The following is a 70,605-nucleotide window of genomic DNA, read 5'->3' as shown; positions in this document are numbered from 1 at the left end:
CAAGCCGCAGAGTGTGGAGAGTGCTGGGATTCGCTGCAGTGCTGCTTGCAGGGATGCTTCTCACAGGGTACAGACTCATCCGTGGCTCGTGCGTGTGTGACGATTGATTTGCACACCGATTTTTATAACCACCCTTTTAATAAGCAGTTCCCTGGGGCTGTAGTCTCTCAGGAGCAGAGGAATTCCCTCGAGCTCGTCAGCCACTGGAGGAAGAGGCGTTTGTACCCTTTGGGGAGGATGCACCTTGTGTTTCTCGCTCTATCAAACCCCTTCCCTCGCCTCACATCCCTGTGCGCTTCCTAGCAAAGAAAACCCAGCTCACTCCGTCATCCAGCCTGGTTTTGGGATGAATCCAGGAGAGTGAGTTATTATTGCAATGGTCAGCTCCACTCATTAGAAATCTGACTGTGTTTAGTGACTGCCTCTGGGCAAACACTGTCACATCCCCCCGACTGCTCCGTGCAAGCTCAGGTAGATACACACCTGGCAGCAATGTAGTTATCCATTAATTGACATCGACTAAAAGTTGATTTCCCCCCCGCTCCCAGGGAAAATCCAGTCCTTTAAATCACACCCTCCCTGTTTTCTCTCTCCTGCCTTTATCATTTCTTCAGCAAAACATCCGTCTGTCCGTCCCTTCCGCGGGTATCCGGTGAGACGCGGGGGGGGAAGAATCCCGCGACGGCAGCCCCTGTAGAAATGAAGTCATGGGCTCTATCTGGCCCCGGGTCCCTTTCCCCCCCCTCCAATAACCCGTTTTGTGATGTGGATTTCTGTCGACAGAGCGAGACGCCCGGCTCTCTCCTCCTGATGAACACGTCCCGTGAGGACAATGATGGAGTTCCTGCGAAATTTTTACCGCTGACCTTTTTTTTCTTTCTCGGCCGTGGAGCGGGATTTGCTTCTCCCAGGGAAGGCTGGGGACAGCAGAGAGCATGTTCTAATGCTGGAAAATGTGACTGTGCCTTTGTGGAATGCCTTTATTTCCCCCCCCCCCCCCCCCCGCCCCTTCCCTTCCCTTTTTTCTCCTCCTATCCCCTTTACAAAAACGCAGCGCTGAAAACTTGAATATTTAAGGCAAAAAATGCTGTCTGCTCCCCCCCTACCCCCTTCCCAGCTCCATCTGAACAAGCAGCCAAGCTGTTAAATGCTTTTACCTGCTGTGTCCGAGTCAAAAGTTAAATAATGTGTGAATGAATGTGGAAGGAAAACAAGAGGCAGAGAGAGAGAGAGTGAGAGCCCCTCTTACAACAAGATAATTGTTACATTATGAGAAGCAAATAACACGCTCCTCCTCTCTGGGTCTGTGTCCGTGACATCTTGACAGGTACATCTGATGTTAATTACGTGCCTCTAGTTGCCTTTCGCTCCACTGCTGAGGCCAGACCCTACAAACACACGGCCTGGAGCATCGTGCCCTGGCAAGCCAGCGGTTGCTTTTCAGAGGTCATTGGGTTTGCAGTGGGGTCCAGTTGTATTCCATGGGCTTTCCTGGATGTACAAATGCCTTTGCCAAGAGCCTGGGATATCCCTGTGCATGGAGAGTTGGATGCTGGTTTTTAGCTTGGAGAAGAGGAGACTGAGGGGTGACCTCATTCATGTTTACAAATACATAAAGGATGGGTGTGAGGAGGATGGAGCCAGGCTGTTCTCAGTGATGGCCAATGATAGGACAAGGGACAATGGGTGGAAGATGTTCCAAAGCAACACAAGGAAGAATTTGTTCCCTGCTGAGGTGAGGGAGCACTGGCAGGGGCTGCCCAGATGGGCTGTGGAGTTTCCTTCTCTGCAGACATCCCAACCCCAGCTGGGTGAGTTCCTGTGTGCCCTGCTCTAGGTGGTGCTGCTCTGGCAGGGGGGTTGCACTGGATGAGCTTTTGAGGTCCCTTCCAGCCCTTGAGATTCTGTGATTCTAGTATTCCAGGACTTGTCTTTCACCTGGGCCAGAAAGAGAAGTCTATGGATCCTGCCAGCTGGGGAGAGGTATATTATTCTTGCTAACTAATAGTGCAGTTGTCACATCTTTTCTTCCTGGGGCTTTTTCTTTGCTCCTTGATGCTGGAAAGCTTTTGCTGTCTGAGCCTGGTTGCACACAGAGATGCTGATTTAACCTTGTGTGCTTCCACTGCTGCTGCATCGCCTTCGCTGCATCTCAAGTCCTACACTGCTCCTCCAAACCTTCCCTGCATCACCCATCCCACCTTCATCCCCAGATCAGGGTGTCCTGGGTGTTACTTTGAAGTGTTAGTAGTTGGGTCAATGTTGTAAATGAAAGAGCTCTTGTTCTTCTGGTCATGGATTCATCTCACCTACTTCAGTGACCATGTGTCTTTTGTTGCCCTGAGCTGCCTCTTGCATTTGACACAGTGTTTTTTTGGAGAGTAGTTCATCCATCTTCTTCCATGGCTGAACTTAAGAGTTGTGTCCAAGTGTCCCTCTCTCTGTGTTGACTATAAGGGAAGCTGGATGTAACTCAGATGGAGGGGACATGCTGATGAATGTTTCTGGTCAGACATCTCCTGCTCCAAGTGTAGAAATGTATGATGCACTCATCAGAAAATCAGCTTGACACCATCCCAGTGGTCCACACTGTTTACACTCTTTCCCCATGCCCAGCCTGGTGTGAGCTTACTCAAGAATCCTCATGGGCAAGGAGTCTGAGTCTGAGCCTGCTTTGGCCCCTTCTGTTCTATGCATGGACTGATAGCACCATGCCAGCAGCCTTCACAGCCTCAAGCATTGGTTTTGTGCTAGAAAACACCACTCTGGTGGTTTGCAGATCAGCCCAGAGATTATTTCAGAGCCAAAACACACAATAAGTTGTTATGTCTTGGGGCCAGAGGGGCAACACTTGAGCTTAGGTTAAAGCTGGCATTGTTTGTGGTGTAGGGGTGATGTGCTCCAGGCAGAAAGAGCCCTAGAAGATGTGGACACCCACTGGTCCACATCACTTGGCCTCAGGGCCATGGACACTTGCTTGACCTCTGTTATTTGAGAGTGTAGACATGCTAAGAGCTTCTTTGTCTCTTTACCTGATCTTCATCTGTATCCCAGCATTAACCACAGCTCCTTGGGTGAAGATGTCTGGCTATGTCCACACCATCAGGCTATGCAGAGTGAAAAAGTGCTGAAGTCTTGCCATTCACACTTCAAAAAGGAGCTTTTTGGGACTAACTATAGCCTGGTCCTGTGGACACACTCCTGGTTGGCATGTGGTAAATGCTCCCTTGGAGTGTGTCCTCCCTTTGATTTGTGTTTTTTGTGAGCTGAAACATCAGTGCAGATACAGGCCCTCCCCTTGGAGAGATGGATGGGAAGGAAGATCATGAAAAGCTTTCCCTCTCCCAAGTCCACACTCTTTGGCTTCTCCTTTAGCTTTGAAGTTCAAATAAAACAAGAAACTTGAAAGAAAACCTCATCCCAGAGCTTTCCTGAGGCAGCTTCATCCTTGCAGCCATAGAGAGACCACAAGCTGTTTGCTCAGGGCTGGTGTACCTTGCCTTGCTCTTTCACTGCTGCTCTGCAGAGTCTCGTCTCCATCTCAGACCCCAAGTCCAGTTGATCTTTGTCTGCCTCAGCCTCTAACAATGACATTACTATTCCCATCTCTCTAATAATCACAGAGTCTCAAGGGCTGGAAGGGACCTGCAAAGCTCATCCAGTGCAACCCCCCTGCCAGAGCAGCACCACCTAGAGTAGGGCACACAGGGACTCATCCAGCTGGGGTTGGGATGGCTCCAGAGAAGGAGACTCCACAGCCCATCTGGGCAGCCCCTGCCAGTGCTCCCTCACCTAACCAGGGAAGAAATTCTCCCTTGTGTTTCTTTTGAACCTCTTCTATTCCAGCTTGTCCCCGTTGTCCCTTGTCCTATCATTGTCCATCACTGAGCACAGCCTGGCTCTATCCTCCTGACACCCACCCTTTACATATTTGTAAACATGAATGAGGTCACCCCTCAGTCTCCTCCTCTCCAAGCTGAAGAGCTCCAGCTCCCTCTATTCCCCTGGCCATCTTTAACAACACATTTCCTGTGTCTTTTTTCTCTGAGGATGAATTTTGTTGAGTCCGTCCAGCTCTTACTTCAAGGTGCATTATGGATTTACCATGACAGATGCTTTCTGACTTTCTACCTTGGTTGGAAAACCCCCACAAAAGAAAACAATCAATGGTGGGTAAATAAACATTGCCACACACTCCACAACAAATTGACACTCTGGATCCCTTCAAGACTTCTAAGTAAAGACCATATGTGAGGTGGTGGGGGTTTTTTATTTGCAAACATTTTATTTGGCAGGTATTGCTGGAAGACCAGGGCTCAGAGGTGGGGTTGGGAACTGACTGAACAAGACCTCTAGCCATGCTGATGAGATTGCAAATATTTTTAAGGCTCTTGGAGAAAACACCAAACAAAACAGTTTGAAATTGGGTTAAAGGTACTTTCTTAAGTTCTCTCTTTTTTTTTCTTCTTCCCCCAGAGGCAAAATGTATCACACAAGACTCTTGTCTTTCCATCAGTCAGAGATAGAAAGGAAGGTAACTCATTTGATGTTCACTCCTCTGAGCAGACCTGCCTCTAGCCTACCATGCATTTTTAATATTAGTCCTAAAAACATTCCAGGTACAGTTCTAGATGCTGGAGGGATTTCAGAAATGCTTTTGTGCTGCATGCCAAAATGCTAGAAGCAAGGCTAGATTGTGTCATCGGTTTCCAATCAAGCCTCTCCGTGCCTCCTTTTTTTTTGTAAGCTGCTAAAAAAGTTGCACATAAAATGGTGAGCAAAGACTTTCCATGTGACTTAGAAATGAGGTTCCTCATCACAACTGCTGTAGGTGCTTTGGAGTGTTTTGCTGAAGGACCTGGGCCTGTCTGGGTTCATGTGGCAGTGGCAAGAAGATGAGAATACTTTTGCTGCACTTAGTTTGCACATTTGCTCTGGTTTACACCAAATTTGATCATCATATTTCACAATACCTTCCCAAGCAGGAAATCCAGACTATGGATCAGTGGCTGCCCTAATTTGTACTGGCAAATCATAATCTTTATTGGTGGAATTATGAGCTAGCTGGACTTTATAGTCCTTGTGTAATGAAGCCAATAGATTACTACCAGCGTGATGTTTTAAATTTAATGTAGCAAAGAACAAAGGCAGCTTTCTTCTTGCTTTCCTTCTCTTTCTCTTACTTGTTTCTCTCTCTTTCCTTCTTTCTTCTTTTCCTTCTCTGTTGTTCTTTTCCCTTCCCTCCCTCCTTCCCCTTCCTTCCTTCCTTCCTTCCTTCCTTCCTTCCTTCCTTCCTTCCTTCCTTCCTTCCTTCCTTCCTTCCTTCCATTGCTGAGGTTGGACAACAACCCTTAAGGCCATTCAGTCCAACCATTAACCTAACACTAGCAACACCATCACTAAACCACGTCCCTTCTTTATTGGAATCAGTCACTGCAACATAGGACACACTTACTTTGACAAAAGAGTTTGGTATTAGAAGAAGAAAAGAACAAATATAAGCAAGACGAAGTGTTTTTGCTGGTGCTGCTGTGGTGAGAAGATCTCTACCCAGCTTGGTCCTCCTGATATGTGAGATGGAGCCCTAAATCCAGAGATCACAGGCTGGCATCATCCACTACCTTTGGAGCCAGCTGATAAAGAATCCCATCTTCAGGAAGGCTGAAGAAAAGTGAGATGAATGAAATCTCTTGTGGGAAACAAAGTACCAACCATCACCTGAAACACAGGAGCTCCCAACCAAAATGGAACTTCAGTTCCAGGGCTTCCTTCAGTGCCCTTTGGAGAATTCCTTCTCCCTCCATCGACTGTGGAAGGCCCAAAGGATAATGGAATCATGGAATGGTGGGGGTTGGAAGGGACCTTTAGAGATCATCTAGTCCAACCCCCTGCAGAATCCGGTCCACCTAGATCAGGGGGCACAGGAACCTGTCCAAGTGGGTTTAGAAACCTCCCGAGAGCAACCTCCACAGCCTCCCTGGGCAGCCTGGGCCAGGGCTCCCTCACCTTGCAGTAAAATAGTTTTTCTTATGTTTAAATGGAACTTTTTGTGTTCCAGCTTCATCTCATTGCCCCTTGTCCTGTCTGTAAAGTGCTTAAAATGATCTGATATGAATAACTCCTCTCCCTTCATCTCCTCCCAGGCTCTGCCCCAAAGAGGATGGGAAGGTCAAGGAGAGGAATAGGGACATGGGGTGAAATCATGGGTTTGGCAGCATCCCTGGTCTCTGCTGGAGCAGGGAATACTCTCCATTTCTAAACCAGAATCAAACCAGCCGATTCACTCATCAGTGACACACTCCAGCAGGAGTTTGTGTTTCACTTCCAAAAAGCTTTTTTTATAAAAGCAATCCATCAGCCCTCGTTGTGATTCTGGGGTGGGTTTTGTTTTTTAGGATGGGATTGATGTGAAGGATGTGCAGGATCAGGCCCCTGGTGCTGCCTGAGGTGATGCTGGAGCCAGAGGAGCACATCTGGCTTCTGAGATCCTGGGATGGGTTGGCAGCAGGAGCAGTGAGAAAGAGCCCTGCTTTATTTGTAACCCATGCAAAGTTCCAGTGCTGTGTCACCGCAGCACAAGAAACATCCACTCCCACAGTGCCCCTTTTTAGTCTCCATCCAAACCAAAGCCTTGCTTTAATACTGCTTGCACATAATCTTCAGTTTGTAACATTTACTTAATTCCTCATTGTTAAAAACCCCAGAGGAAGAATAGGCCAGTCCTAACCTCTTCTGGACCACAGTTCTGAGCTATTAATCTGTCATGTCAGCGTGTTTTATTAATGCTGTTTTCCTGCGGACGAGGGGTGGAATAGATCATAAGCCACTTACCATCTGCTCTGCAAGTGCATTGTAAAGTATCTTTCTTCCACATATTATTGCTTTGATAGATTATGGGTTTGTGCAGCCGTGATACCTCATCCCATCAATTTCCAGCTCCCGGGAGAGCTTTCACGGCTGAAGTATCTGATCAATGCAAAAGTCTTTAACGGCATCTCACTGTGCCCCCGCTGGCAGGGAAACTGCTATTACACCCACTTGCCAGATGAGGACACGGGGTCCTGCTTTAGAGCTGCATTGCTCTCATTAAGGATGTTTTCTGCTCCTCCATCCATAAGCAATGGAGAGAGAAAAGCAGATCTAGAGGGGAAGAATCTTTTCTCCAGACTGAATGGGAATGGTGGGCAGCAAACTAACCATGAGCCAGCAATGTGCCCTTGTGGGCAAGAAGCTGATGGCATCCTGGGGGGAATCAAGAAGAGTGTGGCCAACAGATCAAGGGAGGTTCTCCTCCCTCTCTGCTCTACCCTGCTGAGGCCTCATCTGGAGGGCTGTGTCCAGAGCTGGGCTGCCCAGCTGCAGAGAGACAGGGAAGTGCTGCAGAGAGGCCAGTGCAGGGCTGCCAAGGTGCTGAGGGGCTGCAACATGTGTGTGAGGAGGAAAGGCTGCAGCCCTGGGGCTGTTCAGTCTGGAGAAGAGAAGCCTGAGCTCAGGGGCATCTCAGCAACACTTACAAGTATGTCAAAGGTGTTTGTCAAGAGGATGGGGCAGCACGTTTTTCTGTTGTCTCAAGTGGCAGGACAAGGGGTCATGGACAGATGCTGGAACACAAAAAGTTCCACTTAAACACGAAGAGAAACTCCTTTGGTGCTGAGGTGAGGGAGCCCTGGCCCAGGCTGCCCAGGGAGGGTGTGGAGGCTTATGGGGTTTCCAAACCCGCCTGGACACGTTCCTGCGCCCCCTGATCGAGGGGAACCTGCTTGAGCAGGGGGTTGGGCTGGAGCAGCTCTGCAGGGCCCTTCCAACCTCCATCATTCTGGGATTCAGTGATTCTGTGATATCAGCCTGTAGTCCAAGAGATGCCAAGGAGACCATGGCCATTAGAATGTGGCATTGCTCAGCTGGATTTACCCTGAAACCTTGCTGCCAGATACCCCAAATCAAAGCAAATCTCCTGTCTCTGCTGCCTCTGAGCATTCATCTCCCACACCTTGGCCAGCAGCCCCAGGGCAGTGCCCGTCCTCTGTGCTGGGCCCTGGGGAGGCCGCAGCTCCAGGGCTGTGTCAGTGCTGGGCCCCTCACTCACTGCCACAGGGACACTGAGGGGCTGCAGCGTGGCCAGAGCCGGGCACAGAGCTGGGGAAGGGGCTGGAGCACAAGGGGCTGGGGAGGGGCTGAGGGAATGGGGGTGTTGAGCCTGGAGAAGAGGAGCCTGAGGGGACACAGCAGCACTCTCTGACACTCCCTCACAGGAGGCTGCAGGGAGCTGAGGGTTGGCCTCTGTTCCCAAGTAAAGATTGATAGAACAAGAGAAAATGACCTCAGGTTGCCCCAGGGGAGGTTGAGGTTGGAGCTGAGGCAGAACTGTTTCCCTGAGAGGGGTGTCAGCCCCTGTGCCAGGCTGCCCAGGGAGCTGGGGGAGTGCCCAGCCCTGGAGGGATCCCAAAGCCGTGGGGCTGAGGTGCTGAGGGCCATGGAGTAGTTTAATGGCCATGGCAGTGTGAGAGGAGCAGTTGGACTCACTGATCTCAAAGATCATTTCCAATCAAAATGATTCTGTGGTTCCAACGTGGTACTTTGCTTTTGAAGGTCCCCTGTTTTAAGCCATGAACATTGCAATATCAGCTGCTGAATCTGGTAGCCTGGTAGAGTTGAGGCTGCTGCATCTCCTTGTCACCATGACTCTCTGACACTCCCTGACAGGAGGCTGCAGTGAGGTGGGGGTCAGTCTGTTTTCTCTAGTAATGAATGACAGGACAAGAGGAAACATCCTCAAGCTGGAGGTTTAGATTGGAGATGAGGCAGAACTTTTTCACCAAGAGGCTTATTAAGCATTAGAATGGGTTGCTCAGGGAGGTGGTGGAGTCACCATCCCTGGAGATATTTAAAAGACACATAGATGATGTGCTGAAGGGACATGGTTTAGTTTAGTGATGGGCTTGGCAGTGTGAGGTGAGTGATCTTAAAAGACCTTTTCCAACCAAAACAATTCTATGGTTATATGCTCAGCACCCTAATGCCATCGTCTACCTGAAAATTAGTTCAGCAACCTCAGGGTTAAATCAGATTTGGTATCCAACCAAGAGCTGGCAGCTGAATTTGAGCCCAGCATGAGTTTTTACGATCAAATTATAGACCCCAGAAAAAGAGAAAAAACAAAATAGCAAAAAAGCCCTCGTCCAGTCTGAGGTTTATAATGGAAATCATGACAGAGCTGTGATTGTAGTAGCAGGGCCAGCATCCCTGTAACACAGTCATAAACTGGTTGCTGTCCTGCAGGGTATTGTAAAAGGGAAAAAAAAAGAGGTGTCTGAAGTGCACTTGGTACCCCTTAAATGGTCTGAGGAGGTGGGTGCCGTGGCTGGATAGGGAAAGGGCTTCTTGCCAAGAGGAACTTGAAAGGATTAAATCTTCCCCCCTGCCCTCACCCAGTGCAGAATGGCATCCACGGTGTCCAGTGCAAGAATTGTGCCAGGTCTTTGCACCCCTGAAACAGGGAAAATTAAGGACAATTTAAATTAAGGAAAATGAAAGGAAGCTCTTTGCACCCCAGGATGGAATCAGGCTGTCTATGTGTGGGTAAACTCATTCCAAACTCCAATGGTGCTGGGCAAAGCTGTGCTGAGTTGCTGTGATTTTTTCTAGCGTGGGTCTAATGAGGTGGAGGTGCAGCCTTCTGCTGCATTTAAATAGTAAAAACAAAAAGGTAATAAAGCTTCTGGATCTTGTCTCTATTATTACCTGGCCATACAAGGAGGTAAAGCATTGGTAAACAGCTTGAAAACCCCACTTTCTGAGCTCCTGGGTTTGCAACGAGTTTTGTCCATCCTCTGCAGGAGCTCTTAAAAGGATGGAGCAGGAGCAACATTTGGCTTCATCGGAAAGCAAAAGCTGAGAATGATACAATAAAGAAACAATGGTCACATTTTATTGCCTTCCTCACCCATAGTTTCTTGAGCATGACTTATGGAAGCTTTGATTTACGCTGGTGCAAGCTTTATCTGCTGCTGTCTTGGCCAGCTCATTCTTAATACAGAGACCTCTGGGCCTCTGCTGACTTTCTTTGGTTAAATAAATTAAAGCAAATATAAACGTTAATGGAAGCCACTTTATTTATGGCTCGATTGGAGCACTGTCTCTCACACCATGGGTCCAATCCAAAACCCATTAATCCAAAGCCTTCTGACATCCCTGCATCAGGCCCTATCCTTAGGCTTTTCCTTCTCCCTATGAAAAGGGGCGGTTTACATGAGGTTTCATTCTCCTGTGAAAGCCATTCTGCACAGAAACTTCCAACCCTTGGCACTTCTGGGGAGGCAGAGCATTCAGGATACTTTAGTAGCTGTTGTTTGAAGGCTGAAGATATTCCTCCTGCAGCGATGCCTCCCCTCCTTTCCCTCTCCATGCCAACCATCCCACCCTCTAAATATCTCCTTGTGAAACGTGTTGCAATGCATCAGGCACCATTTGTGGCCAAACATATTTTTGGCTCTTCTGCATGATACAGAATCTACTTCTTCTTCAGACATTTTTCTCAGCTTGTTCCTTGCCAAGACCTTTGGGGTTCTTTGGCCTGATTGGATGGGAAAGAGCTTTCTGCTGCTATTATTATTAGTTATTAACAATATTAGTATTGTTACTATCTTATTGTGATATGCCACATGTACTTGGATAACTGCCAGCTTGCCATTCCACTGTCTGCCTTCATACATTCTGGTAACTTCCTTCTCCTTGCCCCTGTATTTTTCCTTCTCTGGTTCAGAATAAAGCCCCTAGACAACAGAAAAGCAACAAGATGATGGAGTGGAGCATCTCCCTTGTGATGAAAGGCTGAGGGAGCTGGGGCTCTTCAGCTTGGAGAAGAGGAGACTGAGGGGCCACTTCATTCATGGTTACAAATCCATCAAGGGTGGGTGTGAGGAGGATGGAGCCAGGCTGTGCTCAGTGATGGCCAATGACAGGACAAGGGGCAACGGGGACAAGCTGGAACAGAAGAGGTTCCAAAGCAACACAGAGAAGAATTTGTTCCCTGTCGAGGTGAGGGAGCACTGGCAGGGGCTGCCCAGATGGGCTGTGGAGTCTCCTTCTCTGGAGCCATCCCAACCCCAGCTGGATGAGTCCCTGTGTGCCCTACTCTAGGTGGTGCTGCTCTGGCAGGGGGGTTGCACTGGATGAGCTTTCCAGGTCCCTTCCAGCTCTTGAGATTCTGTGATTCTCTGTGAAAATGAAACACCACCTTCAACAACCAAAGAACAGTTGCATGCTCTTTTTTTGTGCTGAGGAAAAGAAAGCCAGAAGAAGGAGGCAGCAAAAAATGTTAAAAAAAGTGGAAAAATATAGGAATTGTCCCCCAGAGTATTAGGATGAGTCAGTAATTGAAGCTGCTGTGTTTTCACATGGAAGTAGCAAGTTCTGGGTTGTTCTTGTAGCATAAAACTCACTGTTATCACAGCTGTGGGAGGGATAAAAGGAGCAGCAGCAAGAAGGATCTGCTTCTCAGTGAATATGAATTGTTGTAGTTTATCAAGGCTGTTGCTTTTCATATCTGACTGTGTCCTGTTGATGTTAACAGAGCTTTTCCACCAAGTCAAGCAGGGGTTGGATTCAGAAGCTGAAAGGCAAGAAAAAATAATCACAGAATCACAGAATCTCAAGGGCTGGAAGGGACAACAAAAGCTCATCCAGTTCAACCCCTCTGCCAGAGCAGCACCACCTAGAGTAGGTCAGTTAGACCTCCAGCATGGAGAAGGATGGAATCCATCCATAATGGTTACAGCACGAAGCCCCCAGCATCTGTCAGAGCACAAATGCATCCTTTAGGATGGCATCCAGATTTGTTGGGTTTGTAAGAAACGTGGTTCTTCCCAAGTATGGCTGTTACAGCAGATGCACACCCATCCATGGGCATCCATGGTCCTGCAGGATTAGGAAGATGCCAGTGCAGCAGATTGGGGTAATTCAAGAAGGACCTGATGCTTTTGCATCCAGGAATAAGAACAAAGACTACTATTTGTATTGCAGCAGTGGTGTTTGGGATCCCTGACTTGCTTTGTGCTGGGCAACCTGTGTGAAGATAGTAAAGAGGGATTTTGTAACAGGCTGCCCAATAGGGTTGTGGAGTCTCCTCTGGAGACATTCCAAACCCAGCTGGACGAGTTCCTGTGTGCCCTACTCTAGGTGGTGCTGCTCTGGCAGGGGGTTGCACAGGATGAGCTTTCCAGGTCCCTTCCAACCCTTGAGATTCTGTGAGTCTGTGATTCTGTGAACATTTCTGAAGATCCAGACTTGCTCTGCTGAAGGGACACATTCTCAGACAAGGCAAAACAGAGCCAAACTGAGATGGGACATGGGTCACCTTGGTTAGGTGCAATCCAGGGCCTTGAATGGAGAATGTTCAACCCCCAGGCTGGGAAAGAATCCTGCTGTTAGTTTCTCTTAAAAACCTGCCCAGTTGAGTCACAGCTACGGGATCATTAGAGTTGCTCTTCTGTTTCCTCTGCTGGGAGCCCAGCTTCCAAAAACCTGCCCTCTGATTCTCTTAAGCATCCTTTAAGATACTCTTCAGACATCCAGCTTGAGTTATCTTCCTTTCTGGTTGGTTTTATTAAATAATAATCTTCAAGGGGATGCTAAAAAACCATTCATCATTCCCCAGAAACACCCTGGCTTGGTTGTTTTGTTTATCTAAAGCTGCCAGGAAAACATTGGAGATTAATCATTTTTTTGTTGACTGCAATATTCTTTGGTTCCTCCGTCATCCTGATGTGATTTCTCTCTGATTGCACCTTGATGGTTCAGTCAGGCTTTCTGTCTCTTTTCTGTCTCTTTCCTACAAGCACCTGATGAAGAATTTTGATTCTTCCTCTGTGATGGAGAACATCCATCACAAAAACTGGTTTTAATATGGAATCATGGCATGACTTAGCACTGAGTTACTTGAACTTTATTCCAGAATCAATCCAGGGGTTACTTGTAGGATTGCATAAAAACACAGTCAGGCATCTGTTCCTTTTACCTCCTTGTCCTGCTCTTGGAAAACACGGCCTGGTACGTATCACCTCTTCACTTAATTGCATGGAGTCTGCAGAACAAGTCTGAAGCTGTTTTAATTGAGGAGATTTGCAGGGTAAACACTCATAAAGCTGAATCTCTCCTCAGCAAAATTCAAGGCAGGTCTGACAAAACCATTTGTCACTTTGCTGAAAAAATCAAGGGCTTGGTAAGGGGATTACAGGGAGGTGAGGTGATGGGGAAGAGGAATGGGATCTTATTTGAGACACCTTACCTGGACACATCCCCTGCAGCTCACTGGTGCTGGTGTGCATGAAAAAGGAATCATGGAATCACAGAATGGTGGGGGTTGGAAGGGACCTTTAGAGATCATCTAGTCCAACCACCCTAGAAGCAGGTTCACCTAGATCAGGTCACACAGGAACATGTCCAGGCAGGTCTTGAAGACCTCCAAGGAAGGAGACTCCCCCCTGGGCAGCCTGGGCCAGGGCTCTGTCACTCTCATGGTGAAATAGTTTTTTCTAATGTTTAAGTGGAACTTTTTGTGTTCCAGCTTCATCCCATCACCCCTTGTCCTGTTACTAGCTACTATAGAAAAAAGTGCTGTCCCAACCTCCTGACACCCACCCTTTAGATATTTACAAATGTTAATAAGATCACCCCTCAGTCTCCTCTTCTCCAGACTAAACAGCCCCAGGTCCTGCAGCCTTTCCTCGTGTGAAAGATGTTCCAGTCCCCTGATCATCTTGGTGGCCCTGCACTGGCCTCTCTGCAGCACTTCCCTGTCCCTCTTGAGCTGAGGAGCCCAGAACTGGACACAGGACTCCAGATGAGGCCTCACCAGGGCAGAGTAGAGAGGGAGAAGAACCTCCCTTGACCTGCTGCCCACACTCTTCTTGATGCATCCCAGGATGCCATTGGCTTCTTGCCCACGAGGGCACGTTGCTGGCTCATGTTTAGCTTATTATCAATCAGCACTCCCAGGTCTCTCTCTGCAGAGCTGCTCTCCAGCAGCTCACCCCCAGCCTGTGCTGGTGCAGGGGGTTGTTCCTTCCCAGCTGCAGGACTCTGCCCTTGTCCTTGTTGAACCTCATGAGGTTCCTCTGTGCCCAACTCTCCAGCTGGTCGAGATCCCACTGAATGGCAGCTCAGGCTCTGGGGAATCAGCCAGTGCTCCCAGTTTGGTGTCAGAAGGCAAAATACCAACAGAACTTCCCATGCTGAGCTGCATGTGGAACAGCCACAAGAGTCTGAAGGCAGAGTGCAAAATCCCCTCTTCTGATCCCATCTCCATCCCTGATCCTCACCAATCCCTGTGAGATGTGTCCAAGGACAATTCTGGATGCCTTTAGAAGATATACCTGGCAGAGGGTGGCCATGCTGGCATGACCTAGCTGGGATTATAATGCTGCTTTATCTGCTCACAGAGGTTTGGGAGGACATCCCATCCCACCTAAGAAACCATTTTCCCTGGAAATGAGGGCTGTTATCTAAAACCCAATGAGAAACAGCACAACGAAACTGCAAGCAGTCCCCAAAGCTGGCCTGTAGCCTGGCCTACAGGGCTGTGGTACACCAGCTTGGTAGAGCCTCCATAACAACCCATGAGGTTCACCAAGCTGCTGCCAGCTTAGCTGCTGGAGGCCTGTGGAGGTGGCACTGAGGGTCAGCATTGGCATGTTGCCTTTGAAATGTTGGGGATAACAGATGTTGGAGAGAAATAAGCAGGTTTGTTTAGGACTTGTCCAATTCCCCTCTTGTTCATGTGGGCTTTCACTGCTTATCTCCTCCCTCAGCCTTCTTCTGGGGACAGTGGATCACAGAGTCACAGAATCTGAAGGGTTTGAAGGGACTTCAAAAGCTCATCCAGTGGAACCCCCCACTGCCAGAGCAGCACCACCTAGAGTAGGGCACACAGGAACTCATCCAGCTGGGGTTGGGATGGCTCCAGAGAAGCAGACTCCACAGCCCATCTGGGCAGCCCCTGCCAGTGCTCCCTCACCTCAACAGGGAACAAATTCTGCCTTGTGTTTCTTTGGAACCTCTTCTGTTCCAGCTTGTCTTTGTTGCCCCTTGTCCTGTCATTGGCCATCACTGAGCACAGCCTGGCTCCAGCCTCCTCACACCCACCCTTTCTGTATCTGTAAACATGAATGATGTTGCCTCTCAGTCTCCTCCAAGCTGAAGAGCCCCAGCTCCCTCAGCCTTTCATCACAAGGAAGATGCTGGTTCCTCCTCTTTGGTCACAGCTGGGTTTGCAGAGGTGCTCGACTCTCACTTTGGCAACAGAAGTCCCAATGTTAAAGCATGTCCACACAAACAGCATTGACATATCCATCAGGAGTGGATACCTCCAGCCTTCCAAAGAGTCCATCCCCTTTTCTGCAAGTCAATCTCAACTGAAAACCTCTCCAAAAGCCCTTTGGATAACGTGTCCGTGATGCCACCTTGCACGAGATGGTCCCAAGACTCGCTGAGTCAAAGCAAAACCTGGCACAGTTCTCCCCTGGTTCCTGCTTCCCATCCCAGAGTCAGGATGAATATTGGGATCAGGGACTAGAAATGGACAGAAATAGGGAAGCCTAGTAAACCTCTTACTCACAGATGAGGTGTTTTAACTCTCAGCCAGCACTTGCAAAGCCGGGGCCGAAACAACAGACGTTCCCCTGTTCCAAAAAAGCTATTCAGGCATTTTCTCCTTTCCAGTCGGTCTCCATCTCTTCACTCTTGCAAATCACTGTTATTAATTATGCACCCACTGCTAAGCCCTCCTGCAAAGAGGACTCCAGCTCCAGTACTGCAGCAAAGGAGGGGTTACTGGACTTCTTTGTAGGGAAGAAAAAGCACTACCCCACCCTGAAGGGATCATTCAGTTTTGGAGAGAGGAGCTGACAGCTGGTTTTTATTAGGATAGAGGCCTTAAAAAGGCAGCATTGGGGTAAGGGTGGGACCTTTGGTCCAGAGGAGAAGCATGTTCTGCTCAGTCCTTGGGCTGGAAAGGTCAGGCTTGCATGGATTCTGGCCAAATGGCACAAGAGTGGAGAAGTTCTGCTTTGATTTTCCTCTGGCTGGTGGTGGGAGCTGGGCTGGTGCTGTGGGACAAGAGTTGGCCTCTGCTGTGGCTTGAACTGGGCATGGACTGGGCACTCCTACAGCATAAGGAAAATGTTAAAGACAAGGTGAGAGAAACAAATATCACTGAAATTTAGGGAGAAAAAAATCATGGCTAGAGCTCTGAATGCTGCCCCCTTTTTACGGGCAGGTAAGGAGGATGTTAGTGCACAAAAACCTGTTACTAAAGGCAGGATAGGGGAGGACAAGAGGCAGAATAAGGCAGAGCTGTGAGGCTTCAGGCTTGCCTTTCTGCCTGGAAAATGCTATAATCTTCTGCAAGATGTCTGGTAGGGGAGAAATCTCAGGTTGCTGCAGCCTTGCTGCTTTACAGGGGTGGCCTCACATGCCTGAGGAAGCCCAAACAGTGGCCTGATCCCTTTTTAAAGCTGACCATGCTGTAGATACAAGGCAGCTGGCATATGGCCTCTGTGAGATCTAGCCCCTGTCTCCAGGGTTTGGGCCCTACAAGGAGAACCAGCCTCTGGCTGCACCATCTTGGGGGGAAAAAAATCCCTCTTTTCTGTTATTTGCCTTAGAGCTGCCATGAACCAATGAGGCATAACCAGAGCTGCATCCCCTCCACACACGTTGTGCTATGGCTGTGGGGTGTGGTAGATGCTCACACATCAGCCCTGCTTGGTCTCTTCCAAGATGTATTCTTGTTTTAACCCTTTAGCTGTCTTCAGAGCAACCTCATGTTAAAGAAAAATCCATCTCTCACAAGCTGGCTTCCTCATCCCTGAGACATGGCATTTCTCCCTCTGGCTGCTGTAAAGACCAGGAAGGGCTGTACCCAGGCTTGTACCAGTGTATTTATCCCTCAGGAGTACCAATGCTTGCTGTGAGGCAGTATAGAGAAAACAATCCTCAAGTATGTGGCCACTTCTTCATTTAACTTGAAGGAACCTCAGCTCCTGAGTCCTCACTTTCCATCCACGCTCCTGCTCTGCAGCATTTTGTGGAAGATTCTAGCATCAAACAGTTCTAGGGACTTAAGAGAGACGTTTCCCAATGCAGAGTGGGGCTGTGGTGACCCAGCTCTGGGTTACAGGGATTAGTTTTACATGTCAGTTGTGCATTGGGCCAGTAAATGGCCACTAACACAAAGTTATTTGTATTTATAGCTGGAGCCTGTGTCTGAAGATGTCCAGAATAACTCATTTAAAATGGAGGAATGGCATCACCGTGTCACAGGGTGTGCTGTCACATTCCCTGGCATCTTCCAGCCACTGGTCCCAGCTATATAATTACAACCCCCACCCCTCCAGAACATTTATAAATGGCTCCTTGGCCTGTCATATGGAGAACACACACTAATGCTGGGTGAAGCACTATCCTAACCCTTCTGTGGGTGTGATGGCTTTCAGAGCTCATTCATAGCACACAGCATCTTGAAACTCACTGATAAAACTGTAATACCACACCCCACAGCATACATCACTGTGTCATATTCATAAATATTTGCAGAGTGCCATGATTTGGCACTGGGCTTTGGAGATCTTTTAAATAAAGGAGCGTGGCCCCTTGCTCCAGGAGAGTTTACACTCAGGTCCTGGTTTTGCATATGTTTAATATTATCCCAAGTCATCCACAGAGGGTCTTCTCTTGCAGGGAGGATGGAAGGAGAAAAGAGGGTGAGGACACACATGCATAAAAAGGAATGATGGATGATGCTACTGAAGGCAGCGTGGGTGGGCCTGGGGCATTAGTGATGGCATACACTGCTTCTGCATCTTTGTGATGGGTTGGCAGAATCACAGAATGATGGGGGTTGGAAGGGACCTCTAGAACTTCTGCAGCCCAACTCCCTGTTAAAGCAGGTTCCCCTCAATCAAGGGGCACAGGAACGTGTCCAGGTGGGGTTGGAAACCTCCTGAGAAGGAGCCTCCACAGCCTCCCTGGGCAGCCTGGGCCAGGGCTCCCTCCCCTCACAGATAAATAGTTTTTCCTTCTGTTTCAGTGGAACTTTTTGTGTTCCATCTTATATCCATAACCTTTTGTCTTATCACTGGAGACAACAGAAAAAAGTGCTGTCCCATCCTCTTGACAGACACATTTTAAATGCTTGTGAGTGTTGCTGAGGTGCCCCTGAGCTCAGGCTTCTGTTCTCCAGGCTCAACAGCCCCAGGGCTGCAGCCTTTCCTCCTCACACACATGTTGCAGCTCCTCAGCACCTTGGCAGCCCTGCACTGGCCTCTCTGCAGCACTTCCCTGTCTCTCTGCAGCTGGGCAGCCCAGCCCTGGCCACAGCACTGCAGATGTGGCCTCCCCACTGCAGCTGGGGCAGAGCACAGGGGCAGCACAACCTCCCTGGCCCTGCTGCCCACACTCTCTTCATGCCCCCAGGCTGCCATTGGCTTCTTGCCCACCAGCCCACGCTGCTGCTCATGGGCAGTTGCTGCCCCCCAGCAGTGCCAGGTCCCTGTCCCAGAGCTGATCTCCAGCAGCTCACCCCCAGCCTGTGCTGGTGCATGGGGTTGTTCCTCCCCAGATGCAGGACTCTACATTTGCTGTTGTTGAACCTCAGGAGGTTCCTCTCTACCCAATCCTCAAGCCAGCTGAGATCTCACTGAATGGCAGCACAGCCCTCCAGTGAATCAACCAGAAGGCTGACATCCAGCTAAGCTCCTCAACACCTGAATGTTGTCCCTCTCTCAACAGCAGTGCTATGGTTTATGTAGCACGAGTCTGGTCAGGACTGCATCAGCATTGAGACTTTTGCAAGAGGTTGCAGGACTCTCTCTCTCTTGCTTCTGAGTTACCTTGGAAGCCAGAGACAGAGGCATCTGCAGTCTGGGTGAAGGGAGTTTCACCTGTGTTGCCTGTGGCTGCTTTGAAGACCAATATCTCATCACCATATGTGCTCCTGGTGACTCCTGCAAGGGCTTGCTGGCAGATTTGAGGAGGATTTCAAGTTTCTGCTGCAGCAGATGACAAGAGAGCCTTATTTTCCAGCCTGGAATCTTTCTGACAAGCTGAACAATTTCTTTATATTGCCCTAAAGATATTTCTACAGATTAACAAGAAGCTGCTTTTCCAAACATTTCTTTGAGTCTAATATAATCAGGTCAATTAAGAAATGCAATCCAGCAAACATCATCCCACTGCTTCCACTTCTCATGGATGGATACATCCACACTCTACAGAAAGACTGTGTCTTTGCAAGATGCAAAGCCAAAGAGGGTTGTTTACTCAACAACCACTTGCTTCCCCTGGGGCTTAAATGCTGTTGGAAAGTCCCAGCTCTGGTTCATTTATTGTCACTCTGGTGTGGCCAGTTCTCTTTTATGAGAACTCAGTGAAAAATGGTGAATGAGGTTGTCTTCTGCTGATGAAAATGGTAATAGCTCTGACCCACAGGAGCAGTAGGAAAGCTAAAGATTGCTAAACTTTCAGATTTAGCCTCGGATTCAGCACTCAGGTCCCAGGAAATAAAAGTCCATGTGCACACTGAGGCAGCTCCCCACTTCTCAGCTGCTTCAAAAGCACCCATGATGTGCCACCAGACCCACACTCTAATCTGGGCACAAGGAGCAGGAGACAAGACCTGCAACATTTCAGCAATGAACATCCCTGATTCAGCCAAGCACATAGAGAACAACATGTCACTTAGAGATTAAAAGGAGGGTTTAGACATGTGCTGAAATATTTTGGCATGCCAGAGCCTGGGGGCTTGTCTGTGCATGAAATTGTCTCAGATTAAATGGTTGGGGTGGTTTTAAGCTCTTCCTGAATAACTCCCTGTATGCATGTGGTTAGTCCAGAGCATATTTATCCTTTGTTTATACAACCTTTCTCATTAGCCTTACTCTTTATCACACCTCTTCACTTTGTTCTTCTGTGTCAAAGAATCACAGGATGATGGGGGTTGGAAGAGCTCTGCAGAGCTGCTCCAGCCCAACCCCCTGCTAAAGCAGGTTCACCTCACTCAGAGGGCACAGGAACGTGCCCAGCTGGGTTTGGAAACGTCTTAAGAAGGAGCCTTCACACCCTCCCTGGGCAGCCTGGGCCAGGGCTCCCTCACCTCAGCACCAAAGGACTTGCTCCTTCTCTTCCTGTGTTCCAGCCTGTGCCCGTTACTCCTTGTTACCCCTTACCCTGGCCACCACACAACAAACACTGGCCCCAGCCTCTCCATACCAGCCCTTGAGGGATTTCTCAGCATTGCTGAGGTGCCCCTGAGCTCAGGCTTCTCTTCCCCAGGCTGAACAGCCCCAGGGCTGCAGCCTTTCCTCCTCACACACATGTTGCAGCCCCTCAGCACCTTGGCAGCCCTGCACTGGCCTCTCTGCAGCACTTGCCTGTCTCTCTGCAGCTGGGCAGCCCAGCCCTGGCCACAGCACTGCAGATGTGGCCTCCCCACTGCAGCTGGGGCAGAGCACAGGGGCAGCACAACCTCCCTCAATCTGCCACACACAATGTCCTGATGAACACTATGGACAAGCAGCTCTCACAAATGCTACAAGGAGTATAAACTTGTGCTCCCAGTGTCACCTATTTAATGATTCCCCAGCGTGTTATCCCATCCTTAACAAACTCTTAAGGCTCAGAATAACCACACAGACTGGGATCATCTCCTTCTTTTCCATAGTCCTCTTCCACACCATCATTTATGACCGTTCAACTCTAATCAACGATATTTAGACCATGAAGTTCTGGTGGTAGGACTTGTCTTGCAGTGGTGTGTCTGCAAAGCCCTGAGCACAGCAGGTGCCTGCTGCAAAATCACCGGTGTTATAATTACTGCTACTCACTGCTCCTGCTGGTATTGATTAATAACAACTGCACTTCCCCAGCAGCCCTTTAAAATGAAGGTTATTTGGAAAACAGCTATTCATACAGAAGTGAGGGCATTTGCACAGCAAGATGGACTGCAATAGATATTGCAGGCCATTTCCCCATGTCGCTAAGTCCTCCTTGGAGAGCCTGGACAGAACCTTCCCCTCGTAGGTTCACGCTTTTGGGGGGCAGTGGGGTGGAAGTGGGGCTGGGGAAATGGGAGTCTCGAGCCGTCCCAGCATTTAGGGGCAGCTGTCACACGAAGAAAAATGGACACAGTGTGCAAAGCTGCTTGGCAAAACTGGCTCTTGAACAAATAACATTGTGGCTTTGGGACTGTGTGTACAGGGTTCTCTGCAGTTCACACAGGAAAGCCCGTTACAGGCCCGTGTGTATGAAACACTCTCACGGGGACACACGTAAAATGTTATCCTACACAAATAGCTGTTCCAAAAATAGACCTTTAGGAAGTTTATTCTGAGTCTCTTGGTCCAGAGACTAATGCATTTCTCCTCGTCTTTCCTCTCACCTGAGACCCACAATTAACCTCAGTGATCAAAATGACACGGGTGCTGTTGCAGCCAGTACCCATTTGTTCACAGTCCAGAGCTGACACCGACCTCTTGAAATCAGTCTCACGAGGCTTCAGGTGGAGAAGCCAGTTGTGCTTTTCTTTCTTAAGGATTTTTTCCTTAACCCTTTCTTCTTTTTCTTCTTTTCCCTTTCTTTCCCCTTTCTCTCCTCCTTCTCTTTCTCTTTCTCTTTCTCTTTCTCTTTCCCTTTCCCTTTCTCTTTCTCTTTCTCTTTCTCTTTCTCTTTCTCTTTCTCTTTCTCTTTCTCTTTCTCTTTCTCTTTCTCTTTCTTTCTCTCTCTTGTTTCCCTTTTATTTTCCCTTTCCCTTTCCATTTGTTCTTTGCTTCATCTTTTTCCTTTTTTCACCTTATTTTGCTTTTTTCTATTTCTTTTTCCTTTTTATTTCACTTTATTTTTCTTTTTCCCTTTCCCTTTCTTTTTCTTTTCTCCTTTTCTTTTTTCTTTCTCCTTTCTCCTTTCCTCTTTCCCTTTTTCTCTCTTCTTCTTCCTCTCTTTTTTCCTTCTTTCTTTCTCTTTTTCTTTCTCTCTTTGTCCCTTCCCTTTTTCTTCCATTTAAACTTTTTTCCTTTCCCTTTCTTTCTCTTTTCTCCTTTTTTCTTCTTTGTCTTTTCTCCTTTTCTCTTTTTCTTTCTCTTCTTCTTCCTCTCTTTTTCCCCTTCCCTTTCTCTTTTTCTTCTTTTTCCCCTTCCCTTCTTCTTCCTTATTTATCTTTTTTCTTTTTCCTTTTTCCTTTCCCTTTTTCTCTTTTCTCCTTTTTTCTTTTTCTCTTTTCTCCTTTTCTCTTTTCCTTTTCATCTTTTCTCCTCTTCCTCTCTTTTTTTCCCTTTCTTTCTCTTTTTCTTTCTCATTTTCCCCTTCCCTCTTTTTTATCTATTTTCGTTTTCTTTTTTCCTTTCCCTTTCTTTCCCTTTTCTCTTTCTTTTCTCTTTCTCTTTTCTCTTTTCCCCTTTCCCTTCTCCTTTCTCTTCTTCCTCTCTTTCCCCCTCCATTCCCTTTCTTTCTCTTTTTCTTTCCCGTTTGTTTTATCTTCTTCTTCCTCTCTTGTTTTCCTTCCTCTTCTTCCTTTTTCCGTTTCCCTTTTCCTACCAAGCCATCACCAAACCTCCATCCCTGACACTGGCGTGAAAGCAAAACCCCAAATCTCATCACCTGAACTTTCCACCAGTTAAAGGCAGATCAGAGGCAAGAGCTGCTGTGAGACTCCCAGCCTGACAGCGGGGCTCGCTGAGGCGGGACGTGTGCTCTCAGCCCACGTTAACACAGCCGGGCAGGGACTTCTCAGCCTCGCAGGAGAAGGAAATCCACCTGACAGCCCCGTGTATGAAAAGTATCTTTGTCCTTTAATTGGGCAGCGGCTGGCGCGGCCCGGCGAGCTCTGATCACCCTCTGGAGAGGAGACGTTGAAAAGTTTCCGCTGAAAAACACGAACTGCTTGTTTTTGTTGCTAATCATTAACCTCTCATTAGAATAACGCCCCGGAGAGCTTGCAGCCCGGGTCCCCGTTCCCCGCCACCCCTGGTCACCGATGTCCCTTCCAGCCGCGGCCCCGCGGGGGGATGTCCCGGGGAACGGGGGGGAAAGAGGGCTTGGGGGGTGCCTCCCCGGGAGCGGAGCCCTTTGTTATGCTAATCCGGGCTGACATCACGCTGCATATCAAAGCCGAGGGGGCCGTATATAAGGCGGCTCCGCGGGCCGCCCCCGCCAGAGCAGCCCCGGCCCCGCCGCGCCCGCCCGGCACGGGCAGAGGTAAGAAGGGACCGAGGAGGGGGGCGAGTAGCTGCCGGGACCCGAGGGAACGGGCAGGGATCTGGAGGGAGCCCTCCGAAACGCTGAAGGTGCGGGGAGAGGTAGGCAAGAGCCGAGGGGCTGCGGGGAAAGGGGAGAATGAAGGGGAGAGGGGCGGCTTAGTGGGTGCAAGGGAGAGAAGAGACCCGGGAGGATGCAAGAGGAGACTCGGAGGCTGTAAGGGTGAAGGGAGTCCCGGCGGGATGCAGGGAGAGAGTAGACTCAGAGCTGCAAGGGAGAGAAGAGACCCGGGAAGATGCAAGGAGAGAGCAGACTCAGAGCTACAAGGGAAAGAAGAGACTCAGAGGCTGCAAGGGTGAAGGGAGTCCCGGCGGGATGCAGGGAGAGAGCAGCCTCAGAACTACAAGGGAGAGAAGAGACCCGGGAAGATGCAAAGAGAGGGCAGACTCAGAGCTACAAGGGAGAGAAGAGACCTGGGAAGATGCAAGGAGAGAGCAGACTCAGAGCTGCAAGGGAGAGAAGAGACCCGGGAGGATGCAAGGAGAGAGCAGACTCAGCTGCAAGGGAGAGAAGAGACCCGGGAAGATGCAAGGAGAGAGCAGACTCAGAGCTACAAGGGAGAGAAGAGACCCGGGAGGATGCAAGGAGAGAGGAGACTCAGAGCTGCAAGGGAGAGAAAAGACCAGGAGGATGCAAGGAGAGAGCAGACTCAGAGCTACAAGGGAGAGAAGAGACCCGGGAAGATGCAAGGAGAGAGCAGCCTCAGAACTACAAGGGAGAGAAGAGACCCGGGAAGATGCAAGGAGAGAGCAGACTCAGCTGCAAGGGAGAGAAGAGACCCGGGAGGATGCAAGGAGAGAGCAGACTCAGAGCTACAAGGGAGAGAAGAGACCTGGGAAGATGCAAGGAGAGAGCAGACTCAGAGCTGCAAGGGAGAGAAGAGACCCGGGAGGATGCAAGGAGAGAGCAGACTCAGCTGCAAGGGAGAGAAGAGACCCGGGAAGATGCAAGGAGAGAGCAGACTCAGAGCTACAAGGGAGAGAAGAGACCCGGGAGGATGCAAGGAGAGAGGAGACTCAGAGCTGCAAGGGAGAGAAAAGACCAGGAGGATGCAAGGAGAGAGCAGACTCAGCTGCAAGGGAGAGAAAAGACCAGGAGGATACAAGGAGAGAGGAGACTCAGAGCTGCAAGGGAGAGAAGAGACCCGGGAAGATGCAAAGAGAGGGCAGTCTCAGCTGTAAGGGAGAGAAGAGACCAGGAGGATGCAAGGAGAGAGCAGACTCAGAGCTACAAGGGAGAGAAGAGACCCGGGAAGATGAAAGGAGGGAAGAGACTCAGAGCTGCAAGGGAGAGAAGAGATCTGGGAGGATACAGAGAGAAGGGAAACAGGGGCTTCAAGTGAGAGGGGAACCCCAGGGGGGATGCAAGGAAAGAGGAAACTGGGAGACAGCAAGAGAGAGAGGAGCCCTAAAGGAATGCAAGGAGAGGGGAGACTCAGAGCTGCAAGCAAGAGGAGACCCGAGGCGATGCAGGGAGAGGGATGGCTTGGTGGCTGTGAAAGAGAGGGGACACACAGAGGGATGCAGGGAAAAAGGAGACTAGGAATCTGCAGCGGAGACTTGAGACACGGTGGGTTGCAGCACAGAGGGGAGACCCAAGAGCTGTCAGGGAGAAGAAGCCAGAAGGTGTAGAGACCAGAGGTGGATGTGCTGTAGGGGCAGAGAGACCCAAGAGCTGCGAGGAAAACGGGACAGCTGGGGACTGAGGTGAGAGGGGGGACCCGGGGGCTAAAAGGGAGAGGGGACAGCTAAGCTGAAAGGATATAGGGTACACCTAAGATCCTGTGGCTGCAGGAGAGAGGAGAGTCGGGGCTGCAAGCATGAAGGGAGGTGTAGGGATCTGCAATGGACAGAGCAGCCCGGGAGGCTGCAGCATAGCAGGGACACCCGGGGGTTGCAATGGGGAAGGGAGATTCAGGACACTGAAAGGGAAAGGAGAGATCTGAGAGCAGAGGCTGCACGGAGAGCAAGCAGCCCCACTACAGCCTAGTCCCTGTCCTTGCTCCTCATCCTCAGCTCAGGTCATTTGGGGATACTCTGCCCCCAAACCAGATGGTGGGTCTCCTGGCGAGAGCTGCAGGCTGGCAGTGGGGTCAGGTGGATGTCTTTCCTTCTTGGGTGGGAAAGTTGGAAAAAATGTGAGGTGGCTGCTCACATATCTACTCACTACTGCATGTTTATATATAGTTCATGTTCCCATCCCTGGGACCGAACTCTTGGAGGTGTCAGATGAGAGTTTTCTTCACGCAAGAGTGGGGCTGTCTGCAAACAGCCTCGGGGTGAAAAGAAAAGGGAGCTTTGAGTTTAAAAAAGCCTCTGGTCCTTAAGAGTCCACAGGCCACTTGCTGCTGGTTTGATCAGTGACCCAGAGCTCTCCAGAGCTGTAAACATCACGTCTGCCCCAAAGAGTCTCCCTCCCCTCCCCTCCCCTTGCAAATTCCTCTTGCAAATGTAACCTGTGCTGGACTGAGTGGAAAAAGGCGTTATTACCTCCCCAAATAACAGAGGTGTGATTGCAGGCCAAGCTTACAACTCTTGGGGTGTGTGTGTGGGGACTTGTGGGGGGAGTTAGATCATTTCTATTTCTCCTTGGATGGGGGGGGGGTGGGGAGCCACCCCAAACTGTGACTTTTTAAAGGCAGGGGGCAAAGTGGAGGTTGATGTTGACTGGTCAGGGTTAGAAAGAGGGTTTTAGACCATCTGAGACATTTTACACCCGACTTTGTGCTGTTCAGCAATTCACCAGAGGGAGATAAGGGGTCTGAAATATCTAAATGGACACTAAAAGGCATGGGCAGGATTAAGGGTTGAAGGTTTCCAGTGTGCTTGTGGAGAGGGGTGGGGAGTAAAGAGCTAAAGATGAAAAGATACAGAAATAACCTGTGAGGAGTAGTAGGGCTGGCTGCTTGTGGAAGGCACTGCCTTCAAGGGACACATCAAACCCAAATCCAAAGGGGCATTAAAGGAAAACAACCCGTGGTGATGAAATCCTGCCTGCCTTGGAGTCCGTTGGAGTTTTGTCTCAGACTTCAAGGGAGCCTGGAACTCACCCCTGGAGGTGGCTAAAATCCTTTGTAATAACAGCACTCCTCTAGTAACCCTTTACACCGGGTGCTGGGGTTGGGAGAGCCAAAAAGTAGCCCAAACTGGGGGGAAAAATATACTGCAGATGACAGAGAAAAGAGCCAGAAGTATTTCTTCCCTGAATTGAGGGAGAAAGCTGCAATATGGGATGTATCCAGAGCTGGAGGTCAGGTGGGATGTGCTTTTCCTAGGGTAAGGGGCTACCCAAAGCGAGGGCTGCTGTGGCTGGTCCCATCCCAAACCCCTTTGAAGGGGTGGCACGGGGAGTGTGTGGTCACAGCTTGGGGATGCCAGCGTGCCACGTGATGAGCTGTGAGACTCCAGCAATCCAATGGATGTGGTGGGCAGCTTTTTCTGGTTTATTTTTATTGCTGGCTTTCTCGTGGGGTGGGAAACGACCGCAAAGACCGCAAAGAGCAGCCCGGAGCGATGTCTGAAGTGAGCAACTGAAGGGAAACCCATTTACTGCTATTAATACCGCTGTTAAAATAAGCAAGTCGTGCCCCGGAGACAGAGAGGACCCCTCTAAGAATTTAAGCCCTGCACCTGGTTTGTTTATTTGTTTGGACTGAAGAAAAGGGAGGAGGGGGGAACCCAGCAACAACAAAGAATAAGGAAGGATCCTCCAGAGCTTTTGTCTCCTGGCTGCTCCGGGGAGACAGAAATGGGATTTTCTGTTTACGAAGTCACAGCCTTTTCCAGGTGCCCCAGGACTTGGAAGAAGTGAGAGGCAGAGTTAATGAGGTGAGAAGGAAAGCAGAAGGGAAAGAGCAAAATGCATTTGTTGTAAGGGATCAGATTGAAACATCTGCAGGGCACGGGCACCTGTGTGAAGTTGGGGAAATGCAGTCTTTGTAATCCGTCCCCTCTGCAGAAAAGAGGGGAAGAAAACAGAATCTGGAGAGAGGGAAGGGAGAGGTGAACAGCTGAAGGCTGGGGCTTGTCCAAAGATTTATCTTCTCTTCTTTTTCCTGCTCCCCAAGCAGTTACACAAACCTTTAGCTGGGGGGAGAGAGTGGAAGTAAAAAAAGGAGGGGGGGGGGGGGGGAAAGCAAAGTGGTGAATAAAGTTTTGCCATGTGCAGGGTTAAATGGAAACACACAATCAGACCATAACTCAGGGTGTAATTCAAGCCATACGGTTTGTCTGTCTGTTGACTCGAAAGGTTGTATCAAGGCTGGGTGAGGGAGGGGACTGAGTAGGGGTGGGGGGGGATAATCCAAACTTTGTGATTCATAAACCACTCCTTTGCAATTTGGATAATAGATCTGTCTCGCTCCCGACGGCTCGCTGAGCTCCGCTGTTAACCGTAGCTCGTGCTCTTTCTCTCCTTCTCTTTCCTTTCAGGTTGTTCATCTCCAAGGAGGAGCAGCACCCAGACTGAAGGGAAATACATTGTGCAGAAAAATTAGGAAAGAAAACTCTTTTTTTTTTTGCTTGTTTTTTATGTTTCCATTCTCTGGAGAAGCTGATTTCCTTCGAGTGAGGGGACGTGGAGAAAATGAAGCCGAGTCCGCACTTTTTCTTCGCTGGTTTTCTCTCTTTGCTTCTGCAGACAGGGCTTTGCTATGGGATAAAATGGATGTAAGTACCTGGTTATCTCTCTTGCATTTTTAGAGTCTTTGTAGGCATTGTTGGTCTCTTGCTCCTCGTTTCCTTTGCAACCGCTGTTTGAGGCACACCGTAAAGCCCTTTAAAGAGCAGCAAGCCCTGCGTTTCCCCAGTTGGTTTCAAGTGTGTGTACTAGAGGCTTGTGCTTCCATCTCCTTTCCAAAACATGCATGATTTAGGCTTGATTTTCCTTCTCCTCATTGATACCAAAGGAAAAAGCACACACTTGAATGCTCACATGAACCACTTAATGAAGTTTCTAGCGTTAGCTCCCTGCCACTCTGGGAAACTCTCCCAGCAGGGCTGCTGGTCGTGCTGAGTAGGAGTTGAGAGCAGTAGGGACAGCAGCTAAGATAATGCCTCCCAATCTGCAACCACAGGGGATGCTTGACAGATAACATGGGTTTTTTCTGTGGACCTTTTAACCTTTGGATTTCATGAAGGGTGTTAAAAATGAGGTGGGATGGGGGCTGGGAACGGTGAAGAAATACCAGGGAGTGTGGTTGAGTCTGGATCGAGTTTCCTTGGAGGTAATGTCACTGCAAACAAAGTGAAAACATCACTATCTCATTTCTTTGCTTAAGCAAGCAATCAATTAGCTGCTTACTGCAAAATAAACAAACAAACCCCTCCAACACCCATCTGGTTTCATGTCCTGGATGAGTGATCCGTCTTTTCTACTCAAGTTTGAAGCTGTGCACAAAGTAAACAAGGGGATGTGGGTTAGCATCTTCCCTAAAAGAAATGGCACAATAAAATGCAATGCCAGGAAGGGTCTGTGGTGCAGGGTGTGGTGTGACGAGGTGAGGGTCTTGGGGTTAAGTAGGGAAACTGAGACAAGAGGTTCCTGGTTTGTTCCTCTTTCTGTGCTATGTCTAATTCCCATTCCACTCTCCCAGGCATCACTGTTTGAGGCTCTCCCCATGCCACCTTTTATAAAGGCTGTCTTTAACATGGACATGTTCAAGTTAGATGTCTTGGTGGAGCCAGTGCTTTCACTGCCCTGCATGCAGCCTTAGGAAAAAGCATCGTGAAGATGGGGGTTCATGCTCTCCAGAGAAAGACATCCCTCACAGATGTGAAGAGGTGTCCTCTGGGGGTGCCACAGACTCCAGGGAGCTGGCTCTGACCACACATCCACTTTTCATGTGCATAAAGGGAAGCAGAGTGAACCTCTCCATAGGGTGTCTAAATGCCCCTGGCCAGCTGGGAGGAATAGTCACCTACATCAGTGCATCCCTCATTTGCTGTCTCCATACCCTAAGGAACATCTTGGAAGTAGAGGAGAGTAAGAACCTGATTTACTCTTCCCCATCTTGGCTTTACACCTGTAACAGCCACCACAGCTAAATTCCATAGCCCAGCTACTTCTTTCTGCCAGCTTCCTCATGTCTTTAGGCTTTCAGCTCTGTGTTGTACCCCCAGCACCATGCACAGGGTGGGCATCTCCTCTGCACAGGGCATTTAACAACAAGCTCATGGTTTGGCAGAGCCTGCAGTTGCTTGTAACCTTCACTTCCATGCACCACTGTTTTGTGTAACCCTGATTGAGCTGGACACTGTACAGACCCATAAGCTGATATGCTTCACGTTAGAGTCCTGCTTAAGTGAGGTGCTAAATCCTGAGCAAAGGGTCTGGGTTCCTGCAAAGGGCAGGGGTGAGATGAGATTCAGAGGGAACCTGAGAGTGTGAGGAGAAGCCATAGACATGAAAAAAAGGCTGCAAGGCAGAGCAAGGTCCTTAAGAGTTAATAGGAGCAACCTTTCAGCTGGATGCAAGAGCTGCTTTTGGGGATGGGATTGGGGGGGGGAGAAGCAGTGGAGGAAAGGCATTGCAGTTGCCATCTCCTCCCCTTCTCCACAGACATATTCCCCCTATCACAAAACGACTGGGGAAGATGAAAGGTGGGATTGAAGTGGAGTCTGAAGCATGAACTGCATCCAGATGCGCTGCTGGGGCTCCCCTCACACCTGTTTAAAGCCTGGCTGAGACCTGCACTCCCTGTCCCAGGGCTCTTCAGGACTGGGATGCTGCCAGATGGGATTTCACAACATTCTAGGGGGTTTTATTTGTTCTGTTTTCATTTGCTCTTTCTCCTCCTTTCTCTACCTTTGCTTTCCTGTGAAAACACAGGCCAATATTCCCTCCCTCCCCATCACTTTCTCTCTCCTGCTACAGCAGTGCTGCCATCCTTGGGGCTGGCGGGTTACCCTTGCAAATCTCACGGGTAAACTCTTGGGGAACAGTGATGGATGCTATCAAAATACCAAGTAATACCTCAGAGATGCAATCCAAGCCCCAAACTCACATGCTGGGTGCTGTACAACACAACCCTGCCCCTTCCCTCTCATGCTTGTGGATGGAGGGAAGGAAAGGATGGGATGAAGAGGGAGAAAAGTGCTACGAGGTGTTTTCAGTCCTGGGCTTGTCTCAATAGGGCTGCCCACTGCACTGTTGCTGTAGGCACGGTGCCAGAGGTGAGCTTCAAAGAGGGTTTAGGAGGGGAGCAGGAAGAGAAGGAGGTGGCTTTTGCCAGCCTGGGGAAGAGGGAGCAACTGATATGGGAGGTGACAGGAAATTCAACTTGGATTCAGCACGTGATGTAATTGCAGGGAGAGGGGGAGAACAAAACCACACTTTTCAGCCATCTAGGACTTCCCTGTAATACAAATATATACTCTGTAAAGGAGTGAAAGCAGGAAGAAGGTAACAAGGAGATGTTTGGTTTATTTGGCTTTGTTTTATGACTTTTGTGATCCATATCCCCAGCTGTTGTAAATGGGCACCTTGTCCTTCCCTGCCCTGGAGGTGGGCACTGCCAGGGCAAGCGACAGTCACCATCTCCTAAACCTGCTCTTCCTGCTGGAGGATCTTCATCTTTTGGCCTCTTCCATCTGAGCTCTAAGGAGCTGCTCTGGTGTGAGGTCAGAGTACAGACAGATCTGGAGATGCAATTCCTCCATTCAATGCATATAAAACCCTTATTTTTTGCACAGTGCACTTTACAGACACTTAGAGCAGAGGAGTTTGCATTACTTAGTGGTCTTCTGTGCTTGTTTTGCTCCATGGCAGCTGGGGAGGTGAGGCAGACATCGGTTTCAATGGTAGATGTCTTAGGACCAGTGCATCTGGGAATTCTCTGGTCTTACCCATCTCCTTTCGCACCCCTTTCAGCTTTCCTAGGAAGGCTCAGGTTTGGCCAAGCAGGTTGCTGAAACAACTTGTTTTGTGTAGAGATGAAAAATAGATGAGCACTAGAGGGAGCTGTGGCCAGATGTGCATGCTGCAGAGGGCTGCAGATGTTGGGATGTCTAGGCATAGAGTGGCTTCTGAAGCACTTTCTGCTTCCTTGTGAGTTGGCATCTCCTCTTCCGTGGCACGGAGACAGTGTGGACTGTCCCTCTGTATTGAGCATCCCTTTCAATGCAAGCATGATAGTAAAGAAACCAAATCATAGAATCACAGACTGGTGGGGGGTTGGAAGGGCCCTGCACAGCTGCTCCAGCCCCTGATAAAGCAGCTTCCCCTGGCTCAGGGGGCACAGGAATGTGTCCAGCTGGGGTTGGAAACCTCCTGAGAAGGAGCCTCCACACCCTCCCTGGGCAGCCTGGGCCAGGGCTCCCTCACCTCAGCACCAAAGGACTTGCTCCTCCTGTTGTAAGTGAAACTTTTTGTAGTCCAGCTTATGTCCATTACTTCTTGTGCTGTCACTGGACACTACAGAAAAGTATCTCCCCATCTTCCTGACATCAATTCTTTAGACTGTTGCTGGGGTTCCCCCTCAGTCTCCTCCTCTCCAGGCTAAACAGTTCCAGATCCTGCAGCCTTTCCTCATAAGAAAGATGTTCCAGTCCCCTCAGCATCTCAGTAGCCCAGCAGCAAGTGGGGTTCTTTTGCATGGTTTGCAGGATCAGCCCGTGACAGTGAGTGGTGGCATTAGGAATCCCATCACTTTTAGTGGAGCCTAGCCACTTTGGGAAGTCCCTACCTGTCCCTGCTGTGGTGGCCTGACATGCCCCATGCCCTCTGGAGCCTCATGAGCACTGCTCTCAGCTACACAATCAGCTTTGCTGCACAGTTCCCATGGGTTAATCCCTTTGGGAGTAAAAGGTGGCTTAAGCTGCCAAGCGAGGATGTCCCACCAGCTCCTCACCCTCTGCAGCCCCACAGCCTTTCTGCAGCCAGCAGAAAGAAGAGTGGGGGGGGAGAAAAAAAGGAAAGATTTTTGTCCTTCCAGGCAGCTTCTGCTTCTCTCCTTCAGCTGGAGGGAGGAACTGGGACATTGAGGCACAGGCGGCTGCGAGGAGACCGTCTGCCTGGCAAGGGAGCTGCTAGATGAGCTGCTGTGAAAGGACTGCAGGACAGGGGGTGGGGAAGGGAGGGGGACACACACCACAGCTTTGAAGTTTGCTCTTCACTCCGTAGACAGCTCAGGAAAACTTGCCAGAGCTCCATGGCCTTCCTCAGTGCTTGGGGAGCCAACTTGATGCTGGCACCGACTTCAGTCAGGCTTGGACTGGAAGTCAATGGCCTTGTGCCCACTACTGCCAGTGCTGGATTTGGCACCGTGTCTGAAAGCAACTCTTATTTTAAGCTTTTACTTCAGGGCTGGTTCACCCTCCCCTTTCCTCCAGTCCTTCTTCCTCCTCTTTATTTCAGAGTTTGGGGTGGGTTTTTTTGCTATCTAAATCCTGCTTCTCTGTTTGAAAAGGTTTTGCAGAACCAGTGGAAGCTTTTACCAGGGGATGTGGTGACTTTCCCAGCGCTTGTGGTCCCCAGACCCCTGACCATGGGCTGCCTCTGACTACCTGGCTTAGACAAGGTTATTGCAACAGTCCTCCAAGGCTTTTCCAGTTGAAAACCTGAGAAAATGAGGCTCCTGAAGTTTAAGAACCCTCAGTGAGGTAGAATGAAAACAACACCCTAATCTCTGCCTCTATTAAAGCTCAGCACACACTTCACTCTCCACAGCCATGTAATTTTGTCTCAATCTTTTTGTTTCACCCACATCCCTGAAAGATTAAAGGGTTTAAGGATAGGCATAAAAAAAAGGAGTGCTTTAGCAGAAAGTAAAGTGGACATTTTGGAACAGAATCTTCTCACCAGCAGCTCCTCTGTGAAACCTTCTTGGGTTGTGTCACAGAAGGGAGGATGGGGAGATGCCCTCCAGCGAGCCCACATCAGAAGGAGAGTCTTTCACCCTTTAAGGGTGTTTTAAAGAGCACAAGTTCTTCACTGGTTGTTTGAAGGGGGTTTGCTCTCCTTGGCTTGACCTAGAGCAGCGTCCTGCTCACAGTGGTCCACGTGAAACAAACAGTAGGTGGCTTTCACTGATACCTGCTGAGATCTGAAGCACTTCTCAGTCCTCCTCCCAAGCTGTTGCTCCTATGAATAGTCTTCTCACGGAGCCCACATCTACAGGAATGGCCCCATACCTCTCCAAAGGACCTAACACTGCAGAGCATTCATGTTTTCAAATGAATTTATTAACTGCCCCAGATAATTAAGAGTAAATGAAAGCCATGATCCATCCATGCATCATATTTCCTCTGTAATTACGTGTATGGGTTTCTGTCAGTATCCATAACTTCAATTGAAAGCCTTGCTATGCTATATATAAAGCAGGAGATGTTTGGTTTGGGGCTTGTTTATTTAAAGGGATGGGTTTAAAAAAAAAACCCAAACTCAAACATCCAAACCCACAACCACCCCTCAGTTGTCCTCAGTTCTCTGGAGAATGAAGGATGGGGCAGGAGGGTGAAGGGAGGAGAGCACAATGTTGGCAGGAGGAAAGAGTGAAAAGCAGCATTTATAAGGTGGCAGCAGATAAACCCCCCAAGTGCTGCTTCTCAGATGAAGGGTGTGAGTCCAAAGAAAGATGTTTGTCAGGGATTTTCTCTCACAGACTGAGGACTAGAAGTTATTCTAGTTGTGGAGGCACCTTCCTTTGGAGGTCTTCAAGACCCATCTGGACACATTCCTGTGTGACCTGATCTAGGTGACCCTGCTTCTGCAGGGGGGTTGGACTGGATGAGCTCTAAAGGTCCCTTCCAACCCCAACCTTTCTGTGATTCTATGATTCTGTGCCCTTGAGGGCTGCTTTACTCAGACTGGTTGTGCTCCTTTGGCTCCAGTTTCCTCCCCAGTGCTGGCGGTCACTGGAGACTCCGTGGAGTTGGGATGGAGTCTCACCACCAAATCCCACCTCAGACAAGACTCTTCTGGGGAAGGTGGTTTCCTTTCCATCACCCCACAAAATGCCTTTGTTCCCCATCCATTTACCTTGCAGGCAGAGGACATCCCTCCCTGGTGCTGCCAGGATTTGAAGAGCAGGAAGGGTTGGTGCCTTTTGACAGGGAGGGTTTAAAGAGACAAGGGGTGGAGAAGACCCATCTGAATGTAGGACAGAGCCTGAGCAAACCTGTGCTGTCAGGGCATGGACTGGATGACCTAATAGGCTTCTCCCATTCCTGATCTGTGATTTATAAATGAAGTTTTTGGTCTCAGTAAGTGACTCCAATAACTGTGAGTTTTCTTTTCCATCTCCACTACCCTTTACTTTTTTTCCTCTTGACGCTTGGACATGTTTCCAATTATAGGTTCTCACAAGCAAAGGCATGAAGTTCAGGCCTGGGAGATGTTCAGAAAACACCTTTCTGCCTCTTGCATTTTTATTCTTGGCAGTTTCCCTGGAGCTCAGCTCATTCAATGGGAAACAGCCATTGCTGCCATTTACTGAGCTCTCCTCAGTCCTTCCTCTCCTTGCAGATATTTTTCCCCTCTTCCACAAAGTGGATTCCTTCCACAAAGTGGATTCCATCTGCTTCTCTAATGGAGATTGTTTCAGGCCATCTGTCATAACGTGATCTCATCGTATCACACTGCCTTTGTTGACAATGGGGATGAGTTTTCACTCTGAACTCAGCTCTCATCCCAGCCTGTAGGTGGTTATTTCTGCTGTTCCTGACTTGTCTGTAATGGTGAGGTGCTTCCAGGTCTTTTGAAGGTGACAAAGACCTCTATACAAGAGGTGCAGGACACAGGAGATAATATGCATCCTTCTGAGAGGGCAGATGAAACATCCCAAGGCCTCTTAAACGTCACTTGGCACCTCTGATTAGAAGACTGAGCCAGTGCCCCGTAGTGCAGCACCTCTCAGAGACCTGGAACATTCTTCATTTGCCTGAAGTTCAGGCTGTGAAGCTCTCTCATGCTGTCTGCCTCACCCTGCCTGCTCATTTTTGCTGCTGGGACATACTGTGCTGGAGTATTTTATCATTTTACTCGATTAGTGACGAGCTGCTTTGGCCTCTTGCCCGATTTGCCTTTCAACCCATTCCTGAGAGCTGCTGATAGGCTTTCTGGGATAAGTTTTCACAGGTTTCTGGTGCCAAGTGCTAAGAGTTGGACACATCTCACCCAGCCCTGTGCTTATACAATCCAGATGTCCGTGTCTGAGCTCAGTGCCTGGGTTCCCTCTATAGGCAGTGCAGAAAATGTGTAGTTCTAGGGTATGATGTTATCACAGAATCATAGAATGGTAGGAGTTGGAAAGGACCTTTAGAGCTCATCCAGTCCAACCCCCTGCAGGAGCAGGGTCACCTAGATCAGGTCACATAGGAATGTGTCCAGGCAGGTCTTGAAGACCTCCAAGGAGGAAGACTCCACAACCTCCCTAGAGGTGTTTTTTCCTCCCCATGGGCTGAAGAACAGCCCTGAAGCACTACCATTTAGTCCATGCTGTAGAGCTTTGCAGTCAGATGACATTCGTATTGCCCAAAGACTCATCCCTTTACCCTCAAGGACATGATAAATTGGAGATACCTGAGCACCCAGAACATCACCAACAGGTTTTATCTCAGGCCCAGCATCAGTTCACACCTAGGCCAGGATGAGTTGCCTGCTGGAGCTGCCCCTCTGCAGACAGGGAGGGTTGTGTGAGCCACAGCCTGCAAGGGATGAATTACAGACCAGAATTTCTGACAATTAATACCCCACTTTTTCCTTTCCCTTGAAATCCAGGGGCCAAAACTGTTCTCTGCACATTTAATGGACCTCTTTAAATATATGTATGACGTGTCTATTTACACAGCCAGCAGAGTGGTGCTTTCCCTTCCAAGTTTGCCACTGATTATCTAGTGCCAGAAACACCAAACTCCAGCCTCCTGGGAATTTGTCAGTGCAGACCTACTCAACCCTAGCAAGGATCGTAGCTTTGGCCTGCTGGAAGAGTGATTGGGCTTGGAAGTTATGTGCAGCCTGGAGAGAGCTCCAACATACACAGCAGCTGGTTCAAGCCAACCTTGAGGGAGCTGGTGGAACATAGATGTGTTTTCCTGAAAACCGGAGATCAGAGCTAATACTCCTGATCCTGGTTAGGGCTCAATTTTAGCTCTGTTTCCATCTCATTTAACTTCTGAAGGACGTGGATGTTACAGTAATAACGTGAAATGCACCCAGAAATGTGTCTGCTAAAAGCCAAACTCACCAAGATGGCTTAGGATGAAACTGAAAGGCAACACATTTAACAAGGAGAGAAGGAAATACGTGTTAAGGCAGTTGTGTTGCCAGGATCAGATGCCAGTTGCTGATGCAGCCAGCTAGAAAGCTGTTTTATGGGAATGAATAACATTTATGACTACCTTAAGCAGGTCATAAAGATACAAAGAGAGTTACACATCAGGCTTCTGCAGCTCGCCGTGGGTGCTTGGGGGAGAAGAGCAAAGCCTTGCGTGTTGCATGGCAGCATTTGTTTCTTTTAGTCTTTCTTTTTGCTTGGAAACATCAGCAATTTCACACTAGAAAAACCCAGTGGGGTCTTTGGGGTGGTGTTGGTTTCTGTCATGGTTGCACACATGCTGGTGTGTATCGAGCACGGTACCCTCTGTGCCCGTGTTCCCGTCGTGCTTCTGCACCACGTGTTTGGAGGTGTAGAGGAGCAGACTTATCTGTGTGCAACAGTGATGGGATTGGTGGAGGTCCTTGGTGTTAACTCTAAGGGAAAGCATCTGTTTTGCAAACTTGGTGGCTTTCCCCTAGGCCTCGCAGGGGATTTTCTGTGCAATTAATTAGGGGACATTTAGCATAATCCTTAGAGAGTGTGTGAGACAGATGGTGAATGCAAAACACTGATAACACCAGCTCCGCTTTCTTTCTGAATACCAATGTCTTGGAAGACCCAGCTTTCTGTTATCATGGAACTGATGGGTCATTTTTCACTCTGTTGGGAGGTCCATCCTCTTCATTCTTCAGCTGAAAAAGCTTCCCCATAAGGACTTACACATTCAGTCAACTTGGCATATACCCCAGGAGCTTTTTCTCCAGGCTCTCCTGGATGATGAAGAAATGCACACTTCTAGAGGTTGTTTCTTCCCACTTGCCTTAAACACCTACTTCAGATGAGATTAATCACTCTTTATACTGGCCCATCTTTCTCAATAGCTTAAACCAAGCACCTACTCACAGGTAGCTAGAATTAAGTCAGATTAACACAAGCCAAAGCATCCACTGGACAGGAGGCAGAGGAGAAATTGATATTGACCCGAAGATTAACTTTTTGTCTGTGTGTGGGGGTGGGTTTTAACGCCTTTTTGTTTTTTCCACATGTGCTTGTCTCCTCAGAGCTCTGTCCAAGACTCCTTCAGCTTTGGCCCTGAATCAAACCCAGCACTGCAAGCAGCTCGAAGGCTTGGTGGTTTCCCAGGTGCAGCTGTGCCGCAGCAACCTGGAGCTGATGCAGACCATCATCCAGGCAGCACGGGAAGTGATCAAGACCTGCCGTAAAACTTTCTCAGACATGAGGTGGAACTGCTCTTCCATTGAGCTGGCTCCTAACTACCTGCTGGACTTAGAGAGAGGTAAAACAGCACTGCTGGCTCAGCCAGGGGCAGGAGGGAGTGGAGTCAGCCAGCCTGTGTGAGTGTGTGCTGGGGATGGGGAGGATCTTGCTGCCAGGGAGGATGTGGTTGGAGTACATAGCTTCATTGTCCTGTTCTCTGAGACCATGTTACACACAATCACAGAATGATAGGTGTTGGAAGGGATATTTAGAGACCATCCAGTCCAACTCCCCTGCCAAAGCAGGTCCAGCTAGATCAAGTCACACAAGAACGTGTCCAGGTGGGTTTTGAAAGCCTTCAGAGCAGGAGCCTCCACATCCTCCCTGGGCAGCCTGGGCCAGGGCTCCCTCACTGAAACACTGACATACTTGTTCCTTATGTTTAAGTGGAACTTTTTGTGTTCCAGCTTTTCTCCATTACTCCTTGTCCTGTCACTGGAGACAATAGAAAAATGTTCATCATTGTGGTGCCAGTCATGGCCAGGAGCTCTCAAGTCCAAGACCTGGCCTCCCACAGCTTGTACAAATCATGTCACCAATTGAGTCTGCTCATCTCAGTAGGACTTGTGGTTCACTTGCTTGCAGCCATGGAGTTGCTGTTCAGGTGGTGTAGACCCATCAGCTTTCATGGGTCAGAGTATCCTTGCTCACTCTATGGCCTGCAGCTCCCACCACCTCCCCCAGCTCCATGACCTGCTGGCAAGCAGCATCCAGCATTGATGCAAAAGGAAGCAGAAAAGTCCATGGTGGGATTCTCTTCTTCATATGCTCCAAGAGCAGATCACACCACTGTGGACAAGTTGCAGAAGTCCATGTGACTCCTTGCCCTGCTAGGATGTTGCCTCATGTTGAAAGGCTCAAGTGCTCAAGCTGGTGATGCCAGGGACATCTCAGCTGCAGCGAGTTTGTGTGTTTGCTGCTCTGTGGGTCACAGCTTGTGTGAATCTCTTTCTGGGGGAATATTTAGCTGTTCCAGGAGTCTGAGCTGGAACTCTTGTCTCTTGCAGGCACAAGGGAGTCAGCATTTGTGTATGCCCTTTCTGCTGCTGCCATCAGCCACACCATTGCCAGAGCCTGCACCACCGGGGACCTCCCTGGCTGTTCCTGTGGTCCCATCCCAGGTGAGACACCTGGACCTGGGTATCGATGGGGAGGATGTGCAGACAACCTCAACTATGGTCTTATCATGGGGTCCAAATTTTCAGATGCTCCCATGAAGATGAAAAAATCAGGATCACAAGCCAATAAACTGATGCATCTGCACAACAGTGAAGTAGGGAGACAGGTAACAAATCCACGAGAGTTACTGTACTTGTACAATCATCTGTAGTGGTCGGTCGCTCTGTGAGGTTCAGTGTCTCTTATCAGCTACTGAAGGGAGCAGGTTTCCTTCCAGGTTGCTCTGAACTCCTTTGGGAGTCAGGCTGGGACTCAGGAGGTCCTGAATGCTTTTTCTCAGCCCTATGTAACTGTGGGTGGGATGTCCCATTGCCACCCTTTCTTTCCACAGCCAAGGATGGCTCTGGCTTGCTTATCCCGTTGTGCTCTGCCAAGGGCGTTGCGCAGGGGAAGCGCTGCGTAAGCGTGGAGGATTATCATCTCCCAGGCTCATCCAGCAGCAGCTGCCTCCCAGCCACCCCTGCAGCCAGGAAACCTCGGGTTTTTTCCTCAATAAACTGCTTCACTAGTGATTATCCCCATATCTGGCAGAAGCTGCTTTTTAACAGCTTGCATCCAGCGGAGGGATAACACTTACCATGTGCAGCCCTCAGTGTGAGCCGAGGTGCAAATCCCCATCCCAGCTGGAGAAACGGGTGAGGGATTGTAAAGCTGAGTCCTGCACCCACCTCTGGGGCTGCAGCAGTTCCCCAGGCTGGTCCTACCACGCTGCTTGGTCATTCTGGCTCTGTATGTGATGATAAAACGTAGAGCACGTTGAGCTTGTTGGCAGCTTAATGTGTAGCTACAGGCTGCAGTCACCTTTGCAGAGCACAACCATGCTGAACTTGCCTCTCCTAGGTGTTTTTCTCTACCATTCTCACTCTGTTTTACTCATTTTAGTAACGTCTTGAGTTTCTGTTTCAACTGCAATGGGCAATTTTTCGTTTGGGACGCAGTGTTGCCATGGCTGGTGCATTCACCCCTTGCTGGCAGCATCCTGCCATGTCCCACAATAATGAAGCTAGTGCAGAACCAAAGTAAAAGGCTCTTTCAGCCCTATGGCCAGCAGAAAGGCAGGGTGAGGGTGCCCTGAATTCATCAGAGCCTCGACAGATCTCTGCTACCCAAAGCGGCTGAGGGCAGAAATGGATGTTAATGATCTGTTTATAGATTGCTTTGATTTCCAGCTCTTTAGGGATCTAGAGGGTGGAAATGCAACCCCACATAGATATCTGAGCAAAATTCCAAACACCCTTCTGTTTGCTGCCCTTGGTGAAAGTAGTCCTGGGCTGATAGTGATCACCAAGGAGCTGTGGGATCTCATTCCCTTTGCACAGTAGCTCCTCTAGAGTGACTGTGCAGAAATCAGAGCAGCAGTCCTATTCTATAGCAACCCCTGCTAAGCAAACACCTCCTTTAGCAAGCTTGTGGGATGTTTGGAGGGAAGAGAAGGGCATTTCCTAACTCCTGCATTCCTTTTTTGCAGGTCTTGAAAGCCTCTCTCGAAATGAAATGTAAGTGCCATGGAGTTTCTGGGTCATGCTCTATCAAGACCTGTTGGAAAGGCCTTCAAGAGCTGCGAGACATTGCATTGGACCTCAAAAACAAGTATTTATCAGCCACCAAGGTCGTTCACAGGCCTATGGGCACACGCAAATACCTCGTGCCAAAGGATATTGATATCAGGCCGGTTAAGGAGACAGAGCTGATTTACCTCCAGAGCTCGCCCGATTTCTGCATGAAGAACGAAAAAGTGGGGTCACACGGGACCCAGGACAGGTGAGGGTTTCTGCAGTGAGTGCTGAGTGCACTCTGAGCCCCAAGGAGGCCAAAGGGAAGCAGGAAACATGTACGAATAACAGGCAAATAACTGGGGAGGCAGCACATGTGTGCAGGACATCTCTAACATAAGGTATGGGCTGCAGATGCTTAAGGCTATTAGCGGTGTCTGAGGCCAAGACAGGGCTGCAGACACCATTTCCATTACACAGGCAGGCATAGAATGTATTTTGAAGTCCCCCAGGCAGCTCAGCTCTGCAGGAGCTTGTAATGATCAAACAGCAGCTTTATACTGCGTTGAGGCTCCCTGAGTCGTTTCTTGCAGTCACTGCTGATGTGACGAGTTGTTACTCTGCTTTAGGGCTCCTCTAAGTGGGAACAGTGCTCTCAGGCAGCCTTAAAGAAGCCCTTAAAACTGCAAGGTTGAATTTTTAGGATTTTTCTTCCACTGAACTTCAAAAATCCCTGTCTGTTTGCATTGGTCATGCCTCTGCAGAGAAATTTCTTTCTCCCAGTAATATTAGTGATTTAAGGTCACCATTCTGAGCCTCTACTGGGCACAATGCTGTCCCCTTTCACAGGCCTGTCTCTTCCCATCATCTATTTTATTTGCCTCCAAGATAAGTCAATTCCCCTTTTTGCTAGCCTGAACACCTCTAGAACCTTTGACAGCCAAATAATTACGTATCTCTAGAATTTTGCAGCATTTCCAAGCCTTTTAGTAAGTGGCTGCAATGACAGGGTTTCAGGCTGTCTCATTATTTGCTCTCTGCTGGCTTGACTGTCTTGAGGTAGTTCTTATAATTGTTCTCTGTGTTATTTTGTGGTGGAGACCTGGTTGAGTTTGCAAAGTGCATGCACGTGTGCTTGTATGGGGTGTCTTCATTTCAATTCTTGTTGGCCATAGAGGTCTTTGGATCACTTTGATTCATGAGAGGGAAGATTGTGCTGTAATGGAAATGAAGGATATCACTCAAATGCAGAAAAGATATTCACAGAATCAGAGGATCATTTTGGTTGGAAAAGACCTTTAAGCTCATTGAGTCCAACCCCTCCCCTCACACTGCCAAGCCCATCACTAACCCCTGGCCCTCAGCACCTCAGCCCCACGGCTTTGGGATCCCTCCAGGGCTGGGCACTCCCCCAGCTCCCTGGGCAGCCTGGCACAGGGGCTGACACCCCTCTCAGGGAAACAGTTCTGCCTCAGCTCCAATCTCAACCTCCCCTGGGCCAACTCCAGCCCCTTTCCTCTCGGCCTGGCGCTTGGCATTGGGGAGCAAAGATGGCCGCCCCTTCCTGCCTCAGCCTCCTGGCAGGGAGCTGCCCAGAGCAAGGCCTCTCCTCAGCCTCCTGCTCTCAGGCCTCAACACCCTCAACACAACAACCTCTTGTGCTGTTGTTTATAGCTCAGGAGCAGAGGCTGAGCCTCCTGGCCACAGGCTGCTGTGAGGGAGTGTCAGAGAGTGCTGCTGTGTCCCCTCAGGCTCCTCTTCTCCAGGCTCAACACCCCCATTCCCTCAGCCCCTCCCCAGCCCCTTGTGCTCCAGTCCCTTCCCCAGCTCTGCTGCCTGGCTCTGGACACTCAAAAGGATTCTTTGCACATCTTTGATCTGTACAGAGTATTTGATGAGGGAACTTCAGAAGATATCCTTTGGCAACCATTTAAATTGGAACCACAACTCTGTAGACAATACATGAGCATTAACCTGCTGGAGCTGACCAGGAGGGGAAGTCAGTTCAGCGAGACAAGGATGTCCTTTTTGTTCACTGATGTTTTGTGGCAGTTACAGTTTCATATTCTCCAAAACCAATGTCTGGACTGCTCTACAACAGCACTTATCTGGCAGTTTTGTGGTGGGAACACCAGCCTGATCTCCATTTCCATCCCAGTGGTGATGCAGTAATTAGCAAGTGAAGATGTTTATGAGTTAGAATCACAGAATCATAGAATGGTAGGGTTGGAAGGGACCTTTAGAGATCATCCAGTCCAACCCCCCTACAGAAGCAGGGTCACCTAGTTACTGAGGATTGTAAGGAAAAAGTCAGTGTTGAAGCTGGTTTCTGAGGGAAAATATCAGTTGATGTTTTTTTGTGGATTTGTACAGATTTTGCTAAATTTGTGTCTTGAGAAAGACCTCTTTGTTGTGCCACTCTGTTTTGCAATGAAAGACATTTCTGCAGGTTATTTGGAAATTAGCTTTATAGGAGGTGCTTGAAATCAACAGGTTGTGTCAAAGGCAAACTGAAACCCAGGACAGATTTGCCAAGTAAAACATTTTCCATGAGCTGCAATCCTTTCAAGGGGGAGGCAGGCGTGCCTTCTTCTTCATCTAATTTAATTTTACACCAGGTTTTGCTTCTCTATCCCATCTAGGGATGAAGAAATATGTCAAGGTCTTGAAGGATTTCTTTTTTTCTCCTTCTGAGGATAGGAAAATGTGTATTGCAGGCGTCTGTTTATCCCGAGCTGGGCGACAGCAGTGATTGTGAGGCTGCCAGGCCAGGGTCCACAGGAAGTGAGATTGAGTGAGGATTTAGAAGAACAAGATATTAAGGCAGGAGGGGATGACTTTCAAAAGAAACCTGTCAAGAAATGCTCCTTCTTCTTACATGTGTGAGATGGTGATGGCTGTGGGAAGGGAGGAGATAGTCCCATGTTGAGCCGCAGGCATCTCTTAGGCCAAGTTTGAAGGTCGTGTGTAGTTACACTCATTTTCATCACAATCCATCTGCCAGCTCTTGAGAAGGTGCCTGGTGTCTCAAAACTGGCACATGGAACACAAGCTATAGCAGCCTCTTCTCTGCATTAAATCAGCAGAGGAAAAGTCATTGTAAAATGCACACGATTTGTTTGCAGATCCATCCCTCCTTCCCAAGGGGAGCAGGGAAAAACAGGGGAGCTTCCCTAACCTTCTCCTCCTATGGATGCCTTTTTTCCTTCTCAACTTTTCTCTCATGCAAAAGTCACCTAAATCTATTTTAAAGGCAGTGGCTCTGTTCCAGCCGGACTTGGAGCTGCAGAGATAGGGTCTAATGACAGGGATGAGGGAGAAGGAGCACAAAAGCCACGCTGTTAGAGAGGGCAAGGGAGAATGTGGTTCGTGCTTACTCTGCAAAGATGTAAAAACGCTTGCATGGAAATAGCCCAAACAGGTTTTGATTTTATAAGTAAAATCCCTGAGGCACCTTCACATTTTATCCTTGAGCACATCAACATTTTCCTGGGGGGAGTTCCTGCTGTTTCCTATTAGGTTAATTTTTAAAGGAGGCTTTCATGGTAAATTGAATAGAAAAGGGATTTTTAGTGGTGGTCCCTCAACTGGTTGTCTCCTTTCACTCCTTACCTATTCCCTCTTTGGCCTTTTTTCTGGCCATGAACATGGAGCAAGGGGTGTAACAAGGCAGACCCCTATCAGTATCATCCAGGAGGCTTGGGGCTGAGCATTTCCAGCATCTTTCCAGCCCCCTCTTTCTGCCTCCAAAGGGTTACACAATCCATTAACAACTGCTTTCCCTGTTATTGGAGTAAAAAAAAATCACACTGCTGCATTTTTTGTTGCATTAGGTGAGTAGCTTTGCATGATAGGGAGAAAAAGTCTCTTTCTCTGGAGACATTCCAAACCCAGCTGGACGAGTTCCTGTGTGACCTACTCTAGATGGTCCTGCTCTGGCAGGGGGGTTGCACTGGATGAGCTTTTGAGGTCCCTTCCAACCCTTAAGATTCTGTGAAAAAGTCCTTTCCGTCCCTCCCTCTCCACCAGGTCTGGTGCTTGCTCAGAAGCAGGCCAGAGGTAGATGGCTAAGTTGCAACACCTTGGATGTATCTGGTTTCAGTGTAAGCTGTAGAGAACAATCCTGCACTGGCAGGTGAGTGTAAAGGGATCATCTAATCGGTGGCTTCCATCTCTCTAATTATCCCCCCACATTATGCAAACTTACTGTGTGTTTTTTCAGGCAGAAAAGGGAATTGAGTTACTTTGTAATGGAACCACGTGAAAATCCGCTTGGAAAACGTGCCCCCGGTCACTCAGACGCCTTTCAGGGCTCTTTGCTAGAAGAAATCCTTTGATTTGAAATCCTTCTTCAGAACAAGCCTGAAATGTTTTCTAAGACACCTTGGCCTTTCTTAGTGTCTTGAAATCAGAAATGGTTTGGGGACCTGCATACTTCCGAGCGCTTGGGGTGTCCCCAGATTTCAAAGCCACGGAGTTGAACCCAAACCTGAGATTCTGAAGCCTCTTTGAAGTGCTGAAGATCTGATTAAGGAGTTGAGTTTTGCAACCAAGGCTCCTGCAAACAGGCTTGTTGCAACCTCAGCCTTCATCGACTCCAGACAAGCTCCATGTGATTATAGGTCACCATTACACTTTCATAGCCAGTAAAAAAAACCAGTCTGGAGGGAAAAATCTGAGGCAGTTGATCTGTGGAGCAGCAAGTGCATTGTACAACTTCCAGTACAAAGTATTAACCACTGGGAAAAAATGTTTGTATCCCTGTTTCAGAGCTTTCTTGGACCAAGGCACCCTATAGCTCATCTTTTAACAAGGTAGTTCAGTTTGTCCTGCCTGCAAAATTCATTATCAGCTTTGAGTAAATGAAAAATAACAGCAGATCCTAAAATTGAAACCTCTTTTTTGTGGGAAAAGGAGCAAAAGTATTAACCTGCTTTATCAGTAGGGTGCAATGGATCATATTTCAAAGGCTGTTCAAGGTCCCTTAAGGAATTCAAGGAAAGGGAAATTCTGCCATGCATGTGAAAGCCTCCAGCCCCTGAAGCCTTGCAGAGATAACTGAGCTGTTTATTGCTGATCTATCCCAGGGAGCTCTTAAAGCCAAGCAAATGCTGCTCCCTCCCTGCTGAAGATGGGAAGGAGCTCTTAGGCTGCAGAAATAGGGCTGTGATGTTGTGCTGCAGTTCAGGGAAGGCTGATTTTCCACCTCTCCGTGGCTGACTCACACTGGTAAAGAACGTGGCCATCCTTCGGTGGCTGGTCCCTGCTCCTCATGTATTCTTTATTTTCTGATATAAAACAGTAGTCTTAGACATCTCCCAAGGTGTCTTAGGCCGGTACATTTATTTGGATAGAAACATCAGGAAAGGCTGTGGGACTGGGGCTGTTCAGCCTGGAGAAGCCTGAGCTCAGGGGTACCTCAGCAATGCTCAGAAATCCCTCCAAGGTGGATGTGGAGAGGCTGGGGCCAGTGTTTCTTGTGTGGTGCCCAGTGGCAGGACAAGGGGCAGAGGCTGGAACACAGCAAGTGCCCCTGGCCCAGGAGGAGCAAGTCCTTTGGTGCTGAGGGGAGGGAGCCCTGGCCCAGGCTGCCCAGGGAGGGTGTGGAGGCTCCTTCTCAGGAGGTTTCCAACCCCAGCTGGACACGTTCCTGTGCTCCCTGAGCCAGGGGCAGCTGCTGGAGCAGGGACTGGGGCTGCAACAGCTCTGCAGGGTCCTTCCAACCCCAGCATTCAGAGATTCTGTGAACATACACAAAGTTAGGTCAGGATGCATCTGCACCTCGGTAGTAGCTGCAAAGACTTGATGGCTGGTGGCTACCTCCTTGGCATCTTGGTGGTCCTGACAGCAGGGCTGACCAAATGCCACAAAGGTGAGGTGATTTTCAGGGTTCAGTGGCTGCCCAAGACACCACTTGTTTCCTGCTGCCTCAAAAATATGCTGTGTATTGTGTGATTATGTGGGCAATGACATTTCTTAGCAGAAGCTCTCTCATAACACTGGTCGTTTTGAGTAGACGACAGCATTTGGTGTTTGTTTTTTGTTACAGCCTCTTACAGTTTCTGTCACTCAGTGAGGGCACCAGGAGCTATTTGATGAACTTTAGCTTTGAGTAGGTTATAATGTATGTGATGATGTGATTTTTGGAGCTGTTGTCAGGTGTGCCACCCCTTTTTTTCTCGTGGGATCCAACAAATTATGAATAACAAATAGCAAATAATTCTTCTGTGAGTCTTCCAGAAGTTTAAACTGGAGGAGCCTCAGGGAAATGGTAGATTTCTGTTCCTACAGTGTTATTTCTACTTTCCCATGGCAATGTGCTCATATCTGGTGCCCATTTTGGTAGCTGGGCCAGCAGTGCTTTTTGGGAGGCTTTTTCTCAGTTAATCCCTGTAGATATTTGAATCCTTCCCACTTCAAGAGACTTGGATTTGAACATAAACATTCTTGAACAGATTTGTTGAAAGAGTAATTTCACACAGTAAAATTGCAGTGGAAAGTTAATTCATAGAATCATAGAATAGTGGGGGTTGGAAGGGACCTTTAGAGATCATCCAGTCCAACCCCCCTGTAGAAGCAGGTCCAGCTTGCAGCAATCTCTCCTAAACATATTTAGTCCAGTCTGCATCAAAGCAGCATTGGATTGAGGGAATATGATGTCTGGGAAGGACTTTACATTGAGCCTGATCTTTATAGGAGCAAGACTGAACTGAGACCACCTAGGCTGTTACAGAAGGTGTTTACTCTGGTCTTAAAAACAATTTCCCAAACAATCTGTTCCAGGGTTTTATTATCCTCAGAGTTATGTTTGTTCTTCATCTGAATTCAAACGAGTCAGAAACTGAAACAGAACTTTCTTGTCCTCTTCCCTCAGCATGTAAAGAACGTTTCTTCTCTCTCCTTTTTGCAATAATCTTTTATAGATGGGTTAAGCCACCTCTTCTTACAAACTGCTCTAAATCAGTTCCTTCATCCTTTTCTACTTTTTGAACCGTTCCTCTGACTCTCCTGGGAACATTCCCACATTTGTCTGGATCCTTCTCAAAGCGTGTTGCTTACTTTGCATTTTAATCCGCTCTCACAACATGCTCTCAGCTCCCTTTGCCTCCAGCTTCATCCAGAAAGTTTTAAGCTCTCTCTCTATTCCTCATTAATGAAAATACAGGCTGGTTCCAGGATCTCCCTTGACATCTCCTTGCTGACATGTACTATTGATAACTCTTTCTTGCAGTTGTTTAGTGTCAGTCTCTAGTCGTTCCTGGTGGATGAGAAAGCAATTTGCTGCCTTCAAGATCTTATATGAAGCTGTGCACTTTGATATGGATTTTTAGCAATGATGTCCATTGTGTAACTTACCTCCTGGGGAATTTGAATGCTTTTTCACTTTCCTTCCTTTTATATACTGCTGTATGACATGACATTAGCAGAGCAAGAGGCACTAAAGAAAGGAATAGGGATTTGGTTTGAAACAGGAAAAAGAAATGACTCCTTTACATAGCAGCACTGTCATCTGGGACTTGTGATTGCTGGAGTTCATGGAGGCAGATGGTTTCCCTGAGGTCAGAAAGGGATGAGACATGCACGCAGCCGAGCTGCCCTCACAGGGATACTGAGATGTCTAGGCAGAAACATACCTTCTATCATCCCTAATGCAACAGCCCAGGTGCTGGTGGTGTATGAGGAAAAGGACTACAGAAAAGGGCCAGATTTATGTTTTCCTCCCTGAGCTGTGTCTTCCACAGCCACTGGGAGATGTCCTGAGCCAGGCAGGCAATTGCTGTGACCCAGAATGACTTTTTTTATGTACTCAAAAGCAGCTTCCACTTATCAATAGCACCAATGGAGTGAGGTCTCAGTGGACATCTGGCTCATCCCTGTCACCATCTATCGTTATTGTGGGTCACAGAGTACAGTTGCCTTCTGTTTGGCTCTCACATGTCAGCTGGGCAACCAAAACAAATCTGTCCTCATATCTGCTAATGGGACACAAGTGAACTGGGATCCACAGTGAAATTGTGACATTTCCCAACAGCTTTTCAAAATGAAATCCCCCCTGGAGGTAACTGTGAGATGCTTTGGCTTCTCCATCTGGGAGAAGACTCTTAGAAGTGCTGGGATGTCCTTCACCATCTCTGCAGAGGAGCCACCTCCATGTGATGAGGCTGAAGGATGTTCTGCAAGTGAGGGCTGGAAAAGGGAGGTTTTGGACAGGCACACTGAGTGGGATTTGTCCAGTCAGCAGGGCTGACCTCCTCCCTTCTTGCACAAAGAAGGAAAAAACCAGCACTGTGACAATGTGAAAGGCTGTTCCTGAGCCAGCACCTTGGCTGGAATTACAGCCCAAGCATTGTTTTTCATCGTTCTTCCAAGTGCTTCCAGAGGTTACGGTGTTGTGTTAAGATGCAATCGGCTGCCTTCGTATTTTCTCTCTGAGGCTCAGGAGAAGGGCATTTTCTCTGAGTTGCTGGAATCATGCTGGACCAGGCCCAAAACAAATGGGATTGAACTTAACCCATCAGCAGGGAGCCTGGTGAGACTGCAGCCCTGGGCTCTGAAAGCAGATGCTTGGGGGCAGCTTCTGTGAGTAAACTCTTAAGTGTTTAGGCTCCTTTGTCTTCCCTCACTTGTTTTTTGTCTGTATAGATACAGCTGAGAAACTACCTCTCTTTCCACTTAAAGATAAAGAAAGAGAATTCACCCAGGCCTATGCTTTAAAACAGAAAACAAAGTCTTTGGTTAGTGGCATTGTCAGGAAAGGTTTCTAGAAGAACATTTAGGTTCAGGAGGCAGTCAAAGCTTTATTTTGGCTACTCAGTCCATCCATCCAGAACGTTCCTGATCCTTTATCCACAACTGAGGAAAGCCTGGGGAGTCTTTAATAAGATTTTGGGGTTTTTTTCCCTTTCTTTATTTCAGTCTAGGTGGAATGGGGACAGCTTTGAAGAAGGGTATCTCCTAGTAGACCCACTCTCTTTTGCAAACCCAAGAGTGGGTGTAAGGAAAGAGAGATTCCAGGTCCCAACACAGCAGGTAGAAGAGTTTTGCTCTCTGTTTGAATGGGGTGAATTTGATTGTTGTGTGTTGTGTACATTTGGGGAGTGAATGTCCTCAAGAGCCAGCTGGTGCGAGAGTGGACCTGGATTCCTTTTCATGGTCATGCAGGACGTGGCATAGATGCACTGAGCATCCATCACCATGCTTCTCCAGCCTCTCCATCCTCCTTTGGTGAACCTCCAGGCACTAACTTTTCCACCCACCAGTAAAGCTGAGTAAGGTTGTCAAATACCCTCTTCTCTCCTAACGTCAGCACGCCTGCATTTGAACCTTTGCTCTGAATATTTAATGCATCTACTAATGCATTTATGAGGAGTCATTGGGAGGTTTCCTGGTTGGAGGGGCCCCAGCTCACAGGGGCAATAACAAAGCCTTTGGTTTAACATTGGGCAAACACACAGTGTGGTTGCAGACTTGGGCTTCGGTAGAGGCTTTCAAAGGTTTGTAAATATTTACACACACTCCTGAATGAGGGGGAACAGAGTTGGTTGGGGGGGTGGCTTTAAACACTGAACCTGGAGAGGAATGAGAGTCAGAAATAACAAACAGGAGGCCTGCCTGAGTCAGAAGAAAATAAAGGAAGAACAAGAACAAAATCTCAGCACCTCATTAATCCTGTAACTTCTCCTAAAACATTACCTCATGAGGAATTCCTATAAATCTCATGCATTTGTTTTCATCTGTTAATGGAGTGCTCAGCTCAAGAGTCCAACTCATGCTCCTCTCCCCTTCCCCTGCCCCAAATCATCCTTACAGTGTTTCTGTCCAAAATAGCCACGCAGAATAAGATTTAGGAGAGATGTCAGCAATTCCCTCACTCTCCAAACCTCTTTTCTTCCAGTAGTTTCAAGACTCCATGGAGTTCACAGCCCCATGGTGCTGGGTGCCTAATAAGGTCTGTTACCCTACGGCACTAGTGTGCAGTCAGACACCTGACCAAACACAAATGCTTCCTCCTTGGTCTGTCTTTACATCCCACGAGGAAACAGCCTCTCTAGAACATGGTTCATCCCATCCAAAAGTCAATGCCTGTTGCACTCTCATGGCCAGTGACCACCTTGGAGTATTTTAGGAGAAGGGGATAGCTGGGTTTTTATTGAGAATGGCTGTGAAACCACGATCAGTGCATCAATGAAAGAGATTCCCCAGCTCATGAGTTACTTCTGAAAACCTCCAGCCAGTCACCTGCAAGTGTATAAAATGGGAGAACAACACAATGGCTGACTTATCCTGACGAGTCTGGCTTTAATTAAAAGCAGAAGCAAAACAAGCAGTGCAAGCCTGTGTGATATTTGGCCACTTGTCATCCTCCTGCTGTGCTGCCTGCTCCTGGGTCAGGACTTGAGGTGTTGTAGGGGCAGCTCCCCAGCTGCTCCTGCCATGCTGGGAGACACTTTGGGGGGAAAAAGTGCAGAGTCCAGCCCTGCTAATAGCGATTGTGATATCCCTGATAGGGTCAGGGCTGGATAGTGGCTGTAACAGACTGTTTGGGGGCTTTCTCAGCCTAGGATTGTTGGAATGGAGCCTGTGCAAATACTCCGTGCCTGCAGGGTTCCTCCTCCATCCTTTTCAGGTTAGTTAGTGTTGGACAAACAGTGGTGTTTGCTCTTTAGAGTATCATCTTCTTCCATCTCCTTTCAGACAGCTCCAGAGCTTGCCTGGGAATACAGATTGCTAGGGACTATGAACTTTTGTTTTGATAGAGGTATCAGGATAGCTTTGCTTGTCTGCATGTACAGGAGCCAGGCCCTGCCTGCCCTGACTGATGGGCAGCCTGAACACCCCTGAGCCCGACCTGACAGACAGGTGCATTAAGAAGAGTGTGGGCAGCAGGTTGAGGGAGGTTCTCCTCCCCTTCTGCTCTGCCACGTCTGGGGAGGCCACATCTGCAGTGCTGTGGCCAGTGCTGGGCTCCCCAGCTCCAGAGAGACAGGGACGTGCTGGAGAGAAGCCAGTGCAGGGCTCTCAAGACACCGAGGGGATGGAACGTGTGTGTGAGGAGGAAAGGCTGCAGCCCTGGGGCTGTTCAGCCTGGGGAAGAGAAGCCTGAGCTCAGGGGCACCTCAGCAATGCTGACAAATCCCTCAAGGGTGGATGTGAGGACTCTGGGGCCAGTGTTTGTTGTGTGGTGGCCAGTGGCAGGCCAAGGGGTAATGAGGACAGGCTGGAACACAGCAAGCGCCCCTGGCCCAGGAGAGGCAAGTCCTTTGGTGCTGAGGTGAGGGAGCCCTGGCCCAGGCTGCCCAGGGAGGGTGTGGAGGCTCCTTCCTTGGAGGTCTTCAAGACCCACCTGGACACATTCCTGATCTAGGTAGGACTTGTTTCTGCAGGGGAGTTGGACTGGATGATCTCTAAAGGTCCCTTCCAACCCCCACCATTCTGTGATTGATTCTATGATTTACACTTGCTCACCACATTTCCTTTCCTCCAGGCAGTGCAACAAGACCTCCAACGGGAGCGACAGCTGCGACTTGATGTGCTGCGGCAGAGGCTACAACCCCTACATGGACAAAGTGGTGGAGAGATGCCACTGCAAGTACCACTGGTGCTGCTACGTGACCTGTAAAAAGTGTGAGAGGACTGTCGAGAGATATGTGTGCAAATGAAGAACCCTCCTCTCCCCACCCAGGAGCTGAGACACCAGCAGCACCCCACAGCACTATTCAGAGAAGAGAAAACGTTTCCCTGACTAGACGTCATTTATCTTGTAAAGACACAGACTTGAAGGAAGATGGGAGGAGGGGGGAAAAAAAGCAATCACACCAGTTGAAATAAGACCCTTAAAAAAACAACAACCACCCAGAGAAATCCATAAATGTTTTTCCCCCCCACACCAATAAAATGCTCTCTGAGAAGATAAAAACTCATTTGGCACGGCATCTTGTTCCAGAGTATTTCCTCTGGTTGCCAGTGATGTCCAGCCATCAAGTGCCTTTGTATTTTGAGAAACAAAAGTAGAAACTTTCCTAGGGGAAGAAAAGCAACTCTTGTTTGAAAATAAAGGCTCACACCTGCCTATGCCTTCTAGCACAGGTACTGAGTCTGCATTAGAACCATCCCAGAAGGAAAAAAGCTATGATTTTCCAGCAATAACTGCCTTTGTTGCCAAAGACTTAGCTTTCAGCAGGGAAGCATCCACTCCATACGGTAAAGGTGGAAAGGTTTCAGATCAACCTCCTGAAATGGACAACTCATTTTAACCTTTCTTTTATGCAGATCTGCAAATTTGAAGTCACTGCTGCTGCTGGAAAAAAAAAACCTGTCCTTGATTTGTCCAGGCTGGATTGGGTTCCAAATTCAGCCCTGCAAAAAAAAACCAAACCCCCATGGATCCTGGAAGCAGTGAGAGTAGGGTACTGTAAGAAGGATTTTATGTGGTCTATAAAGGCAGTAGTGGAGCCATGAGGATAAAACAACAAAGTGAAGTCAAAATCCAGTGGGAAAGTAGGAAGAAACCTCAGATATGGCTCTCTTTCTCTCTTCCCATTTGGGTGTGATGCCCTTAGTCATCGATGTTCTGCCCCACTAGGTCGTCATGTCCTTAGAGAAACATGCAGCTGCCTCTTTTTCCCCAACAAAACTATTGACCAAGGCCCAAGAAACTGCAGAGAATGGAGTGGAGTCCAGTCGTGGCTGTTGGGAGTGCAGCTGTGCAGGGCAGCAGCGATTCCCAACAGAACTGAGTGGGAACATGTCAGTCCTTCACCTGGCCCTGCCCTGGCACAGCAGAGAACCACTATCTGTGGCTGTACATATTGTCTTTCATCTGTGGACATACAGAAGTATTTATAAGATATAGCTCGTGCTTTCTTCTACTCCCCACATAAATATATCTACACATTATAAAGGAGCAGTAACAATAGTATGAAATAAATGCTGAAATTACTGGTGCAACAGCAGAATGTTAGATTATTATGTTTCACTCTCCTACTTGGAAAGCAACCATGATTTTCCTCCCAAGGACAAGAGAAGAGCATGGCTGGAGGCACTCGCTGGCGTGGGATAGATGAGTTCCTTTATTCCCTCTCTCCCCAGCCTCTTCATTTCGAGCAGAATTAGCCAAGATACAGTCAATGCAGCAAAACAGAGCACTTGGAGAAAGGAAGAGTCACCATTCTTGTTTTGCTTTTTATATCAGTGACCACTCTCATCGCTAAAATATCCCAGTTGCCCCCAAGGAGTCAAATAGCAAACGTGACTAATACCTCTCACGGGTAGTTCCCTCCTTGCTCCTGCCTGTGAAAGGGAGTTGCTGTACAGGGAAGGTTTTTAGCTTACATTACATTCCTTTTCTTGCTCTTCTTTTTAGCAGCAGACATCTAACTCAGTGTTGCTGTTAGGAAAGGTGATGTGGGAGATGGATATCTGCTCCAGGAGCGGGAGGCAGCAGAGCCTGTGAGGTCCTTCAGATCATTTTTGGGCACCCCATTCCCCAAACACAGACAGAAAATCCCTCCTAGACACATAGGGAAGAACAGTGCCACTTTCCTAGGGGAAATATGTCCATAACACTACAGTCTTCCTCAAAATCCCCTTTTTTCTTAGACAGCTGCTCTCTAAGAGGCCTCTGACAGGTCTCTGAGCAGCCCCGAGGAGCTGGAGGAGAAAAGCATTGCAGGCTGCAGAGCGAAATCAGACGTATCTTGTTTTTCTCAACCACTTTGCTGTAACAGGTTTGCTTTCCTTGCCTCCTTCCCTCCCCCAGCCACGAGTATGCAAAAAAAAGGGGCCTTTGGTACTTTGTCAGTGGTTTGTGTTATTGTCACCCCATAAAAGCTGGTGGACTAGAACGTTTCTACAGCACGGTGTGATGAGCGGTGGGTGTCTTTAGGCTGACATGCAGACAGGCTGGTGGCACAAGTCCCACTGCTGTCCAAAGGCAGGAGATTTGGCTTCATTTGATGTATAAAGAAATGGCCTACTTTCCTTCTTTTAAGGAATCTTATTTTCATTTCCAGTTCCTGATAAAGCCAACAAGGCTGGGATGTTCTGACCGGAGAGAAAATCCAGCATTTCAAGGCTGCTCTGTAATGACTCTTTTTCTTGCTCCCTTGCTGATGTCCTGAGTCTTTCTACTTGGCAGAAAGAAAACCAGCAAGATGTAAGAAATGTTCTATGTGCACATTGTTTTCAGCTTCAGTTCACTCCTCCAGTGTCAGACCTTGTGTTGCTCAGCTGTTTTTCCCATGTTGGAAGAAAGCATAGCTTTGCAGAGCATGAGAAGATGTGAGTAAGCCTTACCAGGCATCTGCAGGGCCTTCAGGTGGGAAATGATCCCCTCAGAAGACTTTTAGCCATGGTGATACCTCATGCATTGTGTCTGTCTCTGCCCACAGGTACCTGTTACTGAAGGTGCTGAGCTGAAGTGGCTGTGTAGGCTGGAGGTTTGCAGTTTGGGGCATCCAGGCTCAAAACCTCTGCTGGCTCCTCTAGATAGTCTGTCGTGAGTTTCAGCTGAGTTTTGCTTCCTTGAGCTAAGAGTCTGTGTGGTCCCAGCCCATCTCTTGGACTGTTGGGCTATGAATTAACACTATCACACCACTTTTGACACAACTTCTGAGTTTCAGGGCAGTTTTCTTCTCTGGAGCAGCTGCACCCTGCATTAACAATGTGCCCTAAGTGATCTTTATGGAAAGTCATGCACAGGGCAAGATCTGATAAACTGCAGCCTCCTTTTTTACACAGCCCTGCTTCATCCAGCAAATTAGGGTCACCTGCCTCCTGATGCTCTGGCTGTTTCAACCTTTTTCTTCAGACAATGGCTTTCTGTGAGTGAAGGACAGTGCTTTTTGTCTTCTTTTGCTTATAAAATAAACTAGGAATAAGAAACAATCTACAACAGGGCACCATACTGATGGAATGACTCATGGTGCATCTTGCTCCTTTCAACTTGACTCAGATGCTTGCCTCCTGGCATCAGCAGCAAAGCATAGAGAAGCCAGAAGAGAGAAATGTCCTTACTCTCAATTGCAACGCTCAGTGCAACAGGAGCCCAACATGTAGCTGCCAAACTACTTTCTGTGCATGTGTGGTCTGCAAGATATTCTAGAGAACATTTGTCACAAACCAGTTCTGCAGGGAAAATATATCCCTTATGGCAGGGCAAGACCTTCATGTACCAGTCTCCTTCCAGCAACCAACTCTGAAAAACTGAGTTCTTTGAGCTTCTGAATGAAATGGGTTCAGTTGTTGTGAATGTCTCTGTCAGGTGATGCTCCAGTTTCCTCTCTCACAGCATGCCCTGCCAGATCTGAGCAGCTGGTATAGTTTGGCCAAGCTCCATGTCCTACTACACAGCTCAATTGGTTTACACTAGCTGGGAAAATACAGCTGATCTATTCCCATAAATACTATGATTTCAAAGCATTATAACATTGCCCCTGAGGGAAAAGGGCAAGTTATCTTGAAAAGTATTATGTCGGTGGCTTTGTAGCATTTATTCATTTGAAAACATATCCATGGTTTAATAAAACAGTTTGGACTTAATGCTGTTTGCAAATCTGAGGATTTAGACCTTTGTGTGCATCCAGCTGGCTTTATACTTTTTGATTAATTCTCTCTCATCCTCACCCTCTTCCAGTTTTGTATCAGTTATGTTGCTCCCTAAGGTGGGCAAAGGACATTCATTACAGAAAACTCCTGTCTGATTGTTTGGGTTAATCTGCAAGAAGGAAAGTATCTTAATCATGCTAAAGAAGGCAGCCCAAGAGTGTTTCATGTGCAGCCCTTGCTGAGGGGAAGTGGGGCAGGGAAAGGAGGCAAAAATCTGAATACAATTAACAGTGCCTTTGTCAGGAAAGTGATAAAAGAGTCCCTGAAGGACCATCCCTTTTCCTGCTAGAAAACAAACCTCTGCAGACAACTGTTATCATACTTCAAGTGAGCTGGGTTTGTGCTGACCAGCTCCAGGCTACCTGCTAGAACGAGGGTCTGAAAGTACTTGGAGACAGGAGTAGCAAAAGGAAACTTCAGCTCTGGGATGGCTTGTCCTTAACACCTTCACCTCAACATGAAGGATTTGCCTTCCCTGCATCAGGCAGAGACTCATGAAACACCATCACTGTGCTCCCAAGAGCAGCTGGGAGCCAGCACAGGAGTGACTTTGTCCTCTGCACATGGGAGACAGAGCAGAAAGCAAGGTTTGGGCGAGGGGGGGAAAGAACAGGAAACTTAAAATCCACCTGAGATCAATGACTTTAACATGTACAACATGTTTTGTTTTGTTTTGTTTTCCCCTCGGGACCAGTTTCATCAGTCAGATAGAGTCTGATTAAATATCTCAGCAGAGACGTGGTTTATTCATCTGGAGCAAAAAGTCACCCCCCTTGTTCAGGGAAGCAGCATTAGCTTTGTTTTCTAATTATTACAGCAACAATAATAATAAAAATAATACCAATGGAATGCACTGTGGCTCTTTTTATTTGCTTTTTGTTAAGTGGACTGTGCTTTGGCTGTATTGTAAAGATGAATTATTTAGAAAATCCTTTCTGGGCTGTGTGGAGGGGTGGTTTTTTTCTTCCCTTCTCTCTTTTAAGTGGAATTTTTCAAGGTATGCACCAGAACCACATGGCCTTGAAATTTCTCTTAAGAAAATAAAAAGGCAGAGGATGGAGTGAAATTGCAGGACTGCAGGAGCTGGGGCATGAAGGGAAATGCTGCAAAGGCTTCAGAGAAAATGAAAGCCATTGGATCCATAAGGTTGTGCTGGGGCTCTTGTGCTGCCATCCACACAGAATCACAGAATGATAGGGTTGGAAGGGATCTTTAGAGATCATCCAGTCCAACCCCCCTGCAGAAGCAGGGTCACCTAGATCAGGTCACACAGGAACGTGTCCAGGTGGGTCTTGAAGAGCTCCAAGGAAGGAGCCTCCACACCCTCCCTGGGCAGCCTGGGCCAGGGCTCCCTCACTCCAACACTGACACAGTTTCTCCTTATGTTTAAATTGAACTTTTTGTGTTCCAGCTTCATCCCATCACCCCTTGTCCTGTTGCTACGTACCATAGAAAAAAAGGATGTCCCAACCTCCTGACACCCATCATTGAGATATCTGTAACTATTAATGAAATCTCCCCTCAGTCTCCTCCAGACTAAACAGCCCCAGTTCCTGCAGCCTTTCCTCATAAGATGCTTCAGTCCCCTGATCATCTTGGTGGCCCTGCACTGGCCTCTCTGCAGCACTTCCCTGTCCCTCTTGAGCTGAGGAGCCCAGCACTGGACACAGGACTCCAGATGAGGCCTCACCAGTACAGAGTAGAGGGAGATAAGAAGCTCCCTTGACCTGTTGGCCACAAGTTGTTGTGGGTTGAGTGACTTTGGGTTTCTGCCCACTCATACAACACAGAGGCAACTCAAAAGGGGATGGCTCACACGCTTAAGGCTAAACATGTGCGTAAGTGTTTTCCTGGATGAGGGCCAAAGCGCTGAAAACCTTGGAGAATTGAATGCCATAAATGCCAGTTATCCATACCTCAGATCTCTCTAAGTGGTAACTGCTGACAAACACAGGCTTTTTAAAATGGAGACCCACGTTTCTTTAGGATTTGCTAATGCTGGGTCCCAAATTCACTGAGTTTGGGATGGAGTTGTCAGCGTTGCTCAGCGGCGATGAGCGATGAACCCAGGCTGGAGCGGAGGTGGGACTGTCAAACACAACCAGGTGAAGCTGGGTGCTCACAACCCCGTGTTTGTCTGAAGCTCTAGATGTGTGTGACAGCTCAACTTCAACATCCTTAAGGATTGGATGCTTTCTCAAAATCCATACTGAATTTCAGAGGAAAGAGAGGTTTGAAATCCATCCTTTTAGGTGGCTTCACGCTTTCCTTCCCTCTATCTTTCTCTTTCCCTATAAATATCCAGCTATTTAGGATTATCCTAAAACAGCTTGAAATTTAGGATGAGATGCTGTAACCTGGGTCATGGTAAAAGCCATGAAGAGCAGCAATTGCATCAGCAAATCAAACCATCCAGGGGACATACCTCAAATGCCCCCCAGGTCCAGGAGGTCCATGCAAAGGAGAATCCAGACCTTTCTCTGCTGCGTGCAGACACTGGAAACACACACCACCTGCAGCTACTTTCCACTCCACTACCTACTCAATATGCAATTAATTTTACAAAGTGCTGCACATGTTGACCAGGGCCAGGCTCAGGCAGGAAAACTGTTTTCTTTTCTAAACTCCTGCTCAGTCCAGGGCTGCTCTCCTCATCTGTCTTGGACAGATTAAAATACCACCTCGGTGCTCACCTCTGCAGGTGCTTCCTTCCTTGCTGCAGGCAGCGTGCAAGCTGCAGGAGGGGGGTGAGCTGGAAGTATCTCTGAACTTGGGAAAAGTGGGAAATGATGGTTAGCAACTCCCTGTATATCCAGGACTGACGAGCAGCCCGTGACGTGACATAAAAGCATCAAGCTGATGGTTGAAAAGAGTTGGATGACTTCATGCAGCTGCAGCTCCCCAGCTTGCCCTGACCCCCACACATAACTCTTCCTCTGCTGGACATAGAGTTCTTTTCAGCAGTCTGCAGTGAAGCATCTGGTGTCATTTGAGGCTTTGCACAGGGCTTCAGAGTGACCTGGGCCCGGTGGGGGTCCCCTGCTCACCAGGGCTGTAAGAGGAAGGGGGCACCCAAAGGCATCTAAAACAGTATTGACACTCAAGGAATTGAATTACACCCATACATCTAGTGATGCAAGCACTCAAGGACATTAACTTCCCTCCACACATTGGTCCAAAGGGGTCTTCCAGATCCATTGTCGACCAGGAAACTGAGTGATACTCGAAATTGAGCTCTGCAAAGCCATTGGGCTTTGGTTTAATGGTGGGCTTGGCAGTATTAGGTTAGTGGTTGGATTCGATAATCTTAAAGGTTTTTTCCAATCAAACTTATTCTATGAATGTATAATCCTGCCTCATGATTACCACTGACACACATTGGCCAGGTCACACCTCCAGATCTGGTCCTTACAACCCCAAATCAACAAGAGTGGCTTCTGAGCAGAACCTTAGTGAAAAGTCCCAAGCTGTTGAATGAATTCCCCCAGGAAGAATTCAGTTCTTCTGATATTGCACAGGTTGTGGAGCAAACTGTCCCTTGCTCTGTCAATGAAGAGATTTCCAGGGTGCCAGAAACCTGGTGTGCCTCCAAAGAGAGGATCAGGATAAGATGAATTGTGTCCAGTGGGAGTTAGTGTGACCCTTCTCACGTAGACATCCATAGAGCAGATGTCAGAAGTTGGATCAGATTTATCCTTAGCCAAAAGAGTTCCTTCTCTTTTGATGTTTGATCTTGTTATAAACCAAGCTAATTAGTTGTTAAGCATAACTGGACCATTAGCATCAGAGCATGACTGTATTTAACTCCTGTGCCCAAGAGGATTCCAGCTATCATCTAAATTCCTTACAGTCACTTCCAGATAAAACAATGAAGCAGTGGATTAAACCATTGTAAGCACGTAAATGCAGCTTGTTAGGTTACTTTTTTTCCTCTTCTCTCCATTAGAGGGAACATTTTCATCTTGGGATTTGCACAGAATTCCAAGGAAACTAAAAATAGTTACTTCTCATGGAGTTTGTAAAGAAAATCAAACCATCCAAGCAAACTGTCCACTTTGCTGTTGCAACCAAGTGTCAAAATCAAGCTCCCCCTGAATTTGACTCGTATTGTTAATTGCTCTGGTACAAAGTAAATGTTTCCCCCCCATCCATTAAAGAGGTTATTTCAGATAATGAAATGTAAACAAAGACACTTCAAAGGACAAAATTAACGTCACACTGACTGTGTTCTACATGAACACTGAATTGCTGGTAGAGGATTTCTCCTTGCCAAATATTTTCCATTACTCTATGTAGTCTGGTTAATAGCTCAAGAGCCCTGGCTTACCTTTAGGAGACTTAGATAAGGTGAGAGATCTTCCAGCATGGAAATACACTGATCATCCTTTCAACGTCATCCTTTTTCTCCCCAAAGTGATCTTGGCCAGTCTAAGGAGACTGACCTCCTGTCTTGTTGCTGATATCCTGCTGGTGCTTTTGAACACATCTCTCAACCACATGTGTGCTGGATGAAATAGGTGAGAATAAAGAAGTCATGGAGAATGAGCTGAAACTCTTCACAGCAAAACAAAAGCATTGGGAGGAAGATGCATCTAAATCCTATAGTGAGAACTGACTGTAGTGAGTCCCACTGACTAATATGTCATTGTTTTCTGTTGTCCTTTTTTACTCCAGTCCAATTGTTCCTCCCCAGCTTTACAGCTAAGGTGGGTATATAAATAGGATAGATATAAAGGAATTGAGTCCAGGAATTCACCAACATTTTCATTAAACAAAGCTCCCCCTCTCTTTTGGCAAACCAAATGCAACTCCACACACCTCAAACCCCATCCGAGTTTTCCCTTTGCACCACATCCCAGATTTTTTCAGGTGCTTTCATGCAGAGAGATAACTAGGGTGAGAATCATCTTGTGCAGCTTCAGGTGATGGTGGTGACCATCTACACCTGAGCTAACCCAGCACCACTTTCATGATGGGTAAGTGGGAGGAAGGGAGGAACTGACTGTGCCCCCTCTGTTATTCTATCTCTTAGCCTGGCTTGAGGTAAGAACATATGATTTGTGTTTTACCTGGTTTGCCTCTGAGATCTGGCCAGCTCCACCCAATTCTGGGTTATAATTGAATCCAGGACCTGTTCTGCTGGGTTTCATGCCATGGGACTTTTCACTGCTCCAGCTGAGGGCCAGGTAATGGGGTTATATTATGTTAGAAATCCAGTGGAAGTGGGTTTATATTTATCATCACCCTGTAACTAGGACTGATGCAAAAAAGATTAAAGCCATAAACCCCAAAATAGAACATCTCCTTTCAGGGTTGTTTTTTTCCACTGTTGGAGAGGTATTTTCTTTTGAAGGGCCAAAGTTTTCAACCAGGATTTGCCTTGACAGGACGAAGTACATTTTCAGACTCGACTTCTTAATGGGCTACATCTGCTTAATGTAATTTAGCATCTGAACTGTGTGTCTTGTCAGGCTCAAGCACGCTCAGAACTGCACTCAGCAGTATTCACTTTCCCTGGAATCAGATAAACTCAGCCCAATAAATTAGTTTTACTGCTCTCGATATCACCCTGTTATCATTGTGAGTGATTTAGTCTGGGCTTCCCAAACTTCCCCATTCCTTCACAATGAAAGGAATTGAGCTCTCAAATAAATATCAACATTTAAAGAGCTACTTCTTTTCCCTCTTTTCTTTCTCTTTCCCTTTCTTCTTTCTTCTGCTCTCTCTTGCCCTTTCTTTTTCTTGCTTTCTTACTTTCTCTCCCTTTTTCTCTCCCTTTCCATCGATGGGCTCTGGGAAGTAATTCACAGCTACCCTTTTTAAAAGTATAGCTTTTTGTTCAAAGAGAAGCTATTTAATTAGGCAATTGTGACCTGGTTCTCAGCTGGTGTAAATCAAGCAGCAATGATTTATACCAGCTGAACATACGAATTCTGGTGTTTGGTAGCAGGTTTTAGAGGGCCTGCCTTGTAAAGTGCATTGGACTGTGTATTATATTAGCTACAAGAACATTATGTATAAATACAGTTGTATTTTATGCCATATTTTCTTTTCATATCCTTTATATTCCCATGTTGTTTGTATGATGGATGTTTCTATGAGGAAAGATGGACTTGTCATTGCAGAATAGCCCAGGAGTTGGGTGATAATGGTCTAAGCTCCCTCTTACATCATGGGCAAGTCACTTAAAGCTGAGGTGCTGAATATCCTGTACGAGGTACTGACAGCTCACAAGCCCCTCTGGAGCCCACAGTGCTTTACAGGGATCTAAGGGGCCTCCAGAGGCATCTGGAGCTGTGATGGATGCAGCCCACAGGATGGATAGTCAGGAGGGAGCGAGGTGAGGATAGGTGTCCACCCACCATGGTGATGGATGGGAACAACAGTGCAGTGTGAGGGCAAGTAGGATGTGAATTTGGGGTGGTTTTGGAAATGCTTTTAATTTTCTTAGAAAGACTGATGAACCTGTTCCTGGGGCAGATGAACTCAAAGAGGGACAATCATGGACCTCTGATTACAGGGATCTGCTCCTCTTACAGGGTTAGCCAGGCCTGGTAGAGATTTAGGAAAGGAATGAATGCTTGGGAGTGGCAATATCCTAAATCTCCTGGCAAACTTGGCCAGAGTTTGTCTGTCAGAGCTGAGACCTGTAGGAGATGGGGTAAGTTCTAGGAAGGTGGGAGGACTGCAGTATGGATCTGCATTAGCTAAGGACATAAGCATTTTGTAGCATTCTTCTTCTGCCTTCATGAATGCCTGCATGGCTGACCTCCATCCTTGCAGATGCCTTCTGCTTTCAGTGGCCAGTTCCAGCAAACTTTTTCAGGGGGCTGAGGTTCCAAGAGCATCCAAGGTGGATTATGTCCCATCTGCCTACATATGCTAGCTCTGATGTATAAGCAGTGATTAGAAAGTGGGGACAAGTATTATTCTTACATAAAATAGCTCAGAACTTCTCTGATTAAGGTAATACACTGCCAGGGTAGCTCAGCATTAGTCTACTCAATGATCAATTATACTTGGGATACTCAGAAGCAAAAATGAAGTAACTGTACTCCTTGTAGAGGCAGATAAATTAACTTAGTGATAATAACCCCAAACTGCTGGAGCTGAGCTCCTGTCTCTATTCTGGCTAAATTGCCTTTGGAACGTGCTAAATCCATGGGCATAATAAGTCAAAGAAAGGCATTTCTCTATGAAACATGAGTTCATTTTCCTGCTTTCCTTTGTGCTTGGTTATAACTGGGATTTCATAAGTGTGTGTTTGAGAGTGGAAACCGTATTATCCTTTAAATATGGTGTCCCAGCTACAGCTGAACTTTCTGTTTGGACGTTGACCAAGCTGCTGGGCTTAAATCCCAGCTCTGGAGCTACCAGATGGACCATGTTATTCTCACTTGCAGAAACCCCATCAGACAAACTGTTTCAACCAGAACAGGTCTGCTGCTCATGGAAGGTGAGAGGTGCTAATGGGATAGTGTGTTCCTGCCATGGGTGCCATGGTCCTTCTGGTACCCATCCCAGCTTTCATCCTACTTGCTTTTAAAAATCCCCTGTCTCAGAGGAATGGGGGAAGGTCTGGTGAAGTTCACTGCTCATCTAGACCAGATGGACATGTCTAAAATGAGGACCACTGGCATCTCAACATCACAGCAGCCTGAAGTGCTTCACAGGGGAATGTCTCAGCCCAGCCAACAGGCACTGCCAAAGAGAGAGACGTGTTGGAAATCACACTTCTTTCTTGGACTCAGGTGCCCGTGTACAGCCCCGAGATACCCCCATCTTTGGCTGCATTTGACTAGTAAATAAACCAGGCTGGAGCCTATTTGCTGGCTGCCCAAGGCAAGTGGCACAGCACAACTCACAACCAGATGGTTTTTACCTCCCAAACAGATGACTTCAGCCCTACAGAGTTTTGTCACTGATCCTTGCCCTTTGCTGAGATGACCATGCCTGGCTGTTGCCTGGACTCACTAGCTGATGTGGGCCTCAGGTAAGATTTAACCAGTCTGGAAGATCATGGAACAGACCTGGCTCTAGCTGGCTGTTTAATATAAATTTGGAGGCTTGAAGTGTTTTGTAACCCTTTAGTTTCCCCTTCCTGAAAACATACAGTTCCTGTTACCCCTGAGCTCCTTGTCCCCCAGTTTAGTGGTGGCCATGGCAGTATGAGGTGAGGGGTTGGACCCAATGATCTTAATGGTCTTTTCCAACTGTAATGACTCTCTGATTCTTTCATATCCCAGCAGGGAGTCCTGCAGTTCATTCCTCTGTTGATTGAATGGCTAACTCTCTTGTTTATTGTGAACCTAGCTCCCATTAGCTTCCTTTAGTGTCTCCTAGTCCTCCTTGTATGAAAGAAGATTGTTGTACTGGAAGAGATCCTTTTTTTATCCCTCCTGGATGTCCTTTCAGGGCATCACCAAATGGTAGAATGGTAGGGGTTGGAAGGGACCTCTAGAGATCATCTAATCCAACCTCCAACATGCAACATCCTCTCATTTTCCTGTAGCTATCACACTCATAATCCTCAAGGATGCACAACAGAGGCATAAGAGGGATATCCTGCTGTAGCTGTAGCCAGTACTCAAGCAACACTCAGGTTGCTTGACCTCTCCCTTTACCCTTCCTCAGAAATGAGCCCTTGCAGCTTTTGACTGTGAGAAGCAGCTGTCATTGTGATGTCCATCCAATCTTCCCTCGCTGGGTAGGCCTGGGTCACATTTGCTTATCTATATTGTCTCAGTACCTCCCAGGAGATTTCACACCCAAAGGAGAGAGCTCAGACAATGCTCCCAGGAAAAACACATTGAAGAGCCAGGAAAAAAGGGAAACAAGTGTTTTGAGTTAAAAACCACCAATCTCTCAACAATACATTGACCACATCATCCTCGCTGGTGATACCAGGTCAGGTTTTGATTTAGTTATTTACCTTCTTGCTTAATAAATTGGAGACTGAGGGAGGAGATTGACAAAGAAATGATGGGTCCCTTGCTGGTTCTCCTGAGCTGCTGCTGCTTTGTCTGCATAGCCCTTTGCAAACCCTTTGCAAAAAAAACAGGCAGAGTGGACGGAGGTGCTGGCAAGCTCTGATCCTCCTTGGCAGGCTGGGAACAATGATCAATGCTTGGCCTGCATGTAGGTGAGATTTAGGTGGAAAGGCTGCCCAGGCTAATGTTCTTCTGGAGTAAAACAACCATATGTCACACTTGGGGTTACTAGGAGAGATCACAAAAACCCCTCCCTTCCATATCTCCCAATGGGAGAGAATAGGACAGCTAACCTGGAAGGACTAGCAGTGAACTGTTCTTTCCCCCACCTCAGATTTGGCAGGAAACCTCTGTACCTGTGTGATACTTGTTCCTCCTTTATGAGATCCCTTCACACTTTGCTCTGAGAGCAGCACACAGGAGGACCAGAGATTGACCCCAAAATGCTTGGGAAGTGGGTAGCTTCCTTGTCTCTTCAGCTTACTTTGAGTGCTGGGAGTTCAAGGACAAACTCCTCAGAGTTTCACGGGGGTCACCAGAGGCATAGAGGTCTGTGCCTCAGTTGGAGATCTTAGCACCGTCCCTGAGACCATGGAGATATGTTCAGGTATCACAAGGTGAGGTCTGAAGTGGAAGTAGAGGCCTCCCTGTCTCAATAAACCAGACAGGGGGCTAGTGAATCAGTCCACAAGATTTTCATGGCATCACCGAACTTGACCGGTGTCCAGCAGGTTCCATTCCTGGTGCATGGATGGGAGGGTGAGGAGCTGAGCTCCCCAAGCATCTGGGAAATGAAAAGCCAACTGGCTTTTCTGGCTTTATGTCAAGATGGGAAACAGATGGAATCCTTGTACCACGGCTTTCTTCCTGGCAAGCAGATGTTTGACCTCTTCTAGAGTGGGCTGGAAGAACGTGCCCTCTTCTGAAAGAGTTGGCCAAGCTCCCTGCCAGGAGAAGGAAGATTCAGTTCCAGACCTCTTCTTGGCCCATCTAACAGCCTGCAGCCTGCCTGGCCTGCAAAGAGGGTGCAAAAGAGTATGTATGGGGGCATCGACACCCACTCCATCACTGCTTTGCATCCGTGGGAAAGGGTCTATAAAGAGAATCAGGAGTGTTGGTTGGCTCAAGGTGAAGTTGCTTGCACAGCCTGTGTGTGGGGTTGTTTTTAAGCATATGTAGTCAGTTGTGATCTGGTTGTAGGAATGAGTGGGAATCTGTGTCCACTGTGTACAGGAAAAGGTGGGTAGCAGCTTTAAGGGTGCATTGGAAGGCAAAGTGTTGGGAACCACAGAGTAAAGGAAGTGCAACAATGAAGGAAAAGAAGGGAATGAAGTCACTGATTGCTTCTCAAGGCTGTATTTTAAAATGTCACCTGATTGGTTTTCAAGCCAGAAAGGTTTCAGGTCCAGTGGGTTTCCAGTAATGACGGTAAAACAAGGAGGAGCATTGAAAGGAATTTGTAAACTTTGCGTTTCTTTCCCAGTTTTTAAGTTTCATGAAAAGGACTTTTGTCCTTCCTGGCTTGAAATCAGACTTGGGAGTAAAACCCTGTCTATGTTCACCAAGAGAAAAGAGTTTTTTCTCAACAACATTCTGAATCCTTGGATTTGTGACATTGGAGGCTTTTTTTTTGCTCTTTTTTTTTTTTTTTAAGGAAGAAACTTTCCTCTGTGTCTATATTTTGCAGGATTTCCCATTGTACTCATCTTTCTGGAAGCAGCTTTTCTGGAGGCAAAGTTTCACAAGGCCACAGGTTTGCATCCCCAGGATAAGATTGAGACATTTGCAAGGAAAACATAATGGTGCCACCTCAGTCATTTGAAGATGGCATTTCTGGAGCCCGTGTCAGACCATGGGCAATTCAATGCAGCTTTTACACCACACCACAGAGTGAAAACAACTGAAAAACAAGAGGGTAAGGTAGCAGGCATCTCAGCTCACAGGTAAGAAGGGAGCATCCAGTCCTTACTAGCCCTGCAGCAAACATGGGGACTGTGTCTTGACCTAAACCACTTGTTAAATGAGTCATAGTGAAGCCTGGGATTTCTACAAAGGCTTCTTTTCAAGAGATGGAAGTATAACTTCATCATACTAGTAACTATCAGGGAAAGAATCACACACCAGGGTCCCAGGGGCATTCAGGAATCCAAATGGTGCAGAGCCAGAGTTGAGGACAGAATTGCTGGAAGAGGGATAATTGCATAACTCTAGCCTGGCAGCTTGATCCAACATTAGTCCCAGAGACTCACCTGCAAACCAAGCTGAGCACCACCAGCTTGTGCAGACCCCAAACCAGAGAGAGTCAGCTCTTATGTGTTCAGTGTGGAACAGCTTGCAAGGGATTTATTTGGTGAACGCAGCTTAATTTCCACATGTCTTCCCATGAAATGTGTATTGAAGCCATTATGACAGCGTAGGCTTTTCCAAACGTGACAGTAAATGTCTGCAGGCACACTTTTTAACAGTCTGCAGGGTTAGGAAGACATTTTATGATCTAGGTGGACGAGGCTGTTTAATGTCTGAGCAAAAAAAAAGTTAATGGCAAAGAGCTGCCTAACAAGTCTTTTTCTGAGTGATTGCTAGCCAGGCTAATGTGTGTTTGGTCATAAACCAGCTGGGACATTTGGGATGTATTAGCCAGCTTTTTGCATAACATATGCAGGAAGATGCTGAGAAGATGTAACTGCTATGTGATGATGTCGTACAAAATGATTGAGTTACAAGACTTGAGTTTCTTTACCAAGGTGACTCTTGTCACCGGTGTGGACTCGTTTCAAGTGAAAGGCAGAGGTTTTTGGTGTGACATTTTCCTATCATCTTTCCTCTGTACTTCCCTTTTTTTCTCTCTCCTGTCTCCAAGATAAGCTTTTTCTACTTTCCTATCAGCTGGAGGATCATTCAGATATGACAGTAATGAGAGACAGACACTTTTCTCCAAGAAAGTGGGCCCACTTTGTTTTAGTGTCAGGAGACCGGTGACTTGTCTCATTGTCTGGGGACTATAGTAGCCAGCAACAGGACAAGAGGTGATGGGATGAAGCTGGAACACTAAAAGTTCCATTTTAACATAAGAAAAACTGTTTCAGTGTTGGAGTGAGGGAGCCCTGGCCCAGGCTGCCCAGGGAGGGTGTGGAGGCTCCTTCCTTGAAGATCTTCAAGACCCACCTGGACACGTTCCTGTGTGACCTGATCTAGGTGGCAGCTGCTTCTGCAGGGGGGTTGGACTGGATGAGCTCTAAAGGTCCCTTCCAACCCCCACCATTTTGTGACTTCTGAGTGTGCTACACCTATGTAAAATTACACTTTTTAATAATAGCCTTGTTGGTGTTTTGCCTGTGTGAATGGCCTATGCAAAGGGCAACCAGGAGATGTGATGGTCTTCTGGAGTGTCCTTGTACTCAAAAGGTGGACAGTGCTGCTGCTGTTGTGTTTGATGGAGAGCTGGGCAACCTTCAACCTTCTAACCTTCTTTAGTCTGGAGAAGAGGAGACTGAGGGGGGATCTCATTAATAGTTACAAATATCTCAATGGTGGGTGTCAGGAGGTTGGGGCAGCACTTTCTTCTGTGTTATCTAGCAATAGGACAAGGGATGATGGGATGAAGCTGGAACACAAAAAGTTCCATTTTAACATAAGAAAAACTGTTTCAGTGTTGGAGTGAGGGAGCCCTGGCCCAGGCTGCCCAGGGAGGGTGTGGAGGCTCCTTCCTTGGAGCTCTTCAAGACCCATCTGGATGTGTTCCTGCATGACCTGATCTCAATGAGACTTGCTTCTGCAGGGGGGTGCAATGGATGATCTCTAAAGATCTCTTCCAACCCCTAGCATTCTATGATTCTAATTTCAGACTGCATTATAAAACACAATCTGAAGCCCTTAGCAGTCCCCATAAAAAGGTCCTTGCTTCTTCTAAGCCTTAGAGGAACTGGTTTAAAGATCCCTGAAATCATCCCTGGGATCTCAGGGAATATCTTCACTAGTAAGTACAAGAGGTCCAGGGTGCAAGGCCAGGTCTTGGAGAACCAGTTGTCCGTGCTGTTTCACTGTTACCTCACCCCCAAACCCTGCTCTCAGGCAGAGGAGAGCCGAGGTGTTTGGACACAAGCCATGCTGTGACACTTGGCCTCAGGGCCAGCAAATTAGCCCCGGCCAGCTTTATTTAGTAGAGTAGGTGTTGCTGATGAGACTGCACCAATTTTGGCTCCCTCTGCCCTGCTTAGTCCTTCAATACTGTCCCAGTAAGCTTTGCACCTTCCAACACCCCCACAAGCCTTTATGCCACATCTCAGAGCTCATAACACCTACCCTCAGTTTCTTGCTATAAAAACATCAACCTGGCAGGCTGCAGCACGGACTGCTTAATATTTCAGAGGCTTTAAACTGACCCCCACCCCCTCCCTCTTCCAATAATTACTATGAACTAGGGCCACTGGGCATCACACAGGACCCAGAGGAGGCTGAAGGCCAAATGTCATGTGCTGTGGACCAGGCATTCTGCTGGCAACCCTGACCTGTGTGTGCAGACACAAACCAGGCTGCGTGACTCGACTTCAAGGCTAGGTGGGAGCACAAACCTCCTTACTTCAGCATTACAGAGGAAATTGTTGTGGATTTAGGGGAATGATGCCCTTAGAAGGCAATAAAAGTCTTTTGCCAGTGCAGACATTGGAAATGGTTTGTGAGATGTACGTTCATCTGGCTGACTTCTCTCTGCCTTTCGTGTGATGAGAAATGTGACTTGGAGAAATCTTCTTTTGGTAAGGCACACAAAATCCAACAAGTCTCCTTATATACCCCTCCTTGGTTAAGTCTTCAGCACAACAGAGTTGTTTAATAGAGTTATCAAATGCAAATGGCAGCCAAATGTGAGGTCATTCACATCAGCTCAGTTTATGGTGCAGAAGTGTCCAGCTTCAGCTTGCCTCGCATGGAGAATAAGCACTGGGATAGCTACTACACCTCAGCCAAGATGGGAAAATGCCATATAGACTTCCATAACTGGGTTGTGTGTGTTTGAGTCCCAGTATCCAGCTGTTCATAGACAATGGGCTGCATCTCCACAAAGAGGCTGCAGATGTGGACTGCTCTTTGAGAAGGGAAACCCAGCTTGTCTTTAATGCAGAACGCATGGGTTTGACATTCCAGCATGTCTTGACATTGTTGCAGTTATTACAGCAAAACTCCAGGTCCCCAAGCAGATATATGGTTATATATAAAAAAGGACCTTGTGCCAAAATGTTTGCAGTCTAAATCTGCTTGATGGTCTGGATGTGGTCTACAGGAATGAGTGACTTGACTGCATAGGAAGAGGAAGGTGGACAACATAGGTAGACAACAACTTAGTATAAAACTACACACATATTTGGGGCTCTGTTTGCTCAATGAGCAACTGACTGACTGATCACTACTGAAAAAAGCCATCCTGGCTTTGACTTTGTATCTCTTGACACAATGGCCCTGCTGTTGGTCTAGGAGAGCCAGCCTGTGGAGTTGTGAAGGGTCA

The 70,605-nt window shown here is 47.9% G+C and overlaps 1 protein-coding gene across 3 annotated transcripts; it reads left to right on the top strand.

Moving 5' to 3' along the window:
- The first annotated feature begins 23,216 nt into the window (after window positions 1-23,216).
- Window positions 23,217-53,457, top strand: WNT11 (Wnt family member 11). Of its 3 annotated transcripts, XM_061990239.1 has the most exons (7): window positions 23,217-23,244; window positions 27,735-27,971; window positions 37,621-37,856; window positions 38,845-38,958; window positions 39,043-39,122; window positions 40,485-40,777; window positions 51,995-53,457. In XM_061990239.1, the coding sequence occupies exons 2-7, from the start codon at window positions 27,889-27,891 to the stop codon at window positions 52,167-52,169; spliced, it is 981 nt and encodes a 326-aa protein (XP_061846223.1). In that variant the 5' UTR covers window positions 23,217-23,244; window positions 27,735-27,888; the 3' UTR covers window positions 52,170-53,457. The 3 variants fall into 3 exon arrangements, with proteins under 3 accessions (XP_061846223.1, XP_061846206.1, XP_061846213.1); XM_061990222.1 differs by having other exon boundaries at window positions 38,845-39,122; XM_061990229.1 differs by lacking the exon at window positions 23,217-23,244 and adding an exon at window positions 25,303-25,358 and having other exon boundaries at window positions 38,845-39,122.
- Window positions 53,458-70,605: the final 17,148 nt, after the last annotated feature.

Source organism: Colius striatus, chromosome 1 (genome assembly GCF_028858725.1).
Source record: "Colius striatus isolate bColStr4 chromosome 1, bColStr4.1.hap1, whole genome shotgun sequence".
Taxonomy (NCBI): Eukaryota; Metazoa; Chordata; class Aves; order Coliiformes; family Coliidae; genus Colius; species Colius striatus.
The sequence above is the reverse complement of the archived record's forward strand: the minus strand, read 5'-3'. Positions and strand labels throughout refer to the sequence as shown.

Bases quoted from the DNA above. Each gene is read 5' to 3' on its own strand.
- WNT11 (XM_061990222.1), top strand. From the start codon at position 27,889: ATGAAGCCGAGTCCGCACTTTTTCTTCGCTGGTTTTCTCTCTTTGCTT. The intron at 39,123-40,484 runs GTAACAAATCCA...CCTTTTTTGCAG, and splicing joins ACAGTGAAGTAGGGAGACAG to GTCTTGAAAGCCTCTCTCGA. The intron at 40,778-51,994 runs GTGAGGGTTTCT...CCTTTCCTCCAG, and splicing joins TCACACGGGACCCAGGACAG to GCAGTGCAACAAGACCTCCA.